Source organism: Rhineura floridana, chromosome 3 (genome assembly GCF_030035675.1).
Source record: "Rhineura floridana isolate rRhiFlo1 chromosome 3, rRhiFlo1.hap2, whole genome shotgun sequence".
Taxonomy (NCBI): domain Eukaryota; kingdom Metazoa; phylum Chordata; class Lepidosauria; order Squamata; family Rhineuridae; genus Rhineura; species Rhineura floridana.
The window spans coordinates 204,376,692-204,430,107 of NC_084482.1; the positions used below are offsets into that span (position 1 = coordinate 204,376,692).

Below are 53,416 nucleotides of genomic sequence, written 5' to 3' on the forward strand. Positions count from 1 at the left end.
AAGAGACAGCTGGACAGTCATCTGTTGGATGTGCTTTAAATTGGATTCCTGCACTGAGCAGGGGGTTGGACTTGATGGCCTTAGAGGCCCCTTCCAACTATACAATTCTATGATTATGTGACCTAGATGACTATATTTCACTTGTGAGTGAGACCCTGCAAACAAAATGTTGCAGTGTTGAGTGCTCCTATTCAGGGTGCAAGCCAGCCATGCCCTCTTCCAGGACATTCAATTTCTGCTGCTTTTCTGTCTCCCCACTTTCCTCAAAAGAGTTGGCCAGAAGTCCATGCCCAATGAATATGCTCAGTTCTTATTTTTCTGTTTTGGGAGGCCCATGCCTTTAGGGTCCCCCTACTCCTAGCAAATATGTATATTTCATAAGCTTTGAGGTTCCTCTGCCCCTGCTGATATTCCTCCTTGCATGTGGATGGCGCTGTTTTGACTCCATAAACCAGAGGTGGGGAATCTTTTTGGTCCCAGGGGTCAGACCCTTATCAGGATCTGCCTTGCAGGTGAAATTTGACAGGGCAGTGCTACCCCTGTCAATCACATGACATAATTATGACATCACATGATTGACAGACAGGCAGGGTCCCACCTGTCAAAACCCTTGGGCTCCCCTTAAGTCTCTGCCACCAGGACTTAAAAGGGGAGGGAGGAGACTTGCAAAAACCTCCTTCAAGTCTCTCCCCCCTTTAAGCTTCAGATTGCAGAAACTTAAGGATACCATGGGGAGGCTTGGAAACACTCAAACGGGAGAGCAGGGGCTGTCTTAAAGCCTTTGCAAAAGCATATTTGAAGTAGCACTGTGATGTTCCTGTAAGTTAGCATCTGTAAATATGGTAAGTGCGGGTCTATTGGGTGATGTATGGTAATTGACTGAGAGAGAAAGGGGGAGTACATGGGTGAGAAGCTGAAGTATGCTGGATGATGATTGGCTGAGTGGCTGAAGGTATAAATGGAGGTTGGTGAGTAATGAGGGGGGGAGAGAGAAAGAGTCGGTTAGAGAGTCGGTTAGAGAGAGGTTGATGAGTTGGTTGGCAGAGTTCTGAGGGAAGTTTGGATTGGATTTGGCTGATGTTTAAAGAGTATATATATGAACAGAAACATAAAGAGTGAACATATATGAAACCATACGCTTGTGAAACATTCTAAAACTAATCTTGTTATTTCTGATATTTAATAAATACTTATTTGGTTTACCAAAGGCCTGATCCTTGGCTGGGGGATATACAGACCAGAAGGAAGGGCAAGGTAATTACCAAGGCTGAACAGAAACAGTATCTAATGGTGGCAGCGGTGAAGGGAGGAATAATAACAATTCAAGTATCCAGAGCAACCCAGAGTTGTATGCGTTATCTATAAAGATACAAGGGGGTTGGGAACAGCATAAGCACGCAGTCACAAAAGTAACCAGCTAGAGAGAGACTCAGGCAAAGTCTCTGGGAGTATTGGTTATAGGACGTGACTGGTGGTGCTGCCTAGCAGGGGGATCTAGTGAGATCTGTGCTAGAGCGGAGTGAGAAACCATATAAAGGACGGTCCTGACTGGTGGTATCCCTGGTGGTGCCTAGTGAAAGGCAGTAGCCACAAGCAGGTGGGAACCTGACAGGGAGAACCAGGGAAGGTCATCACAAGCACTCGCACACAAGATACTTCAAAGGGTACTTTTACACAGGGCTTGAATCCCTACTCGGTATTTGCAAGTATTTTATTGGAATTTAGAAGATGCTGCCTTTATATTGAGGTAGATCATTGTTCCATCTAGCTCAGTGTTGTCTATACTGACTGGTTCTCTATGGTTTCAGACAAGGGGGTCTTTCCCACCCCTATCTGCAAATGGTGGGCATTGAACCTGAAACGTGCATGCAAAGCATATGTTCTACCACCAAACTATGGCCCATCCTCATGTATGAGAAAGAAATCCCAACTTGGTAGTGCCTTGACTGTTGTCTCCATCCACTCTGAATTAGCTTTTTCCTCTTGGAAAAGAAGCAGATGACGAACCTACTTTTAATCTGTTCAGCACTCCTGGTAGTTTGCCAATAATTAAGTTTAAAAATCGTCTCCTGACCCCCACTCAATCCCACCCACTTGCAAACCATTTTAGAAGGTCCTCTCCATAGGTACATGAAATGCATGGAGGGTATAGATGTTGTGGATAACAAGACATTCCATCAGGCTAGCTCAGTGGGGAGAGGTGAGAAGCAGGGCTCAGATCACACCCTCACTGGCCTTGCTACACACCCTCTGGAGTGTCTTTGCCTGGAGTGTCCTTGGATTCTGATAATGCTTCTTGTTTGCCAGGATGGAGGACAGACAGGGGCGTGTGTAAAAACTAGCCTGCTCTACAAAAGTAACATTTACATTAATTGCTCTGCCCACTTTTGTCTCTGGCCCCATCTGTTACCAGCATGTGGCCCCTGGAAGGTTACGTATAAGGGAATGTGGCCCTCTCTGGCTGAAAAAGGTTCCCCAACCCTACTAGAGTCCTATTCCAAAAGATTAGAGAAATTAAAGGGAAATTTAAATCAAGAGTAGGGATGTTGAATAATCAACAGGGGAACACACTGACTGACTGAGATGAAATAAAAGGAAGATGAAAGCAATTACACTGAAGAATTCTATAAAAGAGATGCCAGGATGGCAGATCCATTCACGGAGGAACTGTATGAGCCAGAAATTTTAGAATGCGAGGTGAAAGCGGCTCTTAAAATACTTGGAAGAAACAAATCACCAGGAACAGATGGCATACCAATAGAGTTGCTACAAGCTACTGAATCTGTCCAAATTTTGAGAAACAATTGTCAACAAATATGGCAAACTAAACAATGGCCCACAGACTGGAAGCGTTCAATATACATCCCAATTCCAAAGAAAAGGGTCCCAGGGAATGCAGCAATTATCGAACTATTGCCTTAATATCCCATGCAAGTAAAGTAATGCTCAAGATTCTACAATAAAGGGTCCAATCCAGATCACGAGAGGAGTAAAGCAAGGCTGCATTTTGGCCCCCTTTTTATTCAATTTTTATATCAATGACATTATTCCAGAGTTGGCTTCCCCTTCCTTTTTCCCACCATTGGCTGGGAATCGTAAGATCTCGTCCCTGCTTTACGCCGACAATCTGGTTTTACTCTCTCTGAATAAAATCGGTCTAAAAAGGATGCTCACCAGGCTGGGGAATTTCTGTAAAGAGCAGCACCTGACCATTAACCATTCCAAATCTAAGATTATGATCTTTGGTAAGAAGAGCCCCAAGTCGACCTGGTCTCTGAATGGGCACAAATTAGAGCAGGCGCACTCATTCAAATACCTGGGCATGCATTTCAGCAAGAAACTTTCATGGAAACATCACCTGGTGGCAACTAAACTCTCTTGCTCCAGATCAATCGGCCAAATTAGACGTTTCTTTTATACCTGAGGTGTGCAACTAATTAACCCTGTGCTTAAAGTCTACGTGGCAAAAATCCTACCCCAAATCCTTTATGGGGCCGAACTGTGGGGGGAGTCGGTAAAGCAGGCAGTGGAAGTCCTCCAAAATAAGTTCTTATGGCAGATCTTGGGTTTGCCTCAGGGGGTCCCGGCAGCCCATCTGAGAGCGGAGCTTGGGTTACCCTCCCTCGCAGCAAGAATAGACCTAGTACATTTCAGATTCTGGCGGAAACTACTTAGGTTGGATGAATGCTCCATACCCAAACTTTGTTGGACGGAGCAACGTAAGACCAGGGGATGGGCACACATGATCCAAGCAAAACTAGAGACCTATAATCTCTCTATGGGGAAATATCTGAGCCTCAGCCCGCACGTGCTCAGAAACTGGGTCTTCAATCACGACGCGAGCCAGGATCGGGCAGTAATTGCAGTAGCCCCTTTCTCCCCCTGGCTCCCCCTAGTCAAACTCAATCACGTTAGACCCTTTCATTTTGAAGTCCTGACGCAAGCCCATCTACGCAGGGCATTCACGGAACTCAGGTTCCAACTGATGCCCTCAGCCTATCTGGACGGGAGATACCTGGGCATCCCAGTTAAGGAGTGGAGATGCATCTTTGGATGCAACCAGTTAGAGGACATCACCCACTACTTGCTATTCTGCCCCTTATATGAGGACCCAAGAAGGAAATTCCTAGCTTACCATATCCGCTTGCTTATGCGTGCAGGGAAAAGCCCCCGAGATATGGTCGTTGAATTACTGGCCGATAGCAGTAAACAAACAACAGTTGCAGCAGCCAACTTCGCCTTTGCTGCAAGGAAATTACGGGCGAACCACATTAAGACTTATAACATCTTGTAATCGTTTTAAATTTGTACAAACTTTTTAGCCTTTCGATGTGTATTTGTGTTATGTCGTATTTTGCAAAGGCCTATGGCCATATGCAATAAAGTTTTGTTGTTGTTGCATATATGGAGCGAGAAATGTCAATGTCCAAGCTTGATTCAGAAAAGGAAGAGGTACCAGAGATCATATTGCAAACATACGTTGAATAATGGAACGGACCAAGGAATATCAGAAGGAAATCATCCTGTGCTTTATAGATTACAGCAAAGCCCTTGATTGTGTAGATCACCCTATTTGTTTAATCTATACGCAGAACATATCATATGGAAAATGGGACTGGACCAAGATGAAGTACGTGTGAAAATTGGAGGGAGAAATATCAATAATTTAAGATATGCCGATGATACCATACTACTAGCAGAAACCAGTAATGATTTGAAACAAATGGTGATGAAAGTTAAAGAGGAAAGAACACAAGATTCACTAGAAAAGACAATAATGCTGGGAAAAACAGCAGGGAGTAGAAAAAGAGGAAGGCCAAACATGGATTGATTCCATAAAGGAAGCCACAGACCAGAACTTACAAGATCTGAACACTGTGGTTCATGACAGATGCTATTGGAGGTCACTGATTCCTAGGGTCACCATAAGTCGAAATCAACTTGTAGGCACATAACAACAACAACAAACCCTACTCTACTGAGTTGTCATGTAGCAATCTTTGGCTAGTCATCAGCTCTCTCAGCCTAATCAACGTCACAGGGTTGTTGTGAGGATAAAATGGAAGGAGTTGTGTACACCACCACAAGCAATTTGGACAAAGAGCAAGTTCATATTGTGAATAATAACAACAACAAAAGCTATCTTTATCTATGTTACAGTTTCAAAACTGTTCCAACGAGCTGCCCATCAGAGAAATCAATAACTGACTGTACTTTTTCTGAATTTCATTTCCTTGTAGCCTGTTTACAATTCCCCACCAATGCCACTGTTTACATATACCTGCTGCTCAGGACAGCACTTCTTGCATCTAATAGCATGTGTTTTTAACTGGCTTATCGGTTTTTACGGGTTTTAATTTGGTATGGCATATATTTGTATACTTGTTTTTAATGTTCTTAATTGTTGTAAACCGCCCAGAGAACTTAGGCTATGGGGCAGTATATAAATGCAATAAATAAATCTTATAGCGGATTGTAGTACATGGAACCTTATGCCATAATACATTTCTTAGACTTTCAGGCACCACAGGACTCAGAATTTCCTGAATCTCCAACCCCTCCCCCTTATTGTGCTTCTCAAACGCACAATGAGGCCCAGCTTCTGAATAAACCTCTTTCCACCACGGTCAGAATGCTCATTTGGTTCCTTGACAGTGTGAATTCTTTTATATTTTATAAGAAGCAAGGGACAATCTGGGCTGAGTGTTGTTGCTGTTGTGCCACAGCGTAAAATGGCCCCAGAATCTTTTTAGAATAATTCAAATTTCTAGTCCTTGTGGGGGCAAAGGTATGCTTGAAAGTCTGGGGGCAATGTCTGCTGAAACTCCAAAGCCAAGATGCTAAATCTCTCTCTCTCTCTCTCTCTCTGTGTGTGTCTTAAGTGAAAAAAAAGAACATGCAAAATAAGAGGAATAACATACAGAATGTGTCAAATTTGCATAATGTAGGCATGTTGCAGAATTCAACTTATAATTTTATTTATTTATTTAAACATGGAGCACCCACAGTCTGGGATCCAACCAAACGTTTTTGTCTTATGCCATGCACTGGTACAATTATTCTTGTGTTGTGTGGGTTCTTTCCTGTTTCATGCAGTCTGCAAGGTGAGCAAAACTTTTCCCACAGTATGAATATCTATACACTTTCTCCCCTGTGTGCATTCTCTTATGCTCATTGAGACTTGATCCAGCGCTGAAGCTCTTCCCACACTCCAAGCATGTATATGGTTTCTCTCCTGTGTGTCTTCTCTGATGAGTTACAAGGTCCGTTCTCCTGCTGAACTTTTTTCCACAGACGGAGCACTTGTACGGCTTTTCTCCCGTGTGGATCCTCTCGTGGTTGATCAGCTGCGATCGCTGGTAGAAGCTCTTCCCACAGATCGAGCATTTATATGGTTTCTCTCCCGTGTGGATCCGTTCATGTTTCATGCAGGTTGAGCTCTGGCTGAAGCTTTTCCCACAATGTGAACATCGATACGGTTTTTCCCCAGTATGGGTCCTCTTGTGTGTATTTAAATTCGATCTGTCGCTGAAGTTCCTCCCGCACTCAGAGCACATGTATGGCTTCTCTCCCGTGTGGACTCTCTCGTGTGCGATGAGGTATGGCTGCCGGCTGAAGCTTTTCCCACAGTCTGGGCACTTATAAGGCTTTTCCCCTGTGTGCATTTTTTTATGAGCAATAAGGCGTGATTTATAACTGAAGCTTCGGCCGCAGTCCAAACATTCGTATGGTTTATCTCCAGTGTGCATTCTTTCATGGGCAACAAGCTCAGCTCTCCACCGAAAGGCTTTCCCACATTCCAAGCAAGTCCTCTCTCTCCCACCTTTGGCAATCCTTTGTTGCGTGTGTCTGTTGTCGCATGGCTTGTAGACCTGTTGGCAACAAACAATGGACTCTTCTCTTTCCTTATTTGGAGGACTTCCTTGCTGACTCACGGAAGCTTCTCCCTGGTCCAAATGCTGGGAAATGTTTTGCTTGGCACTTCCTGACAGGATGCAATACAGTTGCAATTCCCTAGTGGTTTCCATCTGGTCTGTCTCTTCCTCCCAATGCCTCTTATCATCTGCTTGGACAAGAAGAAATTCCAAATGTCAGTTCAAAAAGGGGGCATCAGAACATAGGAAGCTGCCTTATACTGAATCAGATAATTGATTCTTCTAGCTCAGTATGGTCCATACTGACTGGCAGAGGCTCTCCAGGGAGCCTCTCCCAGCCGTATCTGGAGGTGCTGGGGATTGAATCTGGAACCTTCAGATGCTCTACCACTGGGCTACAGCCCTTCCAGGATAGGGGCAAACTAGATATGATTTTGTCACATAGTTTGTCCTTGCATAATTGAATTGTCTTAAACAAATTAGCCGGCATGGATAGCAGTGGTAGGCTAGATGGGCCATTGGCCTGATCCAGCAGTCAGGCTCTTCTTAGGTTCTTATGATTACTTTTGGCCCGTAGACATCCATAAATATGTAACCCTGTTGCTTGTACAGACCCCTAATATTTAAATATTAATTGAAACATTCAGTTTTTAAGCCAGCAATGGGGAGCCTTTTGCTCTCCAGATACTCAGTGGCCTTCCCTGACCACTGGCCATGCTGGATGGGGCTGATGGGAGCTGGATGGGGCTGATGGGAGCAACACCTGGAGGGCCACAGCAGGTTCCCCACTCCTAGGTTAGAGTGTCAGACCAGATGCAGAGGAGGTGTGGGTTCAAATTCCCACTCAGCCATGAAACGTGCTGCTGTGTGGGCATGGGTAAACACCCCAGAGCTCCAGTTATACTGGGGTGGGGAGATGATGAGGGGGTGCTTGATGAAATACATAGGCCAAGTTCTCTCTAAGTTTAGCCAAATCTTGACTCCCTTTAACATTACAAAAACAATAGCTAAGGCAGGTGGGAGGGTGGGCATTCTGTTAGGAACATAAGTTTATTATTTATTTATTTATTAAATGTATATCCCACCCTTTGTCCCGGAAGGAGCCCATGGTGGCAAACAAAAACACTAAAAAAAATTACTCTAAAACGTGTTAAAAACAAAAGACTTTAAAACAAAACATCTTTAAAACATATTAAAACAAAGCATTTTAAAACATCTTTTTAAAAAAGCTTTAAACACACCTAAAAAAGTAATTTCAACACAGATGCAGCCTGGGATAAGGTCTCTACTTAAAAGGTTTGTTGAAAGAGGAAGTTGCCTTATACTGAATCAGATCATCGATCCATCTAGGTAAGTATTGTCTACTCTGACTGGCAGCGGCTCTCCAGGGTTTCAGCCATGGAGTCTTCCCAGTCCTACCTGGAGATGCCATTGGGGATTGAACCTGGGACCTTCTGCATGCAAGGCAGATGCTCCAACCACTGAGCTATAGGCCCTTCCCTGTTTTTTATTCTACATTCAAGTGTGATTTTTATGATGGGAATATTTTGTAAGCTGCTTTTGAGCCCTTTGAGGCCAGGGGTCTACAAAGCAGTATACAGATATCCTGAGTACTTTTTTGGTTGTCTTTCTATCTATCTAGAGAGCCAGTGTGGTGTAGTGGTTAAGGTGTTGGACTACAACCTGGGAGACCAGGGTTCGAATCCCCACACAGCCATGAAGCTCACTGGGTGACCTTGGGCCAGTCCCTGCCTCTCAGCCTCATGAAAACACTATTCATAGGGTTGCCATAAGTCGGAATCGACTTGAAGGAAGTACATTTTATTTTCTATCTATCTATCTATCTATCTATCTATCTATCTATCTATCTATCTATCTATCTATCTATCTATCTATCTATCTATCTATCCATGGGGTGCCGGTACTCATATATTGATTAAAGTACTGTGGGTGTCAGCACAAAACGGCTGCCACGGGCAGCAAAAAAAGAGGTGACGGTACTCTGTACCGTTAAGTACTGTCAAAAAAAAAAAAGAGAGCCCTGGGTATCTTAAATAAATAAGTGAATGGGAAAGAAGGCTGAGAAGAACCCCTTCTGTCCCCCACTAATCACACTCAGACCTCACAGGGTGGCTGTGAGGATAAACGGATGGTGGAGGAGCTGAACCAAACATGCCAACCCAGGACCATTGGGAGAAGGGAGGATATAAAAATCTCACAGTGGGGATTTGGTTAGTGTGTCAGACTCGGATTGGAGGCAGGGGCGGGGTTCAAATCCCCACACAAGCACAAAGCACACTAGGTGACATTGGGCTAGTGAGTCAATATCTCTCTCAGCCTGACCTATCTCATGGGGAGGGGGGGGAGAGTCTTAAGTATAACGCCCTGGAGGAACAGGTAGGATAGAAATGCAGCAAAGCAAGCAAACAAAACAACACTTCAGATAGCAATTCCCAAATTGTATGCTGTGAGAGAATGGAGAAAGAAGAACGTTAACCAAAGTTAGAGTGGGTATGGAGAACCTTTGGCCCTCCAGATGAGGCAAAAGACAAGATGGCACCCACTCCCTGTTTCACATACAGAAGCCAACTGGACAGGCATGAATCTTGTTTCAACCCTGGTGAGGGATAGTACCTTCCACCACACTAGGAGTGAGCAGTGAAGTGGCCAAGTTTGCTGACGACACTAAATTGTTCAGGGTTGTTAAAACAAAAAGGGATTGCGAAGAGCTCCAAAAAGACCTCTCCAAACTGAGTGAATGGGTGGAAAAATGGCAAATGCAATTCAATATAAACAAGTGTAAAATTATGCATATTGGAGCAAAAAATCTGAATTTCACATATACGCTCATGGGGTCTGAACTGGCGGTGACCGACCAGGAGAGAGACCTCGGGGTTGTAGTGGACAGCACGATGAAAATGTCGACCCAGTGTGCGGCAGCTGTGAAAAAGGCAAATTCCATGCTAGCGATAATTAGGAAAGGTATTGAAAATAAAACAGCCGATATCATAATGCCGTTGTATAAATCTATGGCGCGGCCGCATTTGGAATACTGTGTACAGTTCTGGTCGCCTCATCTCAAAAAGGATATTATAGAGTTGGAAAAGGTTCAGAAGAGGGCAACCAGAATGATCAAGGGGATGGAGCGACTCCCTTACGAGGAAAGGTTGCAGCATTTGGGGCTTTTTAGTTTAGAGAAAAGGCGGGTCAGAGGAGACATGACAGAAGTGTATAAAATTATGCATGGCATTGAGAAAGTGGATAGAGAAAAGTTTTTCTCCCTCTCTCATAATACTAGAACTTGTAGACATTCAAAAAGCTGAATGTTGGAAGATTCAGGACAGACAAAAGGAAGTACTTCTTTACTCAGTGCATAGTTAAACTATGGAATTTGCTCCCACAAGATGCAGTAATGGCCACCAGCTTGGATGGCTTTAAAAGAAGATTAGACAAGTTCATGGAGGACAGGGCTATCAATGGCTACTAGCCGTTATGGCTGTGCTCTGCCACCCTAGTCAGAGGCAGCATGCTTCTGAAAACCAGTTGCCGGAAGCCTCAGGAGGGGAGAGTGTTCTTGCACTCGGGTCCTGCTTGCGGGCTTCCCCCAGGCACCTGGTTGGCCACTGTGAGAACAGGATGCTGGACTAGATGGGCCACTGGCCTGATCCAGCAGGCTCTTCTTATGTTCTTATGTTCACACCTGAGGCAGCAGGTCAAATTAGGGGGCCCAGGACATGCCGTGTGATGACAAAGCGTAATGGCAAGATCTACCACCTGAGACAGTCGCCTCACTCTGCACTGTCATCAGAGATGGCTCCAAGTCTGAGGGGCAAAGCACCATCTGGTAGGCTGCCTCCTGGATCAGGCGAGGGGAACATTTGGCTCTCTAGATGTTGCTGAACTACACCTCCCATCATCCCTGGCCATTGGCCGTGCTTGCTGGGGATGATGGGAGTTGTAGTTCAGCAACATCTGGAAGGCCAAAGCTTCCCCACACCTGGGTTAGAATGTGACTAGGGCTGGGGTACCCAGGTTCAAATCCCCTACTCAGGGACAAAAGCATTGCGAAGGGAGACTCCAGCATGAAACTATTTATCTTTAGTGTTATATGTTATGATGAATGGACAACTTAAATTTAGTGCATACTAGCGCCGTAAGTCATACTTGACTCGAAGGTATATAACAACAACAAAGCAGCCTCATACCTGACGATGCTTGGAAATTTTAAGAACCCCCCCCCCAAAATCAGTGCAGTTTCAAATGGTTCCATTTGCCATCTTGATTCCAAATGGTGTCCAATTGTATCCAAAGAGAAGATGAAAACCTGCTCCCTTAATTTCAGGAACCAGAATGCAAAATTTGGTTAGGATACCTTAAGAGGTGTCCCAATACATAGCAAACAAACAACTTTCTAAAATATACAGCAGATTGTATCCAACTAAGTTCTACAAACAGTCATGGCATTCTCCAAAGAATCCTGGGAACTGTTGTTTGTTAAGGATGCTGAGAGTTGTTAGGAGACATCTAATTCCCCTCACTGAGCTGCAATTCCCAGAGTGGTTTAACAGTCAATCCCTCTTCTCAGGGAACTCTGGGAACTGGAGCTTGTGAGGGAAATAGGGGTCTCCTAACAACGCTTAACAAATTCCCCAGGATTCTCTGGGGAAAGCCTCAGGCACAGAAGGCTTGAAAAGGGGATTAGACAAATGCTATATGGTATGACGGTGGAATCAGGCCTTTAGTGTGGTGGAGAAAACCCTTTAGAACTCCGTCTTGGGACACATAAGACAGATGCCAACTCTTTTGAGTGCCTATTGAAGACCTTCCTTTTCTTTATTTATTGCATTTATATACCCAACCAGCCTTTTAAGTGGAGATCTTTATCTCAGTCTGTACTGCAAGGGGTGGGAGCCTCAAGCCTGGGGGTGGCCCTCCAGGCCTCTACATCTGGCCCTTAGAACTCTCCCCAAGCTACATCCCTCACTGGCTCCACTTTGGACCCTCTGTGTTTTTGCCTGCTAGGCCGCATCCTTGAACCCTGATGCCTTTTGCTTGCCTGGAGCAGCCTTTCCCAACCAATGTGCCTCCAGATGTTGTGGGACCACAATTCCCATCTTTCCTGACCATTGGCAATGCTGGCTGAGGCTGATGGGAGTTGTGGTCCAACAACACCTGGAGGCACACTGGTTGGGAAAGGCTGGTCTGGAGGCTAGAAAGGGGTATGTGTGAGTGTGTGTAGAAACTAGCCCACTGCACAAAGGTGAAATTTACCTTCATTGCTGCACCCACTTTTCCCTTTGGCTCCACCCACATGGCCCTCAGAACAATGCTGAGAAAGGAATGCGGCCCTCTGACTGAACAACGTTCTCTAACCCTGCTGTATTGAATCTGAAGTGGCTGCGATTGTTGTTTTTATTATTCTATATATGAATCTGTGTTAGTTCTTTTTATTGCTGATGTTTTCATTGTGAAATCCCTTTGAGATATTTTACAGGAAGAGATTCATAAATGAGGTTACATAATAAATTAAATACATGTGAGGGCCATGCTTGCTAGGGCTCAAGGGAGTTGTAGTTCAGCAACATCTGGAGGGCCAAAGGCTCCCCACCCCTATATTAATACCACAGAGGAAAGCAATGTTACCGTTTGATCATCTAGCTACTTTATCCTTTTTTTACTTTCTTTTTAACTGGAGCTGTCAGGTTTTGAACTTGCAACCTCTACATGCAACCTCTAGGCCTCTGCACTTGGCCCTCAGGACTCTCTTCTCTAGCCACACCCCTCACCAGCCTGACTTCACGCTCCCCTCCAGTGGTTTTGCCCAGCTGAAATGTGTCCTTGAACTGCCGCCCTGGGCTCCTACTGGGAGGAATGGCGGGATATAAATCTAATAAAACAAATAAACAAACAAGCAATGATCTTGCCTCTTGCGTGCCTGGATGGAGGATGGAGATGTGCATGGGATGTCTGTACCCAGAAATCTCTGGCTTTGGCAAAGCTGGAATGTAACCTACTGTACAAAGGGAAAAGTCACATCTGCCCACTTTTTGCCTCTGACCGCACCCACCCATGGCTTGTGGCCCCTGGAAGGTTGCCCAGAAAGGAATGTGGCCCTCTGGCTAAAAAAAGGTTCCTTGTCCCCCAATTTAAAGCCTCGCAAAAAGGGGGGTCTTTGGAGGGATTTGAAGGAAGGAGGGAAAAAAGCTTATTGCCTGCTCATTGACGCACAGTAAGCTGCTGCTTAAAGTCATAGCTGCAGAGTCTGGTTTAAAAGTTGGCAACCATAGTGGTGAACTGATCTGAAATATTTTTCTTTACATTTGCTTCTTTTACACTGCAGAAGGGGAAACAGCTGACTTTTGAATGGACCCAATCTCGTGACTGTTAGCTATTGTTCTTTGTGAAAATAATTTGATTTTTATTTACTTTGTTACATTTTTATCCCACCCTCCCTCCAAAGAAGTCAGGACAGCAAACCAGCATGCACGGCTAGAGATGTGGCCTGAAAAGAAAACTGGAAAATTTCAGATTTAACTTTTTTTCTGTCCCCCCTGAATTTTCCAGTTCTCCCCAACAAAATTGGGAAAAAAGGAGGGAGAAATAGTTCCCCCTGAATTTTTCCTTTATTCCTCCTGGGCCTTCACATATCTCTGCATGGCCCCTGTACTAATTTATTTGGCAACAGCCCTGTGAGGTAGGTTTGGCTGAGAGAAAGTGACGGACCCAAGCTCATCCAATAGGCTTTGTGGCTGAGTGGGGACTCAAAGCCAGGTCTTCTGCAGCAAAACAATTTATTGATTAATTTACTTTTCGTATTTATACAGCCAGCCCATGACAAGACATCTCTGGGCAGCAAAGCAAAAAACCACATTTAAAATACAATATAAAATAACAAAAACTATAAACAAATTAATTAAAACCTGAAACACAATTAAGAAAAGCAAATTAAAACTCAGTTGATAACTGAGAGGCTCAGACTATAAAACATCAGTTATTTAAAAGGCATAGGTGAATAGTAAGGTCTTCATCCAGTGCTGAAAAGACCACAAAGATGGCACCAGGCAAATAAAACCTTGCTGCATATTTCATAACCAGGGTGCCTCTTCTGAAAAGGTCCTCTCCCTAGTGCAGGTGTGGGGAACATTTGGCCCTCCAGATGTTGTTGACCTACAACTACCATCATCCTTTGCCATAGGCCATTCTTGCTGGGGTGATGGGAGATGTAGTTCAGCAACATCTGGAGGCCCAAAGGTTCCACCCACCCATCCTAGTAGTTACCCACCTCCCTTCATTTGGTAGGGACACTCTAAACAGGGCTTCTGAAGAGGATCTTAAAATTCAAACAGGTACATTATGGGAGAAGGCACTCAACAAAGACAGATGTAGTATCCTAATGTCAGCCATGGACTGCTCCAGCACTGAAGCTGTTCCCAACTCTCAGCAGTTCTACAATGTCTTTTTTGAGTGGATTCTCTCGTGTGCAGTAAGACTTGGTCTCTGAGTGAAGCTCTTCCCACAGTCCGAGCACTTATATGGTTTCTCTCCTGTATGGATCCTTTCGTGTGTGTTAAGGTTGGAGCGATGGCTAAAGCTTTTCCCACAGCCGGAGCAGTTATATGGTTTCTCTCTTGTGTGGGTTCTCCTGTGCACAAAGAAAGCTGATTTGTCCCGGAAGCTTTTCACACAGTCTGGGCATTCATGAGGTTTCTCCCCTGTATGGATTCTTTGATGTGAAAGAAGGCTGGAGCTCTGAGAAAAGCTTTTCCCACACTCTGAGCATTTATAGGGTCTCTCTCCTGTGTGGGCCCTCTTGTGAGCTGTAAGGGACGATCGATCGCTGAAGCTCTTCTCGCAATCCAAGCACTTAAACGGCTTCTCTCCCGTGTGGATTCGCTCATGTGTGATAAGGTTGGAGCGATGGCTAAAGCTTTTCCCACAGTCTGAACACTGATATGGTTTTTCCCTCGTGTGGGTCCTCCGGTGTACATCCAAAGCCGATCTGTCCCGGAAGCTTTTGGCACAGTCGGGGCATTTGTGCGGTTTCTCTCCCGTGTGGATTCTTTGGTGTCGAATAAGAACTGACTTGTGCCGAAAGCTTTTCCGACAGTCCAGGCAGTTATACGGCTTCTCTCCTGTGTGGATCCTCTGGTGTATAATGAGACCAGTTCTCCTGCTAAGGCTTTGCCCACAGATTGGGCACATGCACAGTTTCTCTTGTGTGTGGCTTCTTTCATTTTCAGAATCGTGTCCAAACATGTTCCCACATTCAGAACCAGCCTTTGCTCCCTCGCTCACAAGGATCCCATTCTGGATTGCATTTTCCACCAGACCCTTCTTGTTTCCCCAAGAATTTGTGACTGCGTCCCCTTCCTTTCCAGAGTGGTTTCCCTGCTGGATCTCAGATGTTGCTCCCTCATCCAGGCACTGGGCAGTGCTCTGTGTCTCTCCTCCTGCCAACATCCCACGTGGATCCTCTTCCCCAGGATGTCCTGGCCAGTTTTGCTCCATCTCACATGGCCTCTTCTTATCATCTGCTGGAAGAAGCAGAGAGTCCAAATATGAGTCTCTCTGTGCTAGGGAATAAGGGAACCACAGGCCAGGCTCAGCATCAGAAGAGAAGGCCATAGCTCAGTGGGAGAGCACCTGCTTTGCATGCAGAAGATCCCGGGTTCAGTCCCCAGCTTCTTCAGGTAGAGCTGGGAGAGAATCCTTCCTGAAACCCGGGAGAGCTGCTGCCAGTCACTTGTAGACAACACTGAGGTAGATGGACCAACGGTCTGACTGAGTGTAGGACAGTGTCCTGGGTTCCTAGCCCTTTGGGGAGGGGCCATAGCTCAGTGGTAGAACATCTGCTTTGCATGCAGAAGGTCACGCGTTCAATCCCGGCATCTCCAGGTGGGATTGGTGGGAAAATCCCTCCCTAAAATCCTGGAGAGCCGCTGCCGGTCACTGTAGATGATCCTGAGCTAGGTGGAGCAACTGTCTGACTTGGCATAAGACAACCTCCTATGTTCCTAAGAAAGCGAGAGGGACAATTTCTGCCTTTGCCCCTCTTGTGAGGAACTCAGCACCTTTTCCCCGCCCTCTCCATTTGAATTTCATTTCATATTTGAAATGTGGTATTGGAGGAGAGCTTTGCACATACCACGGACTGTGAAAAAGACAAATAATTGGGTGTTAGAACAAATTAAACCAGAACTGTCACTAGAAGCTAAAATGATGAAACTGAGGTTATCATACTTTGGACACATCATGAGAAGACATGACTCCCTAGAAAATACAATAATGCTGGGAAAAACAAAAGGGAGAAGAAAAAGAGGAAGGCCAAACAAGAGATGGATTGATTCCATAAAGGAAGCCACAGACCTGACCTTATAAGATCTGAGCAGGGTGGTTCATGACAGATGCTCTTGGAGGTCACTGATTCATAGGGTCGCCATAAGTCGTAATCGACTTGAAGGCACATAAGAACAGAAGAAAAACTTTGAACACCTTTGATCCCTTTTCAAAGATCCATCTTCCCTATCCCAGATGTGTTTATTTAATCATTTATAAACTACTTCCCAACAAATGTTTCCAAAGCCGAGTACAACAGAAGTGTTGGAAACCAAAATCAGTAATAGAAATAAATATATAAAATAGCCATTTTAAAAGCAGATTTTACAAAAACATGAAATTACACACATTTGGTATACGCTGTGAAAATGGCCAAGTCACAGCACCAGGGTCTTTTTCCAGCCAGCCATTTCATTTCCCCCCACCCCTAGTTTTCCATTTCCCGCACCAGTCACTGAACAGTCTGTGGCTACTGAGCATGCTCAGTCCTCATTGGGCTGCTGGGGGTGGGTGTTGCCTCCTTTAAGTGATTTCTGCAATTCTCAGTTTCCCTGAGTGTGCCAATACCTTCCCTCATAAGAAAAGCCTGGCTGTTGGATCAGGCCAAAGACCTACTTAATCTAGCATCCTGTTCTCATAGTGGCCAACCAGATGTCTCAATGGGAAGCCCCCAAGCAAGACCTGAGCGCAACAGCACTCTCCCCTCCTGCAGTTTCCAGCAACTGGTATTCAGAAGCATATATTGCCTCCAACTATGGAGGCCGAGCATAGCCATCCTGGCTACTAGCCATTGACAGCCTTCTCTTCCATCCCTTGGATGATAAGGGAGTCAAAGGTGTACTAAAGAACGATAAGGAGATTGCAGAGAAGCTAAATGAATTCTTTGCATCTGTCTTCAGAGTGGAAGATATAGGGCAGATCCCTGAAACTGAACTAACATTTGCAGGAAGGGATTCTGAGGAACTGAGACAAATAGTGGTAACGAGAGAGGAAGTTCTAAGCTTAATGGACAATATAAAAACTGACAAATCACCGGGCCCGGATGGCATCCACCCGAGAGTTCTCAAAGAACTCAAAGGTGAAATTGCTGATCTGCTAACTAAAATATGTAACTTGTCCCTCGGGTCCTCCTCCGTGCCTGAGGACTGGAAAGTGGCAAATGTAACGCCAATATTCAAAAAGGGATCCAGAGGGGATCCCGGAAATTACAGGCCAGTTAGCTTAACTTCTGTCCCTGGAAAACTGGTAGAAAGTATTATTAAAGCTAGATTAACTAAGCACATAGAAGAACAAGCCTTGCTGAAGCAGAGCCAGCATGGCTTCTGCAAGGGAAAGTCCTGTCTCAGTAACCTACTAGAATTCTTTGAGAGTGTCAACAAGCATATAGATAGAGGTGATCCAGTGGACATAGTGTACTTAGACTTTCAAAAAGCTTTCGAAAAGGTACCTCACCAAAGACTTCTGAGGAAGCTTAGCAGTCATGGAATAAGAGGAGAGGTCCTCTTGTGGATAAGGAATTGGTTAAGAAGCAGAAAGCAGAGAGTAGGAATAAACGGACAGTTCTCCCAATGGAGGGCTGTAGAAAGTGGAGTCCCTCAAGGATCCGTATTGGGACCTGTACTTTTCAACTTGTTCATTAATGACCTAGAATTAGGAGTGAGCAGTGAAGTGGCCAAGTTTGCTGACGACACTAAATTGTTCAGGGTTGTTAAAACAAAAAGGGATTACGAAGAGCTCCAAAAAGACCTCTCCAAACTGAGTGAATGGGTGGAAAAATGGCAAATGCAATTCAATATAAACAAGTGTAAAATTATGCATATTGGAGCAAAAAATCTTAATTTCACATATACGCTCATGGGGTCTGAACTGGCAGTGACCGACCAGGAGAGAGACCTCAGGGTTGTAGTGGACAGCACGATGAAAATGTCGACCCAGTGTGCAGCAGCTGTGAAAAAGGCAAATTCCATGCTAGCTGGAGGCTACAACATATTGGAAATACGGGGCAGCCTCCCCCCTCTTTATGCTGTCTCCCTCGTACCTTACCGGGATGCAGCTTGGTGCTTTCGTCTGCGCCGGGCTACTGCCGCCGCCACCGCCGCTGTCGCGCCGAGCCGGGCTGGAGCTGGGCTGGGGCTGTGGCCTTTCGGTGGGTCTGATGCCGCGGCCTGTCCCTGGGAGCAACATGCTGTTGCGATGATCTTTCGGTGAATGCTGAGGGCGGGGGAGCGCCCCTGCAGCCGCCACTATCTTACCATCTGACCTCTGTCTGCTTGCCCTTAATATCGGCAGTGTTTACATCTTAATGCCTTTGTTTTTGGCTTCTAAAGAGAACTTCCCTCTTAGTCGCGACTTTAAGGGGTTTGTTTGCTGCGCCCCACCCCCCGCTGAATGTACCGGATGTTGGATGCTGAGATCAAGAGGGGGTGTTGTTTTTCGGTCTTGCATATGGACTATCACCCACACCGGTCTTTGTGCAAGGGTGGGAAGACTCACATCACGAGTTTCCATCTGAAGGCGCACATTTCGGACTATACAGATGAGAAGCCTTATTGTAACGGAATTAGTTTTTATGTTATTGTTTAGCTTTCTTGCTTAGTGTTTGGTGTTTTTGATGTTTTATATGTTTTTTGCTTTGTACGTCGCTCAGAGTGGCTGGGTAGCCAGCCAGATGAGCGACTAAGAAATCGAATAAATAAATAAATAAAATAAATAAATTAGGAAAGGTATTGAAAATAAAACAGCCGATATCATAATGCCGTTGTATAAATCTATGGTGCGGCCGCATTTGGAATACTGTGTACAGTTCTGGTCGCCTCATCTCAAAAAGGATATTATAGAGTTGGAAAAGGTTCAGAAGAGGGCAACCAGAATGATCAAGGGGATGGAGCGACTCCCTTACGAGGAAAGGTTGCAGCATTTGGGGCTTTTTAGTTTAGAGAAAAGGCGGGTCAGAGGAGACATGACAGAAGTGTATAAAATTATGCATGGCATTGAGAAAGTGGATAGAGAAAAGCTTTTCTCCCTCTCTCATAATACTAGAACTTGTAGACATTCAAAAAGCTGAATGTTGGAAGATTCAGGACAGACAAAAGGAAGTACTTCTTTACTCAGCGCATAGTTAAACTATGGAATTTGCTCCCACAAGATGCAGTAATGGCCACCAGCTTGGATGGCTTTAAAAGAAGATTAGACAAGTTCATGGAGGACAGGGCTATCAATGGCTACTAGCCGTTATGGCTGTGCTCTGCCACCCTAGTCAGAGGCAGCATGCTTCTGAAAACCAGTTGCCGGAAGCCTCAGGAGGGGAGAGTGTTCTTGCACTCGGGTCCTGCTTGCGGGCTTCCCCCAGGCACCTGGTTGGCCACTGTGAGAACAGGATGCTGGACTAGATGGGCCACTGGCCTGATCCAGCAGGCTCTTCTTATGTTCTTATGTTTGTCCAATCCTCTTTTAAAGCCATCCAAGTTGGTGGCCATCACTGCCTCTTGTGGGAGCCAATTCCAGAGTTCAGCTAGACACTTCCACACACACATCTGGGCACCCAATTCTGCTTGACGCTCAGTATGTGATTTCAGAATTAGAAGGAGTGATATGAAGATTTTTTTAAAAAAAAACTGTGTCAAGAAAAGCTCAGTTCTGCAACCTGTACAAATTATGCAAACCGTCCGTATATTCCTTTATTTGTGCATAATGCATTCTGGCACTATGGAAAGAAGGAAAGCATTCTCCCACCTCTCTGTGTAATTGCTGCTAGTACCAGGGTGGAAAGCATCCTTACCTGCACAGGTGGTATCTCTGTCCCCCTCCTGCTTGACCTCCTTGAAGAGCATCGCCTGCCAGGCATCCAATGGAGCCTTCTCTGCCTCTGAGGAACTGGAAGCCACCTCCTTGGATGTCCCCGACACCTTGAAAAAACAGGGAGAATCACATACAGGGCAGAAGGTAAACACTAGGAGGGCAGTGCTTACAGGTTGAGTGACCAACTGCGTTAGGAGCTGCTGCCTCTGTGCCTTTCAGCAGTGCCATGCTTTGCAGACATCAGCATCTGTGAATTTATTTATTCACAGCGGATGTGAAAGTTGGACAGTGAAAAAAGCGGGTAAGAGAAAAAACAACTCATTTGAAATGTGGTGTTGGAGGAGAGCTTTGCGGATACCATGGACTGCGAAAAAGACAAATAATTGGGTGTTAGAACAAATTAAACCAGAACTATCACTAGAAGCTAAAATGATGAAACTGAGGTTATCATACTTGAACTTGTAAGATCTGGATGGTTCCTGTCAGATGCTATTGGAGGTTGCTGATTCATAGGGTCACCATAAGTCATAATCGACTTGAAGGCGCACAACAACAACAAAGGCCTGTCAGCATAAAAAGGTCTTCCAAGAGATGCCTGAAAGTCAGCAGTGGATCTCTGCTGGAGGACAGAGTTCCACAGCACAGGACTGGTGACACTCAATGCCCAACTTCTATTGGAAGCCAGTTGGGCCTCTGTAACTGGATGATCTCAGCGATCGGGCAGGGATATAAGGGCCCAGGCGGTCCTTAAGATATCCTGGACCCAAGTTGCTCAGGGCTTTGTATATCAACAGAAGTGCCCCAGACCTGGCATGTAGCATGTGGGTACCCGATGCTTCAGCAGAGCTGTCGTATGCTGTTGGCCATCTTCCCCATCAGCAACCTAGCCACTGCATTTGCTCATTTGAGCTGTGAAAGGTTTGCTTTAAAATGTTTGACCCAACAGTTACATACAAGTGGGACCTGTAACGAAATGTTGCCGCGTGAAGTGCTCCTGTTGAGGGTTCCAGCCAGCCAGCCACACTTCTTCCAGGATACTCCATTCAATTCCCCCCCTCTCGTTTTCTGTTCCTCCCCATTCAGCCAACATTCCATGCCCACTGAGCATGCTCAGTCCTCATCTGTTTGTTTGGGTTTCTATTCCCCTCCCCCTGAAGTTTTTTTTGTAAACTGTGCAGTTTCCCCAGGCCTGCTGGTACCTCCCTCTTGTGCGTGGATGGTGCTGTTTTGGCTACAAAAAAGATCCACATGGAGAATGAATTTGCTTTTGCCATATAACAGCGGTAAGGATCGTCCAGCCCTCCAGACATTGTTGGACTCCAGCTCCCATCTGCCGCAGCCAGCCTAGCCAAATAGTCAGGGATGATGGGAGTTGGAGTCCAGTGACATCTGGAGGGTCACAGGTAAGCCACCCCCAGTATACAGGATTAAGACCACCTGTAACTGTTTGGGGTTCTTTTGCACTTTGGGAACTGACAAAAGATGCGCACCCCAAGACCTGATAGCTAAGCACCGTCAAACACACAGCATGAAAATATTATTTAAGAAAACCAAAGATGTAATGTCAAAAGTACAAAAGGGCATCTAAAATGATCAAGGGGATGGGGCAACTCCTCTATGAGGAAAGGCTGCAGCATTTGGGGCTCTTTAGATTGGAGAAAAGGAGAGTGAGAGGTGACATGACAGAAGAATATAAAATTATGCATGTTGTGGAGAAAATGGATAGGTAGAAGTTTTTCCCCATTCTCTAATAATATTAGAACTCAACGACATCCAATGAGGCGGAATGTTGGAAACTTCAGGGCAGACAAAAGAAAGGAATTCTTCATACAACACGCAGGTCATATCCACGCTATGCATTTAAAGCACTGTTGGAACACTGTAACAGTTATGGCTTCCCTCAAAGAATCCTGGCTACTGTCGTTTGCTAAGGGTGTTGGGAAATGTACCTCTGAGAGGGGTCTCCTGACAACGACCATTGGCAAACTAGAGTTCCCAGGATTCCATTGGGGGGAAGCCATGGCTGAAAAAGTGGTATAAGAGTATTTTAAAGGTATGCTGTAGATGTGACCACAAATTATGGAATTTGTGACCGTAGTTAAACTATGGAATTAACACCCACAAGAGGTAGTGATGGCCATTCAAGACTATTAGAGTAATTTGTGGAGGATAAAGCTATCCATGGCTACTAGCCACAATGGCTATGTTCTACCTCCACAGTCAGAGGCAGTATATGCTGCAGGAAGGGAAAGTGCTCTTGTGCTCAGGACCTGCTTGCAGGCTTCCCATTGGGGCATCTGCTTGGCCACCTTGAGAACAGGACGATGGCCGAGATGGGCCTTTGGCCTCTTCTGATGTTCTTATAACCCGTGTGGGACTATTTGGTACAGCAGTAGCCTGGAAATGTTCTCACCTCCTCCTCCTGCTCTCGTGATCGCTGCAGCAGGAACTCCTCAGCCAGGCCCACTGCTTGTGAGCAGGACTCTGGGCTTCTTTCCCTGACCCAGTTCTGGATTACTGCTGGTAGGACGGTCAGAAACTGCTCCAGAACCAGCAGCTCCAGGATCTGCTCCTTTGTGCGTCTCTCCGGCTGCAGCCACTCGTGGCAAAGGTCCCGGAGCTGGCTGCAAACCTCGCGGGGGCCCTTGCCCTCTTGGTAGCGGAACTGCCTGAAATGCTGGCGGACGCTCTCTGCGTCCAGGTTCTCTTCCTTCACCGTCCTGGAAATGGCCTCATCTTTGGCCGCTGGGCTTCTACAGGATTCCGAGCTCAAACCGGGCAGGAGTCGGGGGCCCTCCTCTCCTTTCAGCTGCAGCCTGGCCTCAGGTACTCCCTCCAACGGAGGCAAATCAGCCTGAGAAGCATCCCTCGGTCCTAACCTTGGCTGGGGGGAGGTCCCTCGTTCTGAGTGAGGAGAATGTACCTCCCTGAGAAACTGCTGCCACTGGGCCTCCCAGCAACCTTGCAGCGTCCCCTCAGGCTCCTGTTTAATGTGTTCCAGTGCACCTCCTTCCCAGAATCCCTTTGTAACCCCAGGCTGGGTAGCATGAGGTACTTTTCCTGTGCCATTCCCTGGTTCAGAGACCACCAGGTCCTGCTTCTCTGTCTTCACTCCCAGCTTTGTCATAGTCTCTGGGGGGAAGCCAGAATCGGACGCATCTCCGTGCTCTGCTGCCATCTTAGTTCTCAGGCCAAGGTTGGCCTGAATTGGCAGAACTTGCCTTTCCAATGAAACAGCAAATGACAGGCCCTCCAGAGTTCACAGCTTGATACTAGCGGATGCAGGGACAACGGCTGGTGCTCTGCCTGAGGAAAAAAAGAAACAATATTTCAGAACCTGAGAGCACCTGCAACAAAATTTTGCAGTGCAGAACTATGCACCTGTTCACAGTTCCAGCCTGCCAGGTATACCTCTTCAGGATACTCCATTCCATCCCCCCCCAGTAAGTCAGTTAGCATTCTATTCCCACAGGGCATGCTCAGTCCTGACTGGGCTATTTGTGGGGTTTCCCCCACCCTTTGGGTTTAAAAAAAATTATTATTATTATTGCATATATATACCATCCCATAGCCGAAGCTCTCTGGGCGTTTACAACTATTAAAAACATTAAAAACAAATATACAAATTTAAAAACACATTTTAAAAAGCAATTTAAGAACACATGCTAAAATGCCTGGGAGAAGAGGAAAGTCTTGACCTGGCGCTGAAAAGATAACAGTGATGGCTCCAGGCGCACCTCGTCAAGGAGATCATTCCATAATTTGGGGGCTACCACTGAGAAGGCCCTCTCCCTTGTTGCCAGACTCCCAGCTTCCCTCCAAGTAGGCACTTAGAGGAGGGCCATTGATGTTGAGCGCAGTGTACAGGTGGGTTCGTGTCGGGAGAGGCGTTCCATCAGGTATTGTGGTCCCAAGCCTTATAGGTTAAAATCAGCACCTTGAATCGAGCTCGGAAACATACAGGCAGCCAATGCAAGTGGGCCAGAATTGGTTTTATATGTTCGAACCATCTGGTCCCTGTTACCAATCTGCCTGCTGCATTTTGCACAAGCTGCAGTTTCCGAACCATCTTCAAAGGCAGCCCCACGTAGAGCGCATTGCAGTAATCTAACTTGGAGGTTACCAGAGCATGGACAACTGAAGCCAGATTATCCTAGTCCAGATAGGGGTATAGCTGGGCCACCAACTGAAGTTGGTAGAAGGCACTCCAGGCCACCGAGGCTACCTGAACCTCAAGTGACAGAAATGCTTCTAGGAGAACCCCCAAGCTACGAACCTGCTCCTTCAGGGGGAGTGCAACCCCATCCAGGACAGGTTGGACATCCACCATCTGGTCAGAAGAACCACCCACTAATAGAATCTCAGTCTTGTCTGGATTGAGCCTCAGTTTATTAGCCCTCATCCAGTCCATTGTTGCAGCCAGTCACCGGTTCAGCACATTGACAGCCTCGCCTGAAGATGAAAAGGAGAAATAGAGCTGTGTGTCATCAGCATACTGATGGCAACACACTCCAAAGCTCCGGATGACCGCAGCCAACGGTTTCATGTAGATGTTGAACAGCATGGGGGACAGAACTGACCCCTGTGGAATCCCCTACTGGAGAGTCCAGGGTGCCGAGCAACGTTCCCCAAGCACCACCTTCTGGAGCTGACCGGCCAAGTAGGAGCTTCTGCAAATCTTGAGATCCCCCCAGATGTGGGCCAGATGTTGGAGTCCAGCTCCCATTAGCCCTAGTCAGGATGGCCCATGGCCAGGGATGACGGGAATTATAGTCCAGCAACATCTGGGGGGCCATAGTTACCCCACAACTGGTCTATATGATAATGACAATGCAATTTGTTTTACATGTTTTTAATAAATTTTAAACTGTAGTAACCTTCCCTGGGACCTGCTGGTGAAGCGTGGGAATAAATACAGTAGTAGTAGTAGTAGTAGTAGTAACTTCCTCTTGTGCAAAGATGGTGCCACTTTGGCTACATAGAATCATAGAATAGTAGAGTTGGAAGGGGCCTATAAGGCCATCAAGTCCAACCATCTGTTCAATGCAGGAATCCAAATCAAGGAGTTCCAGACAGATGGCTGTCCAGCTGCCTCTTGAATTAATTAGATAATTAATTTTAATATATTTAATTAATTTGAAAGTATTTCTAAACTGCTTTATATTTCCATAACTCTCTAGGTGGTGTATCCTATGTACAATAATAAAAACAATATCCATTAATATATATATAAAAAGCAAATGAAACAAGAGGGTTGGATTAAACTCAACTTTACTCAGAGCAGACCCACTGAAATGAATGGACCTACGGTAGTCATGATCATTCATTTTAATGGGCCTACTATGAGTAAAAGAGAGTATTCAAGAAACATGTACGTGTAAAACAGGGCCCAATCTTATGGATCATGGAAAGGCTGGGCAAAAAGGTATGTCTTTACATGACATTAGAGCAGTGGTTCCCAACCTGGGGGCTGTGACCCCCAGGGGGGCCATGAAGTAATCCAGAGGCGGCTGCAAACAGTAAAGAAGTGAATTATTTATTTATTTTTTAAAGTCTTCACTCCCTGGACACTATCTGGTCTCCACTGCTACTGCAGACGACATCTCTCCCTTCCTCGAAATGAGAGGGGAGGACTTTTGCTGAAGCACCAGAGCATCTTTCAGGCGTACAGAGCGCAGGCATCTGCCGACAAAACATGTGGCAGATGCCAAAGGAAGCTGAAGGAGGTGCTACCAGGAGAAGAGGGGATTGCTATCCCGACCCCTGTCTCCTTGCACTGCTGCTGCTGACAACGGCCTTACTCAGAACGAGAGGAGAGGGTTTTTCATGAGGCAAAAAGAAGCAAGGCTGCAAGGAAAGGCTGCTTTCCCCTTGCCTGCCTTTCTTGGCTCCTGATTCATTGCCACCTCCTTTAAAAAATTATTCTTGTTTGCGAGGCTGCCCAGATCTCACCTTCGGCCCAGACAAAGCCAAGGAGCAGTGAGGAAGCTCAGGACTTGCTCGCCCCCTATCTCTGAGGCTAAGTCTGTGTGTCAGTGTCCTCTTTCTTCCATCTACACTCCACCCCCCCAATCTCTCTTTCAGAGATGCTGTGGCAGTTGAGGGCTTCCCTCCTCCCACATGCCCAAATGCATGCAAGCCTGCAGATCCTTGCAGGAGGGGCAGGTGTGCTTGTGTGCATGCGGGCACTGATGTCTTCTGCTTCACTCACATTCCCCAAGTGCACGCTAACCAAGCCATCAGTTCTGATTATCATCCCAAGGCTTAAAAACACTAACCCCCTCTTCAACTTATCCACCCTTTTGTCTTCACAGCCTAGCATCTCCACCACAAGCTGCTTATTGATTATTATAATAATTTTTTAAAAGCTCAGCAGATTGGCTGAGGTGCACATACTGCAGCTGAAATGTATTTATTTATTTAATTATTATTGCATTTATATCCCACCTTTCCATCCAAGTTGCTCAAGGTGGTGCACATGGTTCCCTCCCTTCCATTTTTCCATACACCAACCCTGTGAGGTAGGTCAGGCTGAGAGACTGTGTCTGGCCCAAGATCACCCAGTGGGCTTCACAGCTGGGTGGGGATTTGAACATGGATCTTATTCCAACCCTGTAATCCACTGGTGTTGGGAGACAGGACTGTATATCTTCAGACAGTTGGGGGGGGATGGGATCCCAATTTGATGGGACCTTTGCATTAAGAAAAGAAAGCAACACCTCCCTGTCTGCAGGGAGCTTTTAATGGAAAAGGATATTTGGAGATGTGATGTTTTCAATTAACAGAGGCTAAATTTACAATTAGTGTGGGGGGATCACACAATATTTCGAGCTTAAAAGGGGGGGAAACCACTGATCTAGAGCAACTGACGGTCACTGCTTCACATATGGCACAACTGAGTTTGCTATTAGCCTAAAGGAGGGGTAGGTAACCTGTGGCCCTCCAGATGATGATGATGATGATTAAATTTTATATCCCACCCTTCCTCCGAGAAGAAGCCCAGGGCAGCAAACAAATGACAAAACTCTAAAAACATCTATAAAATATCTTAAAAACAAACCATCTTTTAAAAAATCATAAAAACAAAGCATCTTTAAAAACATCTTAAAAACAAAACTTTTTTAAAAAAATAAACATGTTTAAAAACATCTTAAAAACCATTCCAATACAGATGCAGACTAGGATAAAAGTCTCTACTTAAAAGGGATGTTGGAAGAGGAAGGTCTTCAGTGGGAAAGATAACAGAGGAGGTGCCTGTCTGATATTTAAGGAGAATGAATTCCAAAGGGGTAGGTGCCACAACACGAAAGGCCCGATTCTTATGTTGTATGGAAAGGACCTCCTGATGAAATCGTACCTGCAGGAAGCCCTTACTTGCAGATGTTGTTGGATTGCAACCCCCATCATACCCGACTAGTGGCCGTGCTGCCTTGTTGGTGCGAGATGGCGTCCAGCAACATCTGACCAACCACAGATTCCCCACCATTGCTGTATAGGGTGGGCACAGCATAGGAAGCCTTTTCCTTGGTCCCTCTAATAGAGTACTTCAGCCTCTGTCATCTTCTACTGTGACTGTTCTAGATTTTAAGCTCCTTAGTGTCAAGGACCTGTTTTTTTTTTTTGTCTACGACGCTCCGTAAAGGGCCAGGGATACAAATGGCACAGTATAAATAAACTACAGCAAAACATTTTAATGCTTTATTCCAATCAGTCTGTGAAAATTGCCTATTTTCTCTGCCTCCTCTACCCTTTTCCTCTTAGGTTCTTCTCCTATGCATTAACTGTTCTGAGCTCTTCCTTCAACCGATTGATTCTAGGCTCGCCACCCCATGCAAAGCAGCTGAATTTGGAAGATTCAGGACAGACAAAAGGAGAGCTTTCTCCATACAGTGAGGAGAAGGAGACCCTTCTTCATATAGCGCATAGAGGCAGCAATGGCCACCAACCTGAATGGCTTTAAAAGAAGATTAAACAAATTCATGGGGGATAAAGGCTATCAGTGGCTACTAACCCTGATGCCTATGTTCCACCTCCACCTTTGAAGGCAGTATTCCTCTAAATTCATTGAGATCTGCTGTTGCACAGGTCCTGCTTGCAGGCTTCCCATTTGGCCATCATGAGAAGAGGATGCTGGACTAGATGGGCCTTTGGCCTGATCCAACGGCCTGCCTCTTTTCATGTTTCTTTTAACCTCTTACTCTCTGGAGCCTCTTCCTGGTCCTCCCGCCCTGTAAAGCTGAGAAGCTTTTAAGACCAGCCACACAAAGAACCTCCTCTGCTGGCAGAATAGCTGGAGTGCAAACATTCCCACAATTGTTCCCTGAGCAATTAGGGACGGTCATAGGACACCCACTAAAGGCTACTCCTCCACTGATGATGCATCCCCCCCTGAAGTGCTTCCCATTTCTTCCCACGACTCCAGAGACTGAATTGTAGCCAGCGATTGCCCTTCTCAAGAATAGACCGATTGAATTTAATGAACCCAAGTTGGCTGGGCCTACTCATTTCAATGGGTCTACTCTGAGTAGGACCAGCATTGGACACAACCCGTTATTATCAAGTAATGACAATCAGCTTGCAGAGCTCCATGTAATCATGGGTACCTACAGGTATTTCCTGTAAGAGTCACTGGGGGGTGTCTTATGGCACCTTAAGAATGAACAAATAGTATTCTTTGTTATTATTTAGTAGAGAATTATAAGGACTCTAAACTGATCAGGACCTGGTTACCTGGCCGGTTGCCTTTTCTTGAATGGGCGAGTCCAGAGACTGCAAACTGCAGAGGACCTTTTTACCATATTAGAGCCTGCAAATGCCTACCTCAGAGTAGCATGGAGAAGGGCTTTTTCTGAGGTGGCACCTACCTTGGAGATTGATCTCCCTAGGAGATCAGGCAGGCAAGGACTGTTTAATTGATTCCACCAGCCATTAAAGGGTAGAGCATTTGTTTTGCATGTAGAAGGTCCCAGGTTTAATCCTCGACATCTCCAGGTAGTGCCGGGAGAGACCTCCCTGCTTGAAACCCTGGAGGACCGCTGCCAGTCAGTGTAGACGATACTGAGCAACATGGACAAGTAGTCTGAGTCTGTATAAGGCAGCATCCTACGTCGCTAGACAGAGGGATGGATGCCTGCCTGCACCTCTCCCTCCCTCCCAGCTCCATCGCCCAACCACCCCAAGTCCTTGGTTAGGAGCTCACCTGATCTCAGCCCAAAGACAAGATCTTTCCCGTTCCCGAAGATGCAACCTAAAAATACAAAACCGTTAGAGTGTGTGTGTGACTGTCTCCTCCCCCTCCCCCCTTTTCCCCCAAGAAGAGGCGGAGCAGGAAGTGACTCCAGGCTTAACCTCTCCCCATTCACAAACAAGCCTTTCTAGGAGTCGACTCGTTCTGCTTTGTCCTTAACCTTGCAGACAACCAGAACCGACTAGGAGACTGTGCTCAGCCCCATGGGAGAAACAAAGATATGAAAAGAATGAGGGGGGAATGATGAAAGTTTTGTTGTTATGTGCCGTTAAGTTGATTGCGACTTATGGCGACCCTATGAATTAGCGACCTCCAAGAGCATCTGTCATGAACCACCCTGTTCAGTTCTTGTAAGTTCAGGTCTGTGGCTTCCTTTACGGAATCAATCCATCTCTTGTTTGGCTTTCCTCGTTTTCTACTCTCTTCTGTTTTTTCCCAGCATCATTGTCTTTTCTAGTCCAGACTCTGTGAGTTCAAATCCCCGCTTGTGTCTCTTGGGTGTAAAGGGCCAGTTAAAGATCACCCCCACAGTGGGGGTTACATGCCCTGCCACCTGTGCAGCCGTGGGCAAACTGCATAGTCCCAAGTAGCTCAGTTGCCCCCCAGCTAGCAGTTGCGGCCAAGGGCTGGCTTGTGCAGCTGTGGCAAGCTGAGCAGGTTCTAGCCAGCTGGGGAGCACTAGCCTCAGAGGGAGGCAATGACCCCCTCTGAATACTGCTTACCATGAAATCCCTATTCATAGGGTCACCATAAGTCGGGATCGACCTGAAGGCAGTCCATTTCCATTTTTTCCTGTGAATCATGTCTTCCCATTATGTTTCCAAAGTATGATAACCTCAATGTCATCATTTTAGCTTCTAGTGATAGTTGTGGTTTAATTTGTTCTAACATCCAATTATTTGTCTTTTTTGCAGTTAATGGTATCTGCAAAACTCTCCTCCAACACAGATGGAGGGATTTCCTATGTCAGGTTTGGGGGAATCTGCGGTTCTCCAGATCATTATTGTTCAACTCCCATCAGCCCCAGCCAGTATGGCCAGAGGTGAGGGATGACTGGAGTTGTAGTCTAGCAAGATCAGGAGGGCCGCACAGGTTTCTCCACCCCTGCTGTACTGTATTTGCAAAGGTTACATTACTGTCACTCACAGATCTCTCAGGCAGGCCATAGCAGGGAAGGGGGGGTGCATCTCCCTAATTCTCCCCCCCCAAATTATTACAAAAATAAATAATTACATTTATTACAGAGTTTGCCCTCCCCTTACTTTTTGGGGGCCACTTCGCAGAACTTTTAGGCTGGCTACGGGCCTGCTCCCAGGTTTCCTGGGAGAAAGGGCTGAGAAGCAGTGTAGGACTTCAGCTTCCGCAGAAAGGGCTGCCCCCTCCCGTTTGCAAACCTCCCTGGCTGCCTCCAGCCTCAAAACTACAGTGTCCAGAGTCTTAGGAAACTGAGGAGGATCGATATAAATTTAGAACAGCATCACCAGGGAGCCTGCAGCTGACCATGGCTCAAAATGAGTTTGGCAGCAGGGCAAGGAGGCCAGGGCACCCCACTCTGCCTGTCTGTCCCTTCAGCGAAACAAAACCCAAGATTTCAATAAAGTAACTCAATGAAAATGGAAATGGACTGCCTTCAAGTCGATCCTGACTTATGGCTACCTTATGAATAGGGATTTCATGGTAAGTGGTATTCAGAGAGGGTTTCCCATTGCCTCCCTCTGAGGCTAGTCTTCCCCAGCTGGCTAGGGCCTGTTCAGCTTGCCACAGCTGCATAAGACAGCCTCTTCCTTGGCCACCACTGCCAGCTGGGGGGCAACTGGGCTTCTTGGGTCTATGCAGCTTGCCCACAGCTGCACAGGTGGCAGGGCACATAACCTCTGAGCCACTCACTGTGGGGTGATCTTTAGCTGGCCCTTGACACCTAGGAGACACGAGCGGGGATTTGAACTCACAGACTCTGGACTCTCAGTCAGGCTCTCCTACCCACTGTGCTATACCAGCTGTTAAAGTAACTCAATAAATGACAAAAACAATTATGCAGGTAGGAAGCCAGCAGGGATTTGGGGGGCTTTCCGGTGTTTTGCACTGTCTGTAACATGTACAACTCTACCTGTTGGACAGAAGTTGTGGGTGTGCCCTCGGTGCAATGAGCTCCTGGTTCTCTGAGAACAATTTTGTTTCCTTGAGGCCAAGGTGGCTGACCTGGAGAAGCTGAAAGAGGCAGAGAGGTTGGTGGAGGAGGCCTTTGGGGATATTAGAGATGTGTCCCACTACCAGGAAGATAGCTGTCCCGCTATCATGGGAAATGAGGACCTTGGGGAAGGAGAATGTCTGTCAGAGGGAAATGATGCCTTAGACTGAGGGACCCATTCCTTGGGGGAATGAGCAGATATCCTCTTGTGCTGAGGATACTTCTTCGGGGAGCAGAGAGATCCTGGTAGTGGGTGATTCCTACATTGAGCAGGGGTTGATGGCCTTACAGGCCCCTTCCAACTCGAGTATTGATATAAATAAATATATATATAAATAAATAGTATTCTAGTATCCTATTATTTGATCATTAGGAATATAGATTGGTGTGTGCGATGGGCATGCAGACTGCAGGGTGATTTGTCTACCTGGTGCAAAGGTTACAGATGTCACCTGTCATCTAGATAGTTTGGTAGATAGTGCTGAGGAGGAATCAGTAGTGTATTCTCATTGGCACCAATGGCATGAGGTCCTGGAAGTCAAATTTAGGTTGCAAGTACAGAGCTTGGAAAAGTTACTTTTTTGAACTACAACTCCCATCAGCCCCAGCCAGCATGGCCACTGGATTGGGCTGATGGGAGCTGTAGTTCAAAAAAGTAACTTTTCCAAGCTCTAGACATCAGTAGATTGATACTTAGTGAAACTGTTCAATCTAAATTCTCTTTCATCTTTAGGATGAACATGCTGTACAGAGGAAACAAGTTCTCTTTTGAACATGGGTTTCTTAAACCCTCCCTTCTAGACAAAGCATTGTTTTCTTATAAAGCAGAGTACGGTACAAGATACGATGTCTGAGCAGACAGCCAATATGTTACATTAACATTTGGACTGCGGTCTCCACCTATTTACCGTTTTAATACAACACAGTTATTTTCAGTCGGGTTCTCCTGAAGTTGATTCCTTTGATTCAAAGGTTGCCACTTTTCGAGTAGCGCTTTCCATTCAATGTTGAAAGATCCCTTCTGCATCCCAGGAGTTGCCAGCCTGGATGGGCCCGCATGTGTCAGCCAGGAGTGATGACACCAATGTGTAAGTAATGGAGGCATTCAGAGACCTACTTTCAATCCCTCCTCACTTAAAGTGGCGTCTTGGCCGTGCAGAGATCGGGGGGGGGGGAAGGGTAGGAAGGGGGGAGGAGTGATGTCATGTGTAAAGTCGAAGGAGTCATACATAGACATGGCTCTGGTGTTTTCTCTTATTAAAGCTATAGACGTATCCAAAGCAGTGTGCCTCCTTAACCTAACTGCTCTTTCTAAGAACTTTGCTCTGATGTAGCACTAACTTAGCACAGCTTCACGACTCCAAGACGCTGACTCAGGAATCTGGTCCACCCCCAAGTCAGCTTAAGTAGGCCTGGATTCCACATCCAAATGAAGGCTCCGCCTGAGCTCTATCTGTTGAACTTCCCACCTGAAGAGCCTCGGAGTGTAGGATGAAGGTGGTTTGATCTCAGCTTCCCTCTGCGACTGAAGGGGGCTGCTAGGTATCAGTTTGGGCGTGGGAAGCTGGGCAGCACTCAGCTGGGAAACGTCTGATGTGCAAGGCTGAGTGCCTGGCGTGGGCGCCATGGGCATGTTCAATTGAAGAGGGTCCAAAGGGCCAGGTGGTGCTTCAACAGGGGAGTCTGGGGCTGAGCTGTCAAAGACAGGGGTTGAGGCGCCCTGTGAGTCCACTCCTCTTGCCCCTCTCTGGGTTCATCATGTTTCGCCCTCGTCCATCCGCCCCCTCCCAGCCTGGCTCCTAGCAAGTGAAAACCTACTTTCACTCTGTCTTCACTCACTGTGGGGTGTCTTGGCCTTGCCAAGAGAGGAAAGGAAAAGGGCCCCCTCCCTGATTGGGATGGATCAGCTGAACAGGCCTCCAATGAGCCCTCCCCTGCAGCCCTGGGAAAACGCTGCAGCCAAATGTGCAAAGGGGAAAGGGATTCATCAGATTTCAGAGGGGGCCACTGATGCCGTGCTTGGGGCAAACAGCAGTTACTTTCCCTCAAGTTAGGATCCTGGCAGGAAGGGCCTCTGGACAGAGGTGCTTTTGCTCTGGGGCACACAGACCCCTCCCACCCTCAAATCCCCTTCCTGTCTCGGAATCAAGTTCAGGTCACTCAACACTCTGAGATCTGACACACTGCTTCTGTATAGGAAAGCTCCACTTCCCACCCAAAACTACTCCCATCAAACAGCACCCATTTGCAATATGATCCCTGCCCCCAAGATTTCAATCGGTGTACCTAGGCCTTGCCTATCTTTTTTCTTCGTCCATCGGTTGTTACGCGGATTCCTCAGCCAGATAAAAACACCCTACTTCTCCATCCAGCTGCAGTCTACCACCATTATTTGCACCTCACTAAGTATGATTCATTTTCAAGAGGAGGGGGGAAGGATGCTCTGCTCCCTGATGGGGGATGTTGTGATGGGGGATCCTGACAAGGTCAGCTCAACACGGGCCACCTCCTTACGGGGTGAGGGTCTCCCGTGCTATTGCTCCAGCCTTTTCTCTGCCTTCACTGGCTGGGGCTGCAATCTGGGGCATCTTCCTACCCACACTTAAGGGGTCTCCTAATCCCCCTCCTCACTGCCCTGCCTTGCACTTCCTCCTCTGCATCCTCCCCCGCAGCTCTGGGACTCCCCTTTGCCCAAATGCCCAACAGGGCAGGGGAGGCTTACCGGACCCCAGAAGGGGCCACCGATGCAGCAGCCCTTGGGGGAGAGACGGGGCAGTGCCACTTTTCTCCAAGGGAAGAGCCAGGCAGGGAGTGACATCAAAGGGAGAGGAACTGCATTTCCTTTGGAAGGCATGGATTCCCCTCCAACCATTTCCTCTATCCTTCCTCCCTAGCGATCTGGTTTCATTTATTTTAACCCTTATGAAATCAGGCAGACGGATGATGTCTCAAAGCGGGAGCCAAGGGAGAAAGAGGCCTTGCTGAGAACAGAGGAAGACGGGGAGCTCCTGCCCTATACTGAGACAGAAAACTGGGGTCCATCTAGCTCAGTGCTGTCTGCACTGGCCGGCAGCAGCTCTCCAGGGCTTCCAGCAGGGAGTCTCTCCGAGAGCTACCTGGAGATGCCATTGGGGATTGAACCTGGGACGTTCCGCATGCAGAGCAGGTGCTCGACCCACTTGTGCTTGCAGCTGAAGCTTTTTCCACATTTCAAGCAGCGATATAGTGCTGATATCCCCAGTATGAATTCTTTGATGGACAGCGAGATTTTCGTTACAGCTGAAGCCCTTTCCACATTGTAAGCCCTTATATGGTTATTCCCCAATGTGAATTTGTATTGAAGCTCTTTCCACATTCCAGGCATTTATATGGTTTCACCCCAGTCTGCCTAGGTCCATCCGGAGTGAGGCACGCTAGTTCCCGCCAATGTCCCCTGCCACCCAGTTCACTGCGGAAAAAAACAACAGTGAGCTCCACCAGCAAAGCGCTCATGGCTCGTCTTCAAACTCTACAGCATTTCTTACTAACGTATTATTGTCGTGCTAGAGGGCAAGGCTATCCCCCACCAACATACTGGCTGGAGTCTACAAAGGAGGAGAAATCACTTTAGTTCTCTGTGTGTGTGTACTCTCCTTCTTTGCAATGCGTGCAATTGAACGTCTACCAGCATCCTCCCTGCCCCATACAGGAAAGCTGACTGAGGCGGGGCAAATAACACAGGTGTGCAGAAAAGGGTCAAAAAATAGTATGTGGGTTGCACCCAACTTTCACCTCAGAGTGGATCCATAAAAATTAATGGACATGACAAACTCAGGCCTGGACAAAACCAGGGAGCAGTGGATTGCATTTGTATTTTTATTTTGGGAAAATCCAAATTCACTCTACAAAGAAAGGGCAGATAGGTTCTGGGTGAGGACAGTGTCGTCTGAAAAGGGGAGGGGGGCCAGGATCACACAGAGGAAGGCCGGATCTCTATTCTAACATCCCAGAGTGCAGGGGCATTGGGGGATGCTAGTGAAGGTCTCCACAGGCCTCCAAAACACAGGCAACAGGTCGGCAACCCCGTTCTACACTCATAATATGGTCTCCCCATTTCTGAAATTTATTTTATTTATTTATTTATTAAATTTATATACCGCCCGACTAGCAATAGCTCTCTGGGCGGTGAACATGACAATAGACAATAGACTTGTGCTACTTGTGAAGCTCTTTCCACATTCCAAGCAGTTCTATGGTTTCTCCCCTTTGTGAATTCTTTGATGCAAAGTGAGAGAGGAATTTCTAGTGAAGCCCTTTCCACATTCCAGGCATTTATATGGCTTCTCCCCAGTGTGAATACTTTGATGGGCAATGAGTTGCTGTTTCCAACTGAAGCTCTTTCCACATTCTAAGCACTTATATGTGTTCTCCCCAGTGTGAATTCTTTGATGGGAAGTCAGATTTTTCTTCTCACGGAAGCTCTTTCCACATTCTAAGCATTTATACGGTTTCTCTCCAGTGTGAATACTTTGATGGGAAGTCAGATGTGTCTTCTGATGGAAGCTCTTTCCACATTCTAAGCACTTATATGGTTCCTCTCCAGTGTGAATTCTTTGATGGGAAGTCAGATTTATCTTCTGATGGAAGCTCTTTCCACATTCTAAGCACTTATATGGTTTCTCTCCAGTGTGAATTCTTTGATGGGAAGTCAGATTTTTCTTCTGACGGAAGCTCTTTCCACATTCTAAGCATTTATACGGTTTCTCCCCAGTGTGAATTCTTTGATGGGCAGTGAGTTGCTGTTTCCAACTGAAGCTCTTTCCACATTCTAAGCATTTATACGGTTTCTCCCCAGTGTGAATACTTTGATGGGCAGCGAGTTGCTCTTTCCAGCTGAAGCTCTTTCCACATTCTAAGCATTTATATGGGTTCTCCCCAGTATGAATACTTTGATGGGCAGTGAGTTGCTGTTTCCAACTGAAGCTCTTTCCACATTCTAAGCATTTATACGGTTTCTCCCCAGTATGAATACTTTGATGGGCAGCGAGTTGCTCTTTCCAGCTGAAGCTCTTTCCACATTCTAAGCATTTATACAGTTTCTCCCCAGTGTGATTACTCTGATGGGCAGTGAGTTGGTTTTTCCAACTGAAGCTCTTTCCACATTCTAAGCACTTATATGGTTCCTCTCCAGTGTGAATTCTTTGATGGGAAGTCAGATTTGTCTTCTGGCTGAAGCTCTTTCCACATTCTAAGCATTTATGTGGTTTCTCCCCAGTGTGAATTCTTTGATGGGAAGTGAGTGCTTGTTTCCAAGTAAAGCTCTTTCCACATTCTAAGCACTGATATGGTTTCTCTCCAGTGTGAATTCTTTGATGGGAAGTCAGATGTGTCTTCTGACGGAAGCTCTTTCCACATTCTAAGCATTTATACGGTTTCTCCCCAGTGTGAATTCTTTGATGGGCAGTGAGTTGCTGTTTCCAACTGAAGCTCTTTCCACATTCTAAGCATTTATACGGTTTCTCCCCAGTGTGAATACTTTGATGGGAAGTCAGATTTGTCTTCTGATGGAAGCTCTTTCCACATTCTAAGCATTTATACGGTTTCTCCCCAGTGTGAATTCTTTGATGGGAAGTGAGTGCTTGTTTCCTTCTGAAGCTCTTTCCACATTCTAAGCACTTATATGGTTCCTCTCCAGTGTGAATTCTTTGATGGGAAGTCAGATTTGTCTTCTGGTGGAAGCTCTTTCCACATTCTAAGCACTTATATGGTTTCTCTCCAGTGTGAATTCTTTGATGGGAAGTCAGATGTGTCTTCTGATGGAAGCTTTTTCCACATTCTAGGCACTCATATGGTTTCTGCCCGGTGTGAATTTTTTGGTGGGCAGTGAGTTTGTTTTCCCAGCTGAAGCTCTTTCCACATTCCAAGCATTCATACAGTTTCTCCCCAGTGTGATTACTTTGATGGGCAGTGAGTTGGTTTTTCCAACTGAAGCTCTTTCCACATTCAAAGCACTTATATGGTTCCTCTCCAGCGTGAATTCTTTGATGGAAAGTGAGTTCTTGTTTCCAAGTAAAGCTCTTTCCACATTCTAAGCACTTATATTGTTTCTTCCCGGTGTGAATACTTTGATGGGAAGTGAGATGTTTTTTCCTGCTGAAGCTCTTTCCACATTCTAAGCACTCATATGGTTTCTGCCCGGTGTGAATTCTTCGGTGGGCAGTGAGTAGGTGTTTCCACCAGAAGTTCTTTCCACATTCCAAGAACTTATATGGTTTCTTCCCGGTGTGAATCCTTTGATGGGAAGTGAGATGTTTTTTCCTGCTGAAGCTCTTTCCACATTCTAAGCACTTATATGGTTTCTCTCCAGCATGAATTCTTTGATGCAAAATGAGACTTGCCTTGTAACTAAACCTCCTTTCACATTCCAAACATTGATATGGTTTCTCCCTTTTCTGGTTTTTGTAGTAGGCTTTACATTTTCTTTTAGAATTCAGATTTTTCAAACAACGAAAATATTTATTTCTTCTCCTTCTTTGATATGTTTTTTCTCGGATGGCAGTTTTATGGTAGCCACTGTCCTGAGAAGCGCAAGATTTCTTCCTCCTTTTCTCTTCTGCTTCAGGATTCCTTCTCTGCTCTTCCCTTTTTTCAGATCTGTTTCTTTCCCGTCTCTCTTTCCCACATAGTTCTCCCTTCCTCTTGGCTTTCCTCTTGTCATCTTCTGCAAGGAAGAGAGAAACTGATAAGCGCATGAGGGAAGAAATGGATCCTCAAATCACTGAACAATCCCAAATAACTTTTGTGATAAAGGAAGAATTGACAGGACTTAGATGGGAGATGGATCTTGCTCCAGGTTGAACAGTCTCTGTTGTCTGGCATTCACTGACAATTGGAGTGACACAGATTGTTGGTTTGGACCACAGTGATCTGGGTTCAGCTCCCAGTCAGAGGTTAATCCCATTGGGTGGTCCTGGGCCAATCACTCTCATTCGGCCTAGCCTACAAAGTTGTACAGGTAAATAAAACAACTGCAGATATTCTCTTTGGAGCAAGTGCAGCGAGAAAATGAAAAGGGGAGGCTCCCTCCTTCAGTGTCACAGAAAGTCCATTGCAAGGAGGAAGTCCCAAAGTGAATCCCCCACTTCAGCAGTTAACCGACCGCAGAAAGAGCCCTCAGATGTGCTGCCAGTCAGAGCAAATACTCCTGGATTAGTTGGCCAATGACTATGGCAGGGATATCGAGTCAGACCTCTGGGATTCTAACATTGTTCTCATCTGTATTTGTATTTCTTGCAACTTTTAAAGTTCCCTCGTGCTAACTGGTGTACTGCTGTTTTGACTATGTTGTAATTCTAACATCTTGTATTGATCTCTAACCATTTTTTTATACTCCTTATGAATTTTTGTTTGGAATAAAATGGAGATGTACATGTTTTAAATCAATAAAAAGAGACAAATTCTACTAGGGTGCAAGAAGAGGGCTTGAAATGCTGAAATTTAGGAAGTGTGAAAAAATGTGGGTGGGAGGGTATGTACACAAACACACACACTCATATGTGGACACACTGCGTGAGGGGTGGCTCTGCAGCGGTCAAGTCTCTTTTCCTCCCCCCTCAAAAAAAGAGAGATAGCAAATCTTGTATTAGCCTGGAAGAAATGGACTTCAAGCGTTGAAATATAGGAAATGTGCAGATATAGCGAAGGCTTTTCTTACCATCTGAGTCCCTTTCACTATAACAATATGGTGCTCTCCAGAGCTTGTTGGAATCCCATTCCCATCAGCCCCAGTCAGCGTGGACAATGGTCACCGCTTATGGGAGTGAGAGTCCAGCAATCTGTGGAGCACACCATGGTGGCTATCTCAGTCTTAAAATGGTCCTCCTCTCACCCAAATAGTGTGACGCCTGCCACCACTCTGCTCCAGGTCTAGGAAAAAGGATAAACTAAGAGGGAAGCTTTGGATGCGTCTTCCCAAAGTCCAGAATGCCCAATGCTGCACCTAGTGGACTACATTAGAAAGTCAAATGGAGCTCAGCTATGCTTTGTTAGCACTTGGGGAAACATTTTACTGAAAAATTGTATCTTAACGATGTTGTAAGTCGCCTAGAGTGGCCATTGGCCAGATAGGCGACAAAGAAATTAAATTTATTATTATTATTATTATTATTATTATAAAAATTCCAGCAATCTGGACCATTGTTTTAGAACGGCATAACTAGAAATCTGTGTTCAGAGAGAATAGATGGCTGTCCATACAAGGTTATCTGCAGAGGATTAAGAATCCCAGCTGAAATAGGTGGCACCGCATCAGAATATTCGGGATCATTAAATATAGAAATGTGGAATTTGAAAACAGATATTATGACCCATACTGGAAACTCTGTTCTATCAACTCTCTTCCATGCCGCGGGTTTTGGTTCGTGTTAAGAGTTCATGAGGCGGAGAAGCCTATGTCTGGAAATTACTCTAATAAAAACTGGACTTCCGGGAAGGGTGACTTCGCTTGTGCCTGCTTTTGAGACGGGCTCCCGCCTCAGAAGAAGCTTTTTCAGATATAAATCAGTCAGAACATTTTTTTTTTGACTGATGAAATTTCTCCCGGGCAGGGAGAAACGTAGAGATCAACCTCAAAAGCCTGTTTTTGTTGGGAGGACTGGATTTCATTAATTTATGAGAAAAGGTCCAGCCAGCAATGCCGGACGGACTTCCGAACAAGCTCTATCTGATTAATGCGACACGTTTATCTTTTCTTCAAAGAGAAAACGGACTAACAGGCAAGCACCCTTCTTTCTATCTTTTTTTTTTACTTGGTTTAAATTGTTGCAGCAAAAAGAGATTTGTCAAATGAATCAGCTTTAAAGAACTTCTGGGTGAGCTATAACTCTTCTTTGTTATTCACAAAATTAACAGCTTATCTCTGCTTCTATTGCAAAAAGCTGTCCTGGAAGTGCATTCTAAAGATATAAACAGAAGAGGGATTTCTACTCCGAGGAGAAAAAAATAAAAAATATGAACTTTGGAACATTATATTGTCTGGGACTATTCTCTTTTTGGTCTATTTTATTTTGACGAATCTGCTTCTTCACGACACCACTAACTGTTTTGATGCTGGGAACTAAATTTGTTTTGTATTCTTGAACATAGAGAGATAAGGCAGGCTGCTCTGTTTATACTGTGATGTCATCAAGCCTGGAATATTAACCCAATTGTTGCTGAAATAAGAAGTGGTTCTTCTTTATTTTTGTTTTGTTTTGTTTTCGTGGTTTTAAAAATGGCAATCAAGAAAGTGGCTGAGAATCTGGAAGTAATTATGTTTCAGAAAATAATGGATGAGATTGAGATAACGAAACAAACCCTGCGACAGGGCAGTAAGGAGCTGAAAATTGAACTGAACAAAATGACGCAGGAGCTTAAAGAAATAGGGGATCCTGTGAGAGAGGAGAATGAGATCAGAGATGAGAAAAGAAAAAATAAAGGGAAGATACAAGCCCTGGAGATTGGAACAAATGTGGAATTGGAAAAAGATCTGGAGTTTATGGATATTAGAAATAAAATCTACTGTTTGGAATTTAACGTTATCTCTGAAGAAATTAATGAAGATATCAGAGATAAAGTTATCAATGGCTTGGATAATTTTCTGGACTGGAATGACGTGATGGAGCTTGATATAGAGAAAATCTATGGAATTAACTGCAGCCATGTTACAATGGAAAAACTCTCAAGAGATGAGCCAGTGCATTTTGTAAAAAAGAAGAACAGAGATATGACTTTACAACAATATTTCAGCAACTTATTCAGAATCGATGGCAAGGAAATATTTGGGATAGAGGAAATTCCCATCAGACTCTTATTATATGACTATGGCTATGACAGCAAGATTACTATGGAATACTGATAATGGAAGATTGGACACTGAAATTACTGGACTTAACAGGACTATTGAAGATGGAAGATGGAATTAATATGGATAATGGAATAATGGCTATTGAAATTATTGGACCTAACAGATTTTGATGAGATGGATTAATCGATATGTTTATTTGGACTATGGTTATGACAATAAGATTATTATTATTATTAACGAGATGGGTTAATCGACATGTTTATTTGGAGAAAAATTGATAGATATATTTCTTAAAGAATTGAAACCTCTCTTTGACTTTTTGTGGAAAGAATAAAGTAATGTTTATGAGATTTGATGATTAATTAAGATAACTACTGGAGGAAAGTGATTTTATAATATAATTTAAGAGACAGGATTGTTATATATTGTAGACCTATAACTGATCTGCGACAAATGGGAAGTCAACATTTTATTTTTTTGTTTAATCATTTTTGTTTTGTTTTGTTTTTTGTCTTTGAATGTTTTATGATTTTGTTTTGTTTGTTTTATGAAAATTTGAATAAAAATTATTGTTAAAAAAAGAAAAGAAATTACTCTAATAAAAACTGATTTGCTTTCATCAAGTGATTCTGTTCTTGAGTCCTAACCCGGGCACGACAATAAGGGGTATCTAGTAGCCTATGATAAGAGAGAAGAACACCACCACCCATCTGTTAAGGGAAGAAGACAAATACATCATCTCTCTTGCACTGGGGAAGGCTCTTACTTGCTATCCAGTATGATCAACCAGAGGTTCTCAGCTGGGTTAGGATATTGAACTTAGGACATTAAACTTGTCAAGGATTATTAATACCTTGGCATAGTCATTAACTAAAATGGAGACAATAGTCAAGAAATCAGAACAAGGCTAGGACTGGGGAGGGCAGCTGTGAACTGTTGAACCGATTGGGAGCAGTGACCACAGTGCTATTAAATTAAACATACATGTAACTGGCCAATTGCCAATAAAATCCAACACGGTCACATTTGACTTCAAAAGAGGAAACTTCACAAAAATGAGGGGATTGGTAAAAAGAAAGCTGAAAAACAAAGTCCAGAGGGTCACATCACTCGAAAATGCTTGGAAGTTGTTTAAAAACACTATATTAGAAGCTCAACTGGAGTGCATACCGCAGATCAGAAAAGGTACCGCCAGGGCCAAGAAGATGCCAGCATGGTTAACGAGCAAAGTCAAGGAAGCTCTTAGAGGCAAAAAGTCTTCCTTCAGAAAATGGAAGTCTTGTCCAAATGAAGACAATAAAAAAGAACACAAACTCTGGCACAAGAAATGCAAGAAGACAATAAGGGATGCTAAAAAAGAATTTGAGGAGCACATTGCTAAGAACATAAAAACCAACAACAAAAAATTCTATAAATACATTCAAAGCAGGAGACCATCTAGGGAGACAATTGGACCCTTGGATGATAAGGGAGTCAAAGGTGTACTAAAGAACGATAAGGAGATTGCAGAGAAGCTAAATGAATTCTTTGCATCTGTCTTCACAGTGGAAGATATAGGGCAGATCCCTGAAACTGAACTAACATTTGCAGGAAGGGATTCTGAGGAACTGAGACAAATAGTGGTAACGAGAGAGGAAGTTCTAAGCTTAATGGACAATATAAAAACTGACAAATCACCGGGCCCGGATGGCATCCACCCGAGAGTTCTCAAAGAACTCAAAGGTGAAATTGCTGATCTGCTAACTAAAATATGTAACTTGTCCCTCGGGTCCTCCTCCGTGCCTGAGGACTGGAAAGTGGCCAATGTAACGCCAATATTCAAAAAGGGATCCAGAGGGGATCCCGGAAATTACAGGCCAGTTAGCTTAACTTCTGTCCCTGGAAAACTGGTAGAAAGTATTATTAAAGCTAGATTAACTAAGCACATAGAAGAACAAGCCTTGCTGAAGCAGAGCCAGCATGGCTTCTGCAAGGGAAAGTCCTGTCTCAGTAACCTATTAGAATTCTTTGAGAGTGTCAACAAGCATATAGATAGAGGTGATCCAGTGGACATAGTGTACTTAGACTTTCAAAAAGCGTTTGACAAGGTACCTCACCAAAGACTTCTGAGGAAGCTTAGCAGTCATGGAATAAGAGGAGAGGTCCTCTTGTGGATAAGGAATTGGTTAAGAAGCAGAAAGCAGAGAGTAGGAATCAACGGACAGTTCTCCCAATGGAGGGCTGTAGAAAGTGGAGTCCCTCAAGGATCCGTATTGGGACCTGTACTTTTCAACTTGTTCATTAATGACCTAGAATTAGGAGTGAGCAGTGAAGTGGCCAAGTTTGCTGACAACACTAAATTGTTCAGGGTTGTTAAAACAAAAAGGGATTGCGAAGAGCTCCAAAAAGACCTCTCCAAACTGAGTGAATGGGCGGAAAAATGGCAAATGCAATTCAATATAAACAAGTGTAAAATTATGCATATTGGAGCAAAAAATCTGAATTTCACATATACGCTCATGGGGTCTGAACTGGCGGTGACCGACCAGGAGAGAGACCTCGGGGTTGTAGTGGACAGCACGATGAAAATGTCGACCCAGTGTGCGGCAGCTGTGAAAAAGGCAAATTCCATGCTAGCGATAATTAGGAAAGGTATTGAAAATAAAACAGCCGATATCATAATGCCGTTGTATAAATCTATGGTGCGGCCGCATTTGGAATACTGTGTACAGTTCTGGTCGCCTCATCTCAAAAAGGGTATTATAGAGTTGGAAAAGGTTCAGAAGAGGGCAACCAGAATGATCAAGGGGATGGAGCGACTCCCTTACGAGGAAAGGTTGCAGCATTTGGGGCTTTTTAGTTTAGAGAAAAGGCGGGTCAGAGGAGACATGATAGAAGTGTATAAAATTATGCATGGCATTGAGAAAGTGGATAGAGAAAAGTTTTTCTCCCTCTCTCATAATACTAGAACTCGTGGACATTCAAAGAAGCTGACTGTTGGAAGATTCAGGACAGACAAAAGGAAGTACTTCTTTACTCAGCGCGTAGTTAAACTATGGAATTTGCTCCCACAAGATGCAGTAATGGCCACCAGCTTGGATGGCTTTAAAAGAAGATTAGACAAATTCATGGAGGACAGGGCTATCAATGGCTACTAGCCATGATGGCTGTGCTCTGCCACCCTAGTCAGAGACAGCATGCTTCTGAAAACCAGTTGCCGGAAGCCTCAGGAGGGGAGAGTGTTCTTGCACTCGGGTCCTGCTTGCGGGGTTCCCCCAGGCACCTGGTTGGCCACTGTGAGAACAGGATGCTGGACTAGATGGGCCACTGGCTCTTCTTATGTTCTTATGTTCTTATGAGAGAACTAGAAAAGGTCCTCAAATGCAAAGATGTATCCCTGAACACTAAAGTCAGGATCATTCAGACCATGGTATTCCTGATCTCGATGTACGGATAGGAAAGCTGGACAGTGAAAAAAGCGGATAAGAGAAAACTCAACTCATTTGAAATGTGGTGTTGGAGGAGAGCTTTGCGCATACCATGGACCGTGAAAAAGACAAATAATTAGGTATTAGAACACATTAAACCAGAACTTTTACTAGAAGCTCAAATGATGAAACTGAGGTTATCATACTTTGGAAACATAATGAGAAGACATGATTCACTAGAAAAGACAATAATTCTGGGAAAAGCGGAAGTAGAAAAAGAGGAAGGCCAACCAAGAGATGGATTGATTCTATAAAGGAAGCCACAGACCTGAACTTACAAGATCTGAACAGGGTGGTTTATAAGAGATGCTATTGGAGGTCACTGATTCATAGGGTCGCCATAAGTCATGATCGACTTGAAGGCACATAACAAATTACATGGAGGAACCGTATGATGAAGAACCAGAAATTTTAGAATGTGAGGTGAAAGCTGCTCTTAAAATACTTGGAAGAAACAAATCACCAGGAACAGATGGATACCAATAGAGTTGCTACAAACTACTGAGACCGAATATGTCCAAATTTTGACAAATAATTGTCAACAAATATAGAAAACTAAATAGTTGCCCACAGACTAGAAACGTTCAATATAGATCCCAATTCCAAAGAAAGGGGATCCCAGGGAATGCAGTATCAAACTATTGCCGTAGTATCACATGCAAGTAAAGTAATGCTCAAGATTCTACAACAAAGGCTTTTACCATATATGGAGCAAGAAATGCCAGATGTCCAAGGTGGATTTAGAAAGGGAAGAGGTACCAGAGATCATATTGCAAACATAGGTTGGATAATGGAACGGACCAAGGAATATCAGAAGAAAATCACCCTGTGCTTTATAGATTACAGCAAAGCATTTGACTGTGTAGATGATGAAAAAGTATGGAATGCTTTAAAAGAAAGGGGGTGCCACAGCATCTGATTGTCCTGATGTGCAACCTATACTCTGGACAAGAGGCTACTGTAAGGACAGAATATGGAGAAACCGATTGGTTCCCAATCGGAAAGGGTGTGACACAGGGGTATATTTTATCACCCTATTTGTTTAACCTATACGCAGAACATATCATACTGAAAGCGGGATTGGACCAAGATGAAGGTGTGAAAACTGGAGGGAGAAATATCAATAATTTAAGATATGCAGACGATACCATGCTACTTGCAGAAACCAGTAATGATTTGAAACGCTGATGAAAGTTGAAAAGGAAAGCACAAAGCAGGACTACAGTTCAACGTCAAAAAGACCAAAGTAAAGACAACAGAAGATTTATGTAACTTTAAATTTGACAATGAGGACATTGAACTTGTCAAGTATTATCAATACCTTGACACAGTCATTAACCAAAATGGAGACAATAGTCAAGAAATCAGAAGGCGGCTAGGACTGGGGAGGGCAGCTGTGAGAGAACTATAAAAGGTCCTCAAATGCAAAGATGTGTCACTGAACACCAAAGTCAGGATAATTCAGACCATGGTATTCCCGATTTCTATGTATGGATGTGAAAGTTGGATAGTGAAAAAAGCGGATAAGAGAAAAATCAGCTCGTTTGAATTGTGGTGTTGGAGGAGAGCTTTGCGCATACCATGGACCATGAAAAAGACAAATAATTGGGTGTTAGAACTAATTAGAACTGTCACTAGAAGCTAACATGATGAAACTGAGGTTATCATACTTCAGACACATAATGAGAAGACATGATTCACTAGAAAAGACAATAATTCTGGGAAAAACAGAAGGGAGTAGAAAAAGAGGAAGGCCAACCAAGAGATGGATTGATTCCATAAAGGAAGCCACAGACCTGCCCTTACAAGATCTGTACAGGGTGGTTCATCACAGATGCTCTTGGAGGTCGCTAATTCATAGGGTTGCCATAAGCCGTAATCGACTTGAAAGCACATAACAACAACAAAACAAATTAAAATTGAACAGGGGGCCTTACCAAGACAGGACAGAGTCCCACAAATCCCCCCCATGACTTCGCTATGTAGAGCTCTCTGGTCAGGATTCATTAAAGCCCACTCCTCTTCTGTGAAATTCACAGCCACATCCTCCAAAGACACTGGATCCTAAAAGAAAAACAATACATTTTGTCATCACAGAAACCATAATGATTATCTGCTACCTACATGCAAAACGTAGTTAAGGTGAGGTGGCTGGTCATTGTTCTAAAGACAGAAACCTTCTTAAATGGCATTCACAGCTTTTGTTGAGGATAGCTTTGAGAGACGCAAAGAGGAGGGAAATTCATTCAGACCCAGGGACAGAGAGGCACCCAGGATGCCCCCAGCCTCTCCCACTTCTGAGTCTTTTCCCTACCTGATCTGGGGTGATAGCAACAGCTTCTCCTCCACCAGAAAGTGGAGACGATTTAGTAGGTCTTGCTGACATGACTCCATCCCCTGTGAAAAAGAAAATGGGCCCAAAAGCCTGTAATATATAGTATGCTATTCTCAGAGGTTAAAATATATAGGTCTGACTGCATGAGGGTCTTATAAGCTGAGTGAGTTTCAGGTATTTATTCACAGTTTATGTTTCAGTTGTGTGATAAAAATCTCTTCTCATTTGAGCTCTAGGCCAAAAATCAAAGTGATGGTTCCCACGTAAAAAATCATGATGTAAGTAGGAGCATTTCTGAGCTGTGGAAAAGGCTGGAGACAAGAGTGCAAAACGGAAATGGACTTCCTTCCAGTCGTTTCTGACTTATGGTGACCCTATGAATAGGGTTTTCAAGGTATGCGTTATTCAGAGGAAGTTTACCATTGCCTTCCTCTGGGGCTGAGAGGCAGTGACTGGCCCAAGATCGCCCAGTGAGCTTCATGACTGTGTGGGAATTTGAACCTTAATCTCCCAGGTTGTGGTCCAGCACCTTAACCACTACACGTTGGCTCTCGGAGACAAGAGTAAAGGAGTCAAAATCAACAGAGAAAGACCAAATGGAGATACGACCCATTAATCCTTACCCAGAAGCCTCTGCCTGGGGTCCGATGGAGTCCTCTGTGCCTCAGGGAAATCAGTTCCTATTTCTGCATAGAGACCCTTTCCCTGAAACAGCATAATAAGAACTCAAGTCACATAATGGGGATCAGGATTAAAAGAGGACTAATAGAGGCAAAACCCAGAAGAGTATTTGATGTAGAAAAGGATAGACGCAAAACCCTTAGAGATACTTGATATCGGGGTAGCCAATGTAGTGCCCTTCAGATGGGAGTGGACCCCAGTTCACATCAGCCCCAGCCAATACACTGGTCAGCGATTATAGGACTTTTACTTCAACATCTGGAAGGCACCACATTGGCGGTCCCCGTTCTACATGAAGCCCTCTCACCTGCTGCTCTTCCTGCTTCTTGTCCTCTGCCCAGCTCAGGAGGAAACCTTCTGCCAGGGCTATAGCCTGGGAACTGGTCTCAGCCCCACATTCCCTTACCCAGCTCTCCATCTCTGGGGGCAGGACAGCCAGGAACTGCTCCAGGATCACCAGGTCCAGGATCTGGTTCTTTGTGTGTCGCTCTGGCTTCAGCCACTCACGGCAAAGAAGGTGGAGTCGGCTGCAAGCCTCTCGGGGGCCCTCAGCCTCTTGGTAGCGGAAACGCCGGAACTGCTGGTGCTGCACATCTGAGCTGAGGGGGTTCTCCCCCAAGATGTTCTGCACATTTCCCCCCAGGAATTCCTCCACACAGGTCCCAGTCTTGATGGCATCAGGGCCAAGTCCTGCTTCAGGGGTAGCTGGGTCTTGCTGTTCCATATTTGATCTCTTGGTCTTTCACGGGGTCCTCATCCCTTCTCTGCTTCTGGGAATGGTTTTCAGCATTCTGAGGCCACGTTCAGAAGGAGCACGTCCACTTATTCTATGAGAGAAGCCAAAGGCTGGCAGAGCAGGAGAGATGTTTTTACCATATAGCCTTCGATAAAAACCCAGTGATGGGGCCTATGTCTTCCTTTGAAGATGGGCGTGTGGATGGCTGACAGATCTCTGACAGCAGCTCCAAAGGGCCCCAGGGACCAGCATCATCCTCATTACCCCCTATTCCTAATTAAAAACTAGCTAAACAAGCTTACAGGGGAAGGGTTGTAGCTCAAGTAGTAGAGCAGCTGCTTTGTATACAGAAGGTCCCATGTTGAATCTCCAGGCAGGGCTGGAAAAGACTCCTTGCCTGTAATCCTGGAGAGACTCTGCCAGTCAGTGCAGACAATACTGAGGTAGATGGAACAATTGTTTAACTTAATATAAGATCCTATACTCCCTAACTTATCTCTGAACTTTTCCAAGCCTCTCCTTGAATACAGAATTTTGGTTTAATTGTGAATGAAATATGCTATTCCTTTCATCTCTTGATAGATTTGCTTATCTTTTGAACTGTCTCCCTTTCAGAGTTAAACGTGAGCTATATTGTTGCTTATTAAATGAAATTGGAACGCTGCAGTTCCAGGAGTTAATGACCTGGCTATGATAAGGAAATGCAAAGATCTTTGGGTGCAATGTGGCGGAAGAAACAAAGACTCAACATTTTTGGGATTGTCATCATAAATTAAGGAAGGACTAACTTAACCTTAATCTCAGCCAGCATGAGTGATGGAATATGGATGTGGGGGTTGGCTGCCCTGCCCTGTAGGCATTTGGATTGTTCTCTTCACCTATTTACCCTTTTAATAAAACATGGTTATTTACTTTCAGTCAAGGTCTTCCAAGTTTGATTCCTTTGATTAAAAGATTGCCAGTTTTCAGTAGCCGTTTCTATTCACTTAAAACGTCCCTTTTAAATCTCAGGGATCACCTATCTGGATGGGCACATGTGTGTCAACCAGGAGGGCTAATAACACCAGTCAGTGTGTGAGTAATGGGGGCATTCACAGGCATACTTTCAACCTCCCTTTAATTCCAAGTGGTGTCCTAGCCTTGCTGGGGTGGGGGAGGTAGCTCTCCTCCTTGATTTGGATGGATCAGCTGAACAGGCCTCCTGTGTGCCCTGCCCTGGGAAAACTCTTCAACCAAATTTGCAAAGGCGGAGGGGGATCACAAGATATCCAAGGGGGCCACCCATGCAGTGCTTTGGTACTTACTCCCAAGTGAGAATGAAAGGGACTTTGAATGGAGGAGCTTTTGCTCTTGGGGATACAGCCCCCCCCCCGAGATTCCCTCCCTGTCTAGCCATCAAATTGAGATCATTTAACACACTAAGTCTGGTATACTGCCTTGGTATAAGGAAGCTCCACTTTCCACTCATTGTACCAAGGCCCTGCCTATCTTTTTTCTTCCGTTTTATTTGCTTTGTCCGTATGTTATTATGGTGGATGTTCTGATAGGGGATCTAGAAGGGTTAACAGACAGAGGCCACCTCCTTACGGGGTGTGCGTCTCCCTTGCTGTCGTGGGCCCTCCAGCCGTTTCTCTGCCTTCACCGACCGGGGCTCCAATCTGTCTCCAGCCGCCTCCGCGCTCCCCCGACCTGGGGTCCCTCCTCTCCGCCCTCTCCAGCGGTCCTGGAACTCTCCTTCGCCCAAACACCCAAGAGGGACAAGGGGCTTGCCAGGCCCCACCGACACTGCAGCTCTGCTGCTGCTTCTTCTGCTGCTGCTACTGCGGGCGTTTAACGGCGAATCAAACTTTCTCCCAAGGAAGAGCCAGGCAGGAAGTGATGTCAGAGGGAGAGAAGCCGCATTTTCTTTGAAGGCTACTGCACCTCCTCTTGCTCTTTCCTCTCTAGGAATCTGGATTCGTTTATTTTAACCCTCACGAAGTCAAGCAGCCTGATGATCTTTCAAAGAGGGAGCCGAGGAGGAAAGCGGCATTGCAGAGAACAGAGGAAGACGGGGAGCTCCTGCCCTGTACTGCGTTAGAGCACTGGGGTCCGTCTAGCTCAGTGCTGTCCGCACTGGCCGGCAGCAGCTCTCCAGGGTTTCAGGCAGGAAGTCTCTCCTAGCCCTCTCAACTCTTTCAGAGAAGGCCCCCTGGCCCTGGAGATTCCTTTGGGGAAGGAACTTCGGCATACAAAGCAGCTGCTCTACCCACGGAGCTGTCGTCCTCCCTAGTGGTTTCGCCTCTCCTGGAGGGGGCTCAAGCTCCCAACCCCTGAATAGTCTGAGGGAGCTAGTAGAGAAGGCTCCAAACTTCTTTGGCTTGCGTGAGATGAGATGTGATGATATAAGTTGCTGTATCTGGAAGATGAATGGAACCGGAAAGCCAAGTCAGTTCAGCTAGTTTTGTTAGTTAGAGAAAATTAAATGCAGTTAAAACAGAAGGAAAGAAAAAAAAGACCTCCACAGAAGAGCAAGAGACTCATGGCTTTGCTATTTATTTATTATTTGATTTATATCCCACCCTTCCTCCCAGCATAGACCTGGTATGTAGTCTAAAATGATGCTCTGAAAGCCTGAGATACCATACAGTATGCCTTGTATTAAGGGATGACTCTGCCCGTAAATCTCAATTGGTTGCAATGGAGGTCTCGCGAATGGGAATTAAGAAAAGGGAGGGCGCGTCCCCGCCCAAGTCAGCTTAAGTAGGCCTGGATTCCACGTGCAAACGAAGGCTCCGCCTCAGTTCTAACTGTTGAACTTCTCAGTGAAGCACCTCCGAGCGCAGGGTGAAGGTGGTTTGATCTCAGCTTCCCTCTCCGACTGAAGGGGGCTGCTGTTTGATCTCAGCTTTCCTCTCCGACTGAAGGGGGCTGCTGTTTGATCTCAGCTTCCCTCTCCGACTGAAGGGGGCTGCTAGCTGTCCCTTCGGGCGTGGGAAGCTGGGCAGCACTCAGCCGGGAAACTTCTGACCTGCGAGGCTGAGTGCCTGGCGTGGGCACCATGAACATGTTCAGTTGGCATTGCAGAGAACAGAGGAAGATGGGGAGCTCCTGCCCTGTACTGAGTTAGAGCACTGGGGTCCATCTAGCTCACTGCTGTCTGTGCTGGCTGGCAGCAGCTCTCCAGGGTTTCAGACAAGGAGTATCTCCAAGAGCTACCTGGAGATGCCATTGTGGATTGAACCTGTGACCTTCTGCATGCAAAGCAGGTGCTCTACCCACTTGTGCTTGTAGTTGAAGCTTTTTCCACATTCTAAGCACTCATATGGTTACTCCCCAGTGTGAATTCTTTGATGGGAAGCAAGTTTAATTTTCCATCTAAAGCCCTTTCCACATTCCAAGCTTTCATATGACTTCTTACCAGTGTGAATTCTTTGATGGGCAGGTACTGGGGACATTTTGGGACAAGCTGTGCCTGGACAAAAGGGATGGGCTCCACTGGAACCGGGATGGAACCAGACTGCTGGCGCTTATAAAGGTGGCAGAGCAGCTTTTAAACTGATGGAGGTGAAAAGCTGACAGGAGCTGAGGAGAATCTGGTTTGGAACAAATCTCCCAGGATAAAAACAAAAAAATGATGAAAACTTAAATCAGGCCTATAATTAGGCATTGTGAGTGCAGGAGCACAAGATAGCAATTCAGAGAGGCCAAAGTACCACAGGCCAAACCAGAAATACTAAGGAAACTTGAAGAAAGACACTGTATACAAGTAAACATTTATACACTAATGCTAGAAGCCTCCGAACCAAGATGGGAGAATGGAATGCTTGATCTTAGAGAACAGCACTGATATAGTGAGCATAATGGAAACCTGATGGAATGGAGAAAACCAGTGGGACATGGTTATCCTTAGAGATAAACTACATCAGAAAGACAGAGAAGGACATACCAGTTGTGATAAAGAAGTAAAATGTCTAGATACCCTAAATGATGGTTGCTGTAGAACAGTTGATCATGGACCCGACCAGAGGGGTTGCAGCCCTGGACTTAATCTTAAGTGACAGCCGGGACCTGGTGCGAGATGGAAGTGTTGTTGAACCAACTAGAAGCAGTGACCTTAGTGCTATTAAACATCTTAAAAGCAAATCCAACACATTATATCCCTTTATATACCCAGTCGATCACTGCGCTCTGCAAGTAAGGGCCTCCTGCAGATACCATCTTATCAACAGGTCTGTCCTGCACAACGTAGGAAGCAGACCTTTAGTATGGTGGCACCTACCTTTTGGAATTCCCTCCGCTTAAATATTAGACGGGCCATCTTTGTTATCTTTGCGGCACCTACTGAAGACCTTCCTCATCAACAAACTTTTTAAGTAGTGACCTTATCCCAGTCTGTGTCTGTATTGGAATTGTTTTTAATGTGTTTTAAAGATGTTTTAAAATATGTTTTGTTTTCATATATCTTAAAGTCTTTTAAAATATGTTTTAGCGTGTTTTTAATGTTTTTGTTTGCCGCTCTGGGCTCATACTGGGAGGAAGGGTGGGATATAAGTTTAGTGAATAAATAAATAAATAATAAACATAAGTGTAAATGGCCAGTTGCCAAGAAAATCCAACATAGTCACATTTGACTTCAAAAGAGGAAAGTTTCAAAAATGAGGGGATTGGTAAAAAGAAAGTTGAAAGAGAGTCAAGAGGGTTACATCACTCCAAAAACACAATTTTGGAAGCTCAGCTGAAGTGTAAATTGCAGATCAGGAAAGGTACCGCCATGACTAAGAGGATGCCAGCGTGGTTGACAAGCAATACACCAGCAATAAAACACCAGCAATAAAACCATTTTACTAAGGAATAGGGGAGAGGAATACACCAGTTTCTTTAATATTACTTCTAAAGGGGAAGTATTGGCCAACTGTTATTTCATGAACTGCTTCTCTCAACAAGTCAG

At 45.3% G+C, this 53,416-nt stretch overlaps 2 protein-coding genes across 2 annotated transcripts; both read right to left on the reverse strand.

The window, feature by feature from the left end:
• Positions 1–5,953: 5,953 nt before the first annotated feature.
• Positions 5,954–29,358, reverse strand: LOC133381269 (zinc finger protein 345-like). The gene is made up of 5 exons (XM_061620163.1): positions 29,209–29,358; positions 22,423–23,315; positions 19,990–20,116; positions 14,377–15,409; positions 5,954–6,696 (listed from the first exon to the last, which is right to left on the reverse strand). The coding sequence occupies exons 2-5, from the start codon at positions 23,185–23,187 to the stop codon at positions 6,057–6,059; spliced, it is 2,565 nt and encodes an 854-aa protein (XP_061476147.1). The 5' UTR covers positions 23,188–23,315; positions 29,209–29,358; the 3' UTR covers positions 5,954–6,056.
• A 5,776-nt stretch (positions 29,359–35,134) lies between these two features.
• Positions 35,135–51,179, reverse strand: LOC133381215 (zinc finger protein 420-like). The gene is made up of 7 exons (XM_061619984.1): positions 51,067–51,179; positions 50,074–50,884; positions 48,058–48,596; positions 47,693–47,774; positions 47,049–47,131; positions 46,672–46,798; positions 35,135–38,144 (listed from the first exon to the last, which is right to left on the reverse strand). Exons 3-7 carry the CDS (start codon positions 48,472–48,474, stop codon positions 35,674–35,676), a joined length of 3,180 nt encoding a protein of 1,059 aa, XP_061475968.1. The 5' UTR covers positions 48,475–48,596; positions 50,074–50,884; positions 51,067–51,179; the 3' UTR covers positions 35,135–35,673.
• Positions 51,180–53,416: the final 2,237 nt, after the last annotated feature.

Coding starts and splice junctions, on each gene's coding strand:
- LOC133381269 (XM_061620163.1), bottom strand. CDS start 23,187: ATGGCAGCAGAGCACGGAGATGCGTCCGATTCTGGCTTCCCCCCAGAG. Junction 15,410..19,989: donor CAGAGATACCACCTGTGCAG/GTAAGGATGCTT, acceptor TGCTTCTTCCAG/CAGATGATAAGAAGAGGCCA. Junction 6,697..14,376: donor GACTGTGGGAAGAGCTTCAC/TCAGAGACCAAG, acceptor CCGAAGCTTCAG/TTATAAATCACGCCTTATTG.
- LOC133381215 (XM_061619984.1), bottom strand. CDS start 48,474: ATGGAACAGCAAGACCCAGCTACCCCTGAAGCAGGACTTGGCCCTGAT. Junction 47,132..47,692: donor CCCCAGGCAGAGGCTTCTGG/GTAAGGATTAAT, acceptor TCTTTTTCACAG/GGGATGGAGTCATGTCAGCA. Junction 46,799..47,048: donor TTGCTATCACCCCAGATCAG/GTAGGGAAAAGA, acceptor TTTTTCTTTTAG/GATCCAGTGTCTTTGGAGGA.